This window comes from Condylostylus longicornis, unplaced genomic scaffold (assembly GCF_029603195.1).
Source record: "Condylostylus longicornis isolate FDR11 unplaced genomic scaffold, ASM2960319v2 ptg000010l, whole genome shotgun sequence".
Classification (NCBI taxonomy): domain Eukaryota; kingdom Metazoa; phylum Arthropoda; class Insecta; order Diptera; family Dolichopodidae; genus Condylostylus; species Condylostylus longicornis.
The window spans coordinates 7,064,870-7,136,958 of NW_026577979.1; positions in this window are offsets into that span (position 1 = coordinate 7,064,870).

Consider the following 72,089-nt stretch of genomic DNA (forward strand, 5'->3'; position numbering starts at 1 on the left):
CCAAATCATTTCATTTTGAAATTCATCTTCATCTACTGTACTTATCAAGGTTGACTTAACGTCTTAGAAACTTTTTGGCACGTATTGATATTGTGATGGTATTATTGTATAACTTATACCTTGTATTCTTGATTTTGTTTGTGTAGGTTTTGTAATATTGTAAAAGCGTATTTTATGTAAATTCAGAACAAAAGGGATATGATGGTTGTTTTTTGCTATATTTTTTTTTTTTTTTGAAAAATTCGGGTGAACATTTGTGTTTTGGAAATTCTATATAAGTAATTAAATATTAGTTCTTTTCTCTATAAATATTATTTCAAACATATATACAAGATATTAATTAGAAAAATATAAGGATATACGTGTGGAATTTAGAACACAGTAAATTGAAGGCGATAAGAGGACTCTTGGATTTTTGCCTGAAATTTGAGTTTTCTACTATAGAAATAACAATGGAGTAACTATTTTGTGAAAGAAAATGTCTATCAATTAACTTGGTAAATTTTGTAATTATAATTTTATAAAATCGTTTCTTATGGATTCATGTGTTAATCCTTTGTTTTGTAGGCAGCTAACACCTAGTAAAGTATGTGAGAGAGAAATATATTTGGGAGCAAAAATATTTAGAATAGAAGGAATGATATATAATTCCAGAACAAGTTCAAATTTTCAGTGCTTTATTCAAAGTTCGATTGATGTACTTAAATTTCGGAGTTATATACGGCCAAGAGTTTAAAAATTGACATTTTTGCTTAAAAATTTAATTTAAAATTCAAAAATGCTTAAATTAGGTTTTAGAAAATTAATAAATGCAAATTCTGAATATATCACAGTCAATTTATCTACACTGTGCCCAAATTTGTTAATTTTACATAATGCAATAAAATTTTACTCTTCTTGAATCAATCACTTATTAAGTAAGTTTGTCAGTAATTTATACTTAATATCTTTCAGATTGCTATAATTATGGCGTTTATTTCAATACTGAAATGAGAAGCATCGACTTGGTTTTCATAATGACAAAAAGGTACGACATAGAATCCTCTTGGTGGCCAAAATGAAAGTAAAAAAATATTTCCACTACAAAAATTCTTAAAATTTGTTAATAACTGTGCTAATAAACTACTTTCAAAAATTTGGTCAGTTGAAAATTGCTGGTCAGTTTCACTCCGCCCGCTTGTTTTACTTTTTACGAAACTTCTACACCCTTTAAGATAGAAATCTGATATTTCATATTTAATAAAGTTAATTTCTGTAGAAGAAAATATTTACCTATCTCTATCACCTCCTCTTTAAAAGTTGTAGCCTCTTAAAGTCCCTAAAACATTATTTTTTGACTATTTAGCGTATTAAAACTATTTTTTAAATACCGCAAAAGTAGAAGAGTAGTAGCTGGTTTGCTTTACCGCAAAACCGCATGGTCAAACTAAAATTGAGTATATATTTCAGTATGCATATATCGCTTGAGTAAAATATATTTTACATTTTTATATTATCCCTTTCCAGTTTCTACATATCTAAAAAAATTTCATTTAATTTGAATTGATTGCAATTGAATAAGTACGTATACCAACATGATAATGGAGGAATTGAAATTACAAATTAATAGATAGACATTTTCTCATACATACATATATAAACATTTATATTTTTACTTTTATTTATTAAAAATCGAATTAGCCTAATGAAATTTTACCTTACAATATAATTACCATATATTTTACTCTTAATTTAAAATGAATATCAATAAATTCTCTATTTATCCATGTGTAGATAAACTGGTGTTATGGCTCGAATATAATTAGAATTTTGTATTTGTTATTATTGCAATTCTCATAGCCGATAATGAGAGACTTTTTCTCTTATATTGTTTTGCAAAATTTTATGTAAACTTTTGATAGAGAGTTATAATGGTGTTAACTAATTGAAATTTATTAACGTTTTGAAGTAAATGAAATGAAAATTTTCATCCTTTTTTTTATAATGGAATGCATGTGAGTGAATTTACAATAAATTTCAATTTATTTAGAATTGAAGGCGTAAATATTGTATATAGCTATTAAGATTAATTCAAAATAAAACTCATTTGTATTTTAGGAGCTGATTTATTGTAATCCTTATTAACAAAGTAATGTGTTAAATGTAAAATTAGTTACATGGAATTTTCAATATTTTCGCAATAATCTTCTCATAAATATTTCCAATTCTTTGAAATTTTATTTGTTGTTCAAATTATGTTTTTAATTAATTTTCTTTAAATATGTTCACAGTTCTTGGAAACCACTCAAATTTATGTGTGTGGTCTCAAACAATAACCGTTTAGGTCTAAAATTTGCATTTCGACTAAAAACAATTTAAACGTTTAAATCAAATTGCGAAAAACAGAGCGAGATTCTACATTATTTATGATTTAAAGAATTTTCATAGATTATGAAAAGCAAATGAATGAAAAATAATCGTCTCAACCTTATACCATTCAGTACTGAAAATTTTATGGGTAAAATGTTATATACAGCAACATTATTTTTCGTAAAATTAGTCCCGATTAAAGAGTTTTATTTTTTCATAATTGAACGCAAAATCCAATTGAATCTCAAATACAAATTAATTACAATAATATTGACCCAATTGTTTTTCTAAATAAAATTTATTATTTATCTTATAATAACAATAATCAAGAATAAGAACTTAAGAACCATATTATAAATCCATAAGAAAAACTTAATATTTTGATATCCTTTTCCATAAATTATTTATGAAAACAAAGTAAATTAAAAAGTGTAATACTTTAATATGCATCAACATATTAAAACTCCAATAAAATCAAGATTATTTGGAATCTTTATTATAATCCTTATAGCAAAATATAATATTCATCAAAAATCAATTAGGTAAACCTAATTACACTATATGCTATGACCTTATAAATGGGATAAGAGAAAAAGAGGAATAAAATGAGCTAGAAATAATTTTTTTATATGTAATATTATTATTCTGTGCTCTTATTAATGATGGTGGCCTATACTGAATTACGTAATATGTATATGTATGCCGTTCTTTTAAGCAAAATAAAATGGTTTTTCTCTGCCGATTAATAGGAATTCTATCGGTGTAAGTGTATAATTTTTAAGGGTAGAATGGATATTCCTGATCAAGCTTATTTTCATATTATTTTTGTAGCACCCAATATGATTTTAGATAGAGATGACACACATGTGATTCCATTTCGCTAAAACTATATGATATATTAACAATATATCTTTGATGGGCGGTAGTAGGAGTATAAGTCAAAAATATCAACTTTTCACTAGAGCAAAAAAACTTAATAAAACTGTTCCCTTTTGCTTTGGACAATATATTTAAATGCATTTGTTTCAAAGGTTTGTAAGTGTCGTAGCGCTATGAATTTTTGATAGAAGATGTATTTTGAGCTCTAGATTACATTGGTGTACTTATCAGGTTTTTGCAAAAAATTGACTTATACTCCTACTACCGCCCATCAAAGATATATTAATTTGGCTAGTGGATGTGGGAACGAATTTATGAATTTATGGATTATTTTTGAATATTGAAGACATTTTCTGGTTAAAAAGGGAATTTTATAGCTGTTCACAAAATAAATAAAAATATGGCAAAGCAGAATATTCTCATGGCATCAAATAGGTGTTCATATTTTTTGGTATTCACATAAGAATTAATAATATTTATTAGAACATAGAAGTAAACTTCTATTCATCTTAACTTAATGTTGTTCGTCAACATAAAATTGATAAACCTCTTTATTAACTAACCTACATAACATCTTCGAATACTTTATTATATTTTTTATTCTATAAGCTCGTTACTACTAATATTTACCATCTTTCACTTTAAATTTTATTAGATGAAAATGAGCCAAGAATTTAAAATTATCTTAAAGTCTTAAATGAAAATAATCAATGTTTAAAAATAATATGAAGTGTATATAACAAAATAATTCTGTATAACAAAAAATGACGTCAACAATTTTAATGAAAACCAACATTTTTATATTATAAATTTTGAATATTTATTTTTAGAAAAATATAGGATGTACTTACACATTTAAATTTTAAGCTTATTATTAATTTAAATTTCAAGTGGAAAACTATTTACTGACAGATTTTCCTTTTTCATTTCTAACAATATAACAAATATAAAATTTCCTTTTAAAATATTGTCTCTTTGTCAAAAATACTTCAATAAACCACATCAAGGAAAAGTGTTTTTCATTTAAGTTAAGTATTAGAACCATATTAAATGGTAATCTTTACCATGTACATGAGTTACTGTCGTTATAGTGACATGAGTTCTTATGAAATACCGAAATTATTAAATGGCAAATTTTGAAGGTGAAATTTCAATAATAATCTCTACTTTCTATGGAATTTGATACGGGAGTTCAGTAAAAGTGATTAAGAGTTTCAACTGGAAATTTCTATTTTACTAAAAGTTTTCACTGTATCTAAGTACTGGGAACGACTACATTTCGATTCTGTTGAAATGAGAATAATTATGAGATTCTCTTTTTAGCAGCGATAAATTCGATGGAGTGATAAGGCGCATAAACTTAACAAACTAAATTATTCTTAAAGCGTTCTTTAAATCTAAATATGGAACTATTTCTGAAATAACTTTATTAGAATACAAAATTATAATAGCCCAGATATGATATATGAAAATTTAAATGAAGCCCTTCTTTTGTTACTGTTCTTTTACAAAAGATTGTATTATATGACAGAACTGTGACTATAGAGTAAATTCTATTAATGATTCATAATTATTTCAGATGATTTCAAAACTGTTGTCTTCTTCACTTCTGTTACACTATATAGCCAATGGTTCGAGAAAAATTTCTAACTTTTTAGTTACTTCATTTTATTTGCATTTCTCTTGTCTTGGTCTTTTTTCAAAGGAAAAACAATTTTTTTCCCTCTTCATTTTAATGAAAATGCCGCAAAAACAAAACCTTTATTAAAGACAAAAGTTTTCTTCCCTTAATAAAGAAAAACAAGAAAAATGAAAAAAAAAAATTTTTCCTCAACTAATGAAAATTCAAAAGGTTGTCCTTTTTATTTTATTCTTTTAAGGTTTTTATATTATTTTTTTTTTTATTTTTTCCTTATGTTTTTATTTAAATAATAATTAAGTCAGGCGATAGATATTTTAGTTATGACAATGTATAAACCGGTTTTCTTTTATTAGACGTTAATTTTGTTTTCTTTTTGTTTTTATAAATTAATTTATTAAAGACAAAACAATCTGCTCTCAGGCAGAACCTACTTTTTAAGACTATTTTTTATATTAATTAAACAAAAGCTTATTTATGTTTGATGTGGTCGGTAACTTTAAAGGATTTGAAGAGAAAATGGAAAATAGAAGAAGATGCATTGAGGCATAGCTGTTGTTTAAGTTTAAGAATGTTGAATAAATTTATTTGGTTATTGGCTGATAGTAGATAAAATTTTCTACTAAGAAATTAAAAATTTATTGATTTGAAAGTGTCTATCACACAAGAAATGTTGAGTACGAAGAATTTTTTATGAAGTTGTCCTGTGATGTTTTTGTCATTATTGTTATGGGGATATTAATGAAATTATAAATACATTATGTGGGAATTGTTAAAAAAAATTAAAGTTGATATTAAAAATTAAAAAGCTTAAATGCTCTAGTTTCAAAATATTCAATTAGTGTTTATCAAAGACAGTGTTATTATCATTGTATATTTGAATATTTATTGCATTCTTCCGCATTTCTCTTCATTTTATTGTATTTTTAAATATGATGAAGCTTTCATAAAATTTTCAAAGGTATTATAGTTGAAAACCATTGCTACTATCGTACATTTAGAATATGAACACAAAATTCCTCAAATATAAATAAAGAGAGACCATTCTGTAGTTACTTTCTTTTATTTGAATTTTGAAATGTTTTTTGATTTCAAAAGAAAAAGAATTTATTCTCTTTGTATTTTCCTCCGAAATTTTGTTCTAAAAATTTTGTTGTTCTGTTTTTGTTCTAAATCACGTCTTAACTCTAAATTAATAGATAAATAATTTTATCTTGTTAAAAATTTGAAGATACAATTTTTCCAAATGAATGGTTTTCTATAAAAGCTCAAACAATATCATTTTCGATTCGCCAGAAAGCAAAGCTCATATCTCTATTCTATCCATGCAATTTCCCTTAAAATTCGGTATAAGGTTATTACAATATATTAATTACAATATATTTAAACGGTCGATTGAAAGATTCTCTTCTTTCCATGAGTCGTGATGTGCAGTTAGAATTCATGTAGTAAATGATTTTTTGATTTTACATTTACAAAGACTTGAGGAATGTCTTCGTTATTATACTCGTAAATGTTTGCAGAAAACAAATTACTTCTATTTATAAAAAAAATAGAGTAACCAGTTTTCATTTCTTAATGCAATTCAGTTTTAAGGGGGGGTTAGATTCTCAAATTGTGGTCGTCCCCTTCAATAAAACTTTAAAAATAGAATCTTTTTTACTTATGTGTAGTTTTTGTTTTTATTTAAAATTCATTAAATTTAAATAGAAATCTCAAAACTTAATTTTTGATTGAATTTTAAAATAGTACAATGAAGAATAATAATTTTAAAAAATTAAATAGAATTCAGGTCACACCAAATATTAAAAAAAAATTATTTTTTCTATACCAAAAATTTAAAAACAAACTTTTTCAATTCAAAATTTTCACTTATCAGATTAAAAGTTTATCCAATAATTTACAATTCTTAAATTTATAAATCAAAAAACAAAAATAGTAAAAAATTTAGTTTAAGTGAATTTTGTAAATATTTTTTTTTGTTGTTATTTGACACATAAAATTCCATAAATATTTGAATTAATTAGAATTATTTGGAACAAGTTTGTGTTAAACAACATCTAGAGAATGCTTACAAATTGCAATAAAATGTTTGTGCATATGTGTATCTATATACACATAAGTGTATACTGAAGTAATTCTAAATGTGTTGTAAAAATATTAAAATATAAATTTTTATAATATTTTGAATATTAAAATTGTTTTGAGAGATTTTTGTAATTTAAAACTTAAGTTCAAGCATTTAAATTGCACATATTTGTGTAACACATGAAAAAAAAAATCTGATGTGATCAGCACATAACCAACCGAAATGTGTATGGTCTAGTTTAGTGAAAGGGTTCAGAAGATTTTTAAATTGCCTTTCCAAATTTGAAGAAGCTTTTAGTTAACGTTCCTAGATAAATGCAAATTTGGCTCTTAGTAGAGCTCTTAGTAAAAACGAGAATTGAGCTCAAGATGCATTCGAATTTCTTGAAAACTTCGCCAGTTAGTTGCGGTAATAATCAAAATTCAAATATAAAATTTCAAGGAATTCCAACTGTTTCCGTAGATATGATAAAAAATGTAAATTCGGCCCCCAGTTCGATTTTTGAGTTGTGATAGTGCCGAAAAGTTTATAGGCTCATTGTTTTAAAAACCTGAATTTAAATGTTAAATTTCAAGGAAACTGTTTGATTATTTCTCTGTATATGGGCAAAAATGTGAAATCGGGCCGGAAAAAATCTAATTTCCGAGTTCATCAATCCGTCACATATCCAATATAAATGTAGATACAAACTTGTACACCCAGAGAGACAGGCAGACCGACAGACCAGCAGACCAATAGAAAAACATCTCCCTAAAAGTAGTTCATTTGCGCTTCCCCATTTGTTACGCAAAATTTGTTGCCTTCACATCACCTCCCTTATGATTAACACATATTATGATAATTGCTTAAAAATATTTCCTTCAAATTCAAAGAAAGCTATAGCAAAAACGTAAATTTGTTTCTTAATAGAGATTCACTTTTCGAAATTAAATTTTTTTTAAAAGAGTTTTTTAGTTTCATGAATAAATAGAACTGCAATACATATGAACATATGCATTTGAAATTTCAAGAAATTTCGTTATGTAGTTTTTTTTGATAAGGTAAAAAATGTAAAATCAGCCCATAACACAAGCTCGGTCCTGTGGCCCTGTTATTGCTGAAAAAATTATTAACTAATTGTTCTGACAATGTAAGGGGAAAAACGTCCGTGCTATTATGTTGAATTCATTAAGGTCAGTTTAGTCAAAAATTAAGATGCGTGAATGAACAGGCAGATAGACTGACTGACCTACATCCCAACAAAAGTATAACATGAATTAAGTTTTTCTTTCTCGACGAAGCGCATTTCAATTGCAATCTTGACATGTAAAATTTGATGCCATTACATGACTCCCCTTATTGTATGCAATGCAGTCAAAAAAATATTTTTTGTTAATTTGAAAAAAGTTGTAAAATCAAATTATTTTTTATGAGATATTGGTATCTGCATCGTAAGATGACATATATTGTATATAAGTAAAATACATACATATGTATACATGCAATATTTTAAGGTTTTTTAAGGGAAAATATTTTTATTAATTTTCAATTCGAAGAGTACAGATGACAAAGTTATTTTTAAGGGTAAAGTAAATATGAAGTAAATAATAAAAAATGTTTTGTCATAAACAATTCAAATTTATTACTGTTATTATTTACTAAAATTATTAACTGCAATATCCAAATGGGATTATGAACCTCGAACTTAAATTGAAATAATTCTAAGATTATGTAGATCTATATAATATAAATTGTAGATGATTCAAAACTGAACCTTAATTACTAGCAGATTAAACAAATAGTTCATAAATTTCTAATAAAAGATTTCTTTTTGACAATAGGGATCTGGACTCTTTGCATGTAATTATCTTAATTGATTTATGAAATTCGAAATTTCATTTTTATATGTTAATTAAAATATTCTTTATTCTTATATTTAATGAACTAATAAAAAGAATTTGAAAATTTCGATTTCATACGTATTACTAATTATACCAATACAATGTGTAGTTGTTTATAATTTATTATTAATTCTTATAAGAACAACTAATTAAGGAAATTTCTTTTTGCAGAACAGATGGATGACGGAATCAAAGGAACGGGTCAAGGCAGAAAAATTAACTCGAACTGGACCTCTAATCAGTGACCTACCGCTTTCTAGTTGTATGCTCTACCAGAACTGAGGCGGAACTGAGCAACAGAGGTATGAAGAAATTACCGGAAAATATTTATAAATAGTGAATTTACGATTCAATTTGTAGCTGTTGTAGATTTCCTTGATTCGACACATGGAGCTGATGTTCGATGGAGGGATAAAATAATACTGATAAATCTATTAGTGCACTTATTAGTGCACTTATTAGTGTAGAATATCCCCGCTTTATTGGTAACAGAGTGAAATCGAATTTAATTTTCATAAGTTTATTTTTTAATAATGAAACAAACTTCAGTTTTCGGAAGCCTTAATATAATCATTAATTTGAATGAATAATGTTAGAATTTGGCAAATACTCTATAGATTACGAAATTTTAAAATTAAACAAAATTTTTTACCGTATAATTTAATATGCATTTGATTCTATTTTTCACAATAATTTGCTTTTGAGTTTCCCAAAAAAATTTTTTACCATCATTTTTAAGTACAAACAAATTTAATAGTACCTTTTTTTCTTTTTCTAAGAATATTATACTAAATATGACCCATGTGTGCACTTGAAAAGAAACAAAAACAAAATATTTTAATTTTTTACTTGCTGTATAAGAAAAACTTTTAAAAACTTTCTCTTGAATAATGAAAAAGGCAGAAAATTTAAAGCAGAAGTTTGTATTGTAGCATCAAAGTTGAGAATATTTATTTTTTTTTTTTTTAAGAAGTGATGATTTTCTATGTAAATTTATGTATCCTTAAATATATTTTGTAAATTCGTTTATTTCAGATAAATTAAATTTTTATCATGGGATTTAAGAAAGAAAGAAATTGAAACGAGGAAAAACTAAGAAGATAATAAAGTGTGTGAAATATTGAAAAACTCAGTATAATAAACAATATTCCATGGTAGCATAAATTATGGAATTTTTGGTATACAATGGCTATTATGGAAGGCTATTCATTGCAATAAAATAAATATAAAAACCTTGGAAAACATACCTGTGAAATACAAAAATAATTTGTTATTCTAATACAAGATAGCCAAAATATGAAGCATAGAAAATCAAATTTAAAAATATTTTGGAGCAGTGGTAAATAACAATACCAAAGTGGGTAATTATATTGTTATTCAACTTCGTCACTGGTTGTATTGCAGTAAGTCTTGTTATTTGAAATTATTTAATTTATAGTGTTAATTTACTCATTTGCTGTATAAAATGCTTCTGCAGTTTATTTATAAATGATTTTTATTTTGAAGCATTTATGTTAATTACATATCTGACCATTGGTGCAGTGGTTAGGGCACCGGCCCTTTAACCGAAGGGTCTCGGGTTCAAACCCCGGTCAGGTCACTATAAAAATTATATTCAATATTATATAACTTAATATGCAATACTAATAAATATTATACAACTAATTTTCAAAATATTCATAATATTCGATACTAAAGACTAAGAAAAATAAACAGTAAAATATTAATAAACTGAAATATTTAATATAAATAAAAACTACGGTAGGCTAGTCACCTACCTAGTTAACTCTCTATGACTATAGAAACTAGGGCATGATAGATATCATGCACTAGCCCTATCTATACTCCTTATAGGAATGAAGAAGGATAAAAAAAAATGTTAATTACATAATATTAGTTTGTTTATTTCTAATGGCATACTCTGACCTACATTTTGAACAAATTTTGCTAAAATGTAGCAAAAATCTCATGGAAAATATTTTCTTTGAATCAAAAATTCGAACTCATTTAAGGCACATTTTATAAATTTTAAATGTTTTTCAGAAAAATCAATGAGACCCCTTATACTCGAGAAAGAGGGCGAAAAAAGAAAAATATGGTTTATCATTTTTGAATTCGTCTAGAATTTCGCTTCAAGAGTACCATCCAATATTGTGCGAATACTTTGTATGCAGCAATTTGACGGTTTCAATTACAAGATGATTTCATTGCGATTACAAGGTAAAAATTTATGATGTTATTTAAGTTTATAATCTAGATAATATTTTAAAGTTTTAGACGAATTATAATTGTAAAGTATTTGAAAAATTTTACTTCTAAATGTTGTACAGCTCAATTTCGAGTAATTAATTTGTATTTCAGAGATTTTACGTTCCTCTAAAAGATAACTGGTAGACACGTCAATTGGTATGTGATCTTAACAGTAAAATGAAATTTCCGAAACATTTTGCACCTAATTCATGATTCACCGAACATGTGTCTGTTTTCAATTATTATCAGTTGAGAAAATGTAAACAATTTTTAAAAGTTTTCCGGGCTTTTATATTAACCCATCTTGAAAGTGTACTCTAAACTGAGTCGATTCAAGTCTGAGAACTATAACGAATGGCACGTGGTAAAAAATAAATCTAATTCATTAATTACTAAGGCATCAAAACATCATATCTTAAAAAATTTGTAATGTTTTATGAATAATACCAATGTATATGTATATATGTACATAAAAACTTTGTTTTTAAACATCATTCCTTATAATAATAATAATTATAATATTTGTTTTATTAAAAAATTCGCCAAAGGTGATTTCTTGGAAATATAAAACTTTTTTGAGCGTATGGTAAAATTGAAAAAAATTATTGTTTAAGCAAACAAAAAGTATATGTAAATATGATTAATGATGTAGGGATTCAGGATATTTTTATAAGAGTAAAAATTTTCTCCAACACATATGAGGTTTATAATAACCTTTAGTACTTATTTATAATAATGTGTTAAAAAGGTTCCTTAGTGATTTTAAAATTTTTGTTGTTTTTTTTCCTTTTCTTAACTTTTCATTTAATTTCCACGTGCTCACATTTTTTTGATATAATACAGTATATTGCTTTTTTCCTTTTAAATCATTATTATTGTTACGTAAGGATATGAAGTTAATGCGAGTGCTTTGTGAAGGCATACTCACAAATTCATTTATTTTAAAAAAAGCAAACAAGGATATTTTAATTTTACTATTTTAGAAGTTTGATATTCAAAAGTTTTTGTAAAGTTTTTTATTTCCTAAATAATATTTTTTGCATTAGATATTAATAATTTTGTTAGTGAAAGAATAATTGCACAGATCCCTGATTGTGTAGTAAGTAAAAAAATGATACCTCATCGAAAAAAGAAAATTTACTAATTTGGAAATAGTTTGATTGGCAGCCAGATTTTTTGAAAAGTTTGCTTGTTTCAAAAAGAACAGATGTAATTTAATTTCCATCCATTTTTTTAGCTTCCACTTAAAAACCTTCTGCTTCAATAGAAATTTTAATATCTTTTCAATTTTTATTAATTTATTAAATTTTCTTGTTTAAAGCTTGCTGAATATGGTGAACTCGATTTTTAAAAATTAATGTTATAAATGTATGATTACCCACAAATCTTATAACCTACATAATTTTAACCTTCTTCAAGTTTTAGAAAAATATACAAGACTAATATTATAAGACTAATATAAATATTTATAATATTTTTTTATTCTTTTTAAAAATTGTGTCTTTTAAAAATATTTGTTTTATATAAAAAATTCAACAAACTGGTCGATAAACGAAAATGTCACACAATTTGCATAGAAAACGGGTCATATAGATTTTTATGAAAATACCATAAATTACCATTGCACATTCTGATCACTTTGATTTTTCTAAAAATTTCAAATACCAAAGAATTTATAATGTAGTCATAATACTTTCTGTATTTAAAATAATTTTCCAGAAAAGTAAGAACCAATATCAGTAAGAAAGAAAATATTGCTACCACACTACAACAGAAATAATTATTATTTTATTGTAGTTATTGCCGTATTCTAATGGAAACGAGAGTTAAATATAGACTACCAAAGCAAATTTTTTTTTTTTTTTTTTTCTTTGTTCACTCCTAGAAGGAGCATAGGGCTAGTGCATGATTTCTCATGCACTAGTTTCATAGCGTCATAGGGTTTAACTAGGTAGGTGACTAGCCTGCCGTAGTTTTTATTTATATTAATTATTTGAGGTTATTAATATTTACTGTTTATTTTTCTTAGTTTTTTTTTTTTTTAATATCGAATATTACGAATATTTGAAAATTACTTGTATAATATTTTTATTAGTATTGTATATTAAGTTATAATAATATTGAATATAATTTTTATAGTGACCTGACCGCGGTTTGAACCCGAGACCCTTCGGTTAAAGGACCGGTGCCATAACCACTGCACCAATGGTCAGATACCAAAGCAAATAGATTTGCTATTTACAATCGGCCACATTGCTTGCAGTTGGTGAAGAAACTTTTGTTTTAGCAAAAAGTTATTTCGGTTGTGAAATAAACGGTTGGCAACCGTCATTCATGCCTAAGGAAATTGTGATAAAGAAGTATACCCTTCATTATTTTAATTATTATAATTCATTTTTTCATTTCAAATTTAAATATTTGCATTTCGACACTGTAAAAATAATTTTGAAAATTTAGCAAGTATATGATTAAATTTTAAATTTTCAAAATTTTACTTTCATACGAATCAAATAAAATTAAAACTAAATTTTTCTTTAAATATATTTTTAGGTTATCTACATCTCATTGCTAAATACAACACTGCTTTATTGGAATAACTATTATACAAAATATACCCTTAAACTGAGTCAGACAAGAACTGCTTTTCTCGACGCATCGCTTCAAGTTGCAGCACAACTAAATATATTTGAATTATAGCTGAAATTAATTTTAAAATATGGGCTTCTTTAGGTTGAATAATCCCAATTATTTTGAAATTTTTTGATTCATCATGTATATTCCAAAATGTAATCATTTGAATCTGAAATATAAAAAGAAAATAGATATTTTTTTATGAAGTTAAATGGCATATTTTCGACTTGAGCTTTAGATTTTGTAAAAGAAAGCCTAGTATCTTAACGAATTCAATCATTTATTAGAAATTGGTGCGTTTGGTATAACATAATTATTATTCATTAATTTTTCAATTAATTTACTTTATTCAATTAATTTACTCAATATTAATAAATTCGAGAAAATTGAAAGGATTTTTAATTTAATCCGATTTTGTGTTAAACTTAAAATCACTCTTATAAACTATTTTAATATAGAATAAAACGCTGACAAAAACATAATTTTCAAAATAAACCGATTCTTTTCAAAAGAGGCCGATTCTTTAATTTGAAAGTTTAAAAGTAAAGTAGTTGACTTAAAAATGAGGCTGTCGACCGTAAATAATATTTCCAATCTCGGTTATTCAATTGAGACAAAATTTATTAATTTCTAATAACTTACCAAATTATAATTGTCTTTGCACCAATACAGTTCCGATCTCATTATAATATTTGCGAATCTTCTTAAACTTTTTAAACAATGTCTTGTTAAAACAATTATGCAATACAAAACAAATAAATTTAAAGTATTCCTTGACATTAAAAGTATAAAAACTAAAAAATATCGTTTAGTTACTTCATTTTCCGATTCCTTTATATTACTTGTATTTATTTTTGAATTTTCGGTATTTGCTGGCGCCTGACTAGCAGCATTATAAAAATTTAAAATATTATCAACAAGTCGTACTATAAAAGTTAATAATATCGAAATTTCCATTTGTTTTACATATTCCAATATATTTTTATTAAAAATATAATATAAATTTAAATTATTTTTTAATTTTTTCCTCTCTAAAGTAGTTGGACTGCTTATATTGGAGAAGACTTTTGATATTATAATAGATTTTAACCAATTCTCTCTAATAATAATTATACATAACATTACAGTATTATAAAATAAAAATGTATAAATTACAGAATATTTAAAGTAAATCTCTAATAGTATAAGAAAAATATTTTTATTAAGTTCATAAATATAAATTTTAGGATTATGAATTTCTGCTGGTAATCGAAAAATACTACAAATCATAATTAAATAATAAGATTTTTTAATTTTAATTTTAAAATTATTATTAATTTTTTGAATTTTATAAATTATTTTTATAAAATCATTTAATTTTTCAGTAATTCTCTTATGATTTACAATACGAAATTCCCAGAAAATAATTAAAATCATTGAACGACTAAAATAACAAAAACTTAAACTATTTATATTACAAAGTAATAAAGTATAACTAATTAATAGAATATGAAAAATTGTAATTATTAACCCTAATTTAAATTTAGATTCATTTAAATAAAATTTTATAATTTTTCGATTAAAAGAAAAACCAATAAAATGAAAAATTTTACCGAAAAAATAAAATATTAATAGTAAAAATGTAAAAATTCTTAATAAAATTTTATCTGACGGCATAATAAAATATAAAAACTGAAGGCAATACTTTTTATGTTTTAAAATAATATTCTTAATAATTTTATATTTAATTTGAATTAATTAATTAATTAACATTTTCAGTAGATAATATTGAATATTACGATGTGCAATTGTGTAAAATTACGGTGAAAATAATTGACACTAGAATTCTTTGTTATAACATTTTTCATAAATATAATTTCTACTACAATAAAACGCCTACTATCGATAAAAAATATTGTCACTCAATTAAAATGTTAATTTGTATAAATAATTATTAAAAATTATTGAAATATGTTTATATAACAATGATATTACTGTGTAAATTAAATATATGTAGTAGGTATTGGAGAATATTTTCCGTGGGTATAGTTTTGTAACTCTTAATATTTCCTTCCTCTAAAGAAAACAATTTGTGGTTGACATTCAAAAACTACAAGATGGTAGATTTAGTTTAATTCAATTAAAAAATATTTAGGCCTTTTTTTTTTGTTCTATTTGGAAGGAATACAGTAAAAGTTCAGTAATACAATATTAGTTTAAATGTCAAATTTCATTCTGCCGTCCATAGAAATTTTTGCATTGCAATATTCCTACGTAAGAGTAATAGGAGATTCTTATGAATTTGTCGTAGAATATTGTATCTATACTGATGGCGAAAACTTGATTTAAGCATTTAAACAATTCATTAGTAAAGGATTATGTAAAATAAATTTGTTGACTTGTCATTTCTGTAACTTTTCAGTAAGGCGATTTGAAAATTTTAAAATAGAATTTAGTAGTTTAAATACTTTTATTATTATTATATTTGCAGTAGTTATTATTACCGAGCTGTTTGTTAAACAATAAAAACTTGTTAGTTTATAGTTAATTTTCATTATTAATTGAAAATTTTCCAAAAATAGGGTTATCGGATTTCCATGAATTGCCACAGAATTAATCGAATATACTTGAATTTTAAAATTTTAGACAAAAATTTATTTGGCCAAAATTATATTAAATTAAAAATAGAATTCAATAATCTCTAATCATTAGAATCCGAATGTTTATTGAAGGATTATTTTTGTTTTTATACCCATCGTCTATTAATCCCTTCCGGTTATCAAAATCAAATGTACTTATAAATAATTTATTATTTTTCCACATAATATGCTAATTGAAATTAATATTTAACAAAATTTTTATAATTTACATTTTACATGATATTATTTTTAATTATAATAATATATTCATTATAAAAATTCATACGTATATAAGTAATACATAAATAGTTCTTTTTGTCATAGAATAAATAATTCATTTTTCCATATTTAATATACTATATTTACATAACTAATTATTATAATAAACCTAATTTGTTCATGTTTTTACAAAAAATATATAGGTTTGTTTCAATGATTCAAAATAAAATAAATCATAATATAGGAAGAAAATGCTTGTAGCTTTCCATTAAATTTTGTTATTGTAACATTTTTCAAATAATCTAAGAGTTTTCCAAAGAGATTACTACATTGTTTGAGGGCATACTTATTTAAACCAAAATTTTGCATTGAAAATAAATTCTTTTTCATCATTTAATTTCAGGTTAATGGAATTTCCTAAAGAAATGGGTTAGAAAACCTTGTTATATGAATAATATTAAATGATTTTTTTTTTCAAATACAAAATTTAAATGAAATTGGAAAAATAAATTAGCAATTTTTTGGTAGTTCTTGTACATTCTAACTTAGAAGACTGAAAATAAAATTAATTTAACCTGATTTTATTCACAAAATTTTATTAAATTAAATAATTTATTATCATTTTATATATTGTGTGTAATTTATTCTATATAGATTTACGTGTATATGAATAATTGGTAAGATTAATTACTAAAAAGGAAAAATATATCCTTAAAATTAATTAGTACCTAATTAAATAAAGTGACTTACATAAAGTGGTGTAACCTTTTTGACATTTACAAGTATAAGGTAAAATATTCCCTATATACATATATATAATTTCTGTATATGTATATATTCTAGAATTGGAATAACAATTATTACCTAATGTGTTATATTTGAATTGATGAATTACTTTTCCTCTCTCGTAAATAACAAAATGATGAAATTTCTTAGAATAATTATTATTGCGAATAAATTAGAGAAAAGAATAGGAAAAACAAAAATTAAAGGAAGAAATTATTTATGGAATGATATACTACAAAGATTTAGAGAGTGTACGTATTGATGTGTCTGTATAAATTATTGTACCATATGCCAAATGGTAATAGAAGAATAAATATTATTATACACGATGAATTGAAAATTCGAAGTGAATTCGAAATCTTAAGTATGCATATATTTAGGAAGTTGGAAGGAAATTATAAATAAGTGATTTTTTACTAAAGTTTCTATGTATTCGATATTTGTACATAAAATTTGAGTATCTTTTAATTTTTAAAGTAATATTAAGAGTTTGAACATTCACTCTTTTAAAATAATGCCAGCAGTTGCTGAAAATTTAGCCAATTTCTTAGGCTTTTAATCAATTGCCGATCATTGTTCCAATACAAATTTTACTGATTTAGAGGACTTAAACCTTGAATACTATGGTATAAAGATTGCTATTAAAATTATTAATATAATCAATTCTAATTTTTGGCACTTTTCCAAAAAAAATTTCGGAAAAAAGTGTTTATTAGTTTCACCCTTGAAGATAGAAAACTGAAATTTCATATGTATATAGATCTTTATTAGGAACTTATTTCCTATCTTCTCCCCTGTAAAAGTTTCAGCAATTTAAAGTATCAAAAATGTTTTCGTAAGTAATTATTGTAGCAAAACCAAAAACATTTTTTAAATTTCACAAACGCTGAAAAGTATTGGCTGACTTCTTTTACTGTGACGTACTATATTTGAACTTTCAAAGAATTCATCTATATTTGAACTTTCAAAGAAAAAAAATCCATTTTTTCAAAGTTTTGATGTCGTTTTCTTTCTAGACCTCAGATTGTTGGAGCCTAAAATTTTAGCACCTTTTAGACACTAATTAATAGTTCAAAGTTCAATTCAAGAAATTTTTTTTGCACCTATTCTCAAGTTATCGCCTTTTGAATTTTGTTTCATTTCAAAGAAACATGCATTGCTCATCCAAAATATATGCAATCTTTTAAATATATTCATTTACGAATAAAAATAATTTTAAAAACTCAGATTGTTTTTAAAAGAAAAGCGCTACAACACAAAGCATTTGTTTCACCTAACTAAATCCAGTATCGATTTTGGGTTTTTTTCAAATTACTAAAAAAATTTTTGTTTCTGTTCCAATATCGTAGGCGTTTAATATAAAAATTGAACCATCTGCATTTGATCTCCAAATTAAATGCACGAACGTACAATTTTAAAAAGATTTTAATATTCACAATATACTCAGAGAAAATTAACACTTCAAAAAATATTTTTGTCAAAAACTTTTTAATAAAACTACATTATAATTCTGTAAGAATAATAAATTAGAATTAAAATGCATATTTAATTTTAGGGACTAGTGGAAAAATTGTATATGAAAATATTTTTTGAACATTTTAAAATACAAAAAGAAAACTTTGTTAAAATTGAAATCAAAAGTAAAATTTATCCTTGAATAATTTATAGTATTTTTTTTTTTAATTTTTCTGTACACACATATATTTTCTTTTTGGATAAAGGACAAGAATCCATGAAATTATTATCCCAAAATCAAAATTCATTTAAACTTTTTTTTTTGTTTTGTTCAATTTCTTTGAAAACATTTTTCATTCTTCATTTCCCTTTTCTTATACCAGTTACACTTTTGTAATAAGTTTTTCGTCTTCAAAGAATTCTTAAAATTTTTTTTTATGTGTTTTTTTTTTTTTACTCCTAATCATTTCTGAGTTCCTGGTCAAATAAGACAGAAAACTTCAAAACTTTTTTCAATTTTTTTCCTTTTTTTTTTTATTTTAATTTTTTTAAGAACCTTAAACGTGTTGTGAATTTCCGAATCCGAAAAATGTTTTAAGAAACAATACAAAAATTATAAGGAAATTTTCGAAAATTTACATTGAATAATTTTTAAAATCGCTATACAAAGTGATCAGAAAAAAAGCAGAAAATGAAAAGTAATTAAAAAGTAATAACATGAATAAATAAGATTTTTAAGAAGTTAAAAATTTGGGACCTTCATAAAAGCTAAAATGTCAAAGTGTAGAATGGATTTTTTAAGTGTTACCATTTTTAAAATTTTATTGTAGGCAAAAGGTTCTAATAAATTGTTGAAAAGTTCATATTTCTGTAAAATATCAATAATTTTACGAAAATTTTTTTTTTATTGTTGTTGAAGTTACTTACTTTTCCTAAAATCAATCTCATAGCTCATTTTCACTTGCTCGTATATTTTTGTTTGACTATTTGCAGCTAGAAAATTCGTTAAGTCATAAGTGTTTGTCTGAGCTTTTTCGAGACTGAATTTCTATATAAATAATTATAGGCACATAATGATACATAAATTTAGAAAATTTGTAATTATTAGAATTAATGGTTAAAATAAGGATGTAAAATTCAACTTGCCCAAAAAAAAATTGTTAAAAGTGTTTTTTTTTATAATGTTTAGTGAATGCAATATTTTTTTTTTGGTTTAGAGTCTTAATTTGACTTCATTTTAATCATAAATAAAACAGCATTAACTTGTATTATAAGTAAATAAGTTGCTACTCAAATATACATTTATCTATACACGTAACTAAAATTAATTGAGATCTTTAACTCAAATTTCAATCCACGTTAAAATCTACAAATTATTTAAACAATTTCCTGTTCATTTGAAGATACGATCACGTTATAACATTGTATAAAGGTCAAAATCAAAAATTATTTACTAATGTGCGAAAGCTTTCTACCAGCTACAATTTGGTTTGAAGTATTTTTGTTTTGCAGATTTTAATTTGTTAAATGTTTCATTGCTTTCATACAAATAATATTGAGAATATTATTTGCCCAAATAATTAATATTATTAAGAAAATGGATAATGTGTCTAAATTTGCATAGTTACGAAGTTACTCGCGTCACTTATTCAATTGTTCACTTATTTGATTTGAAAGATTTTGTTTTTATTTGAGCCTTAAGTCCATCAAAAATTTTCTATTTAAAATCATTTTCAGATAATTTTGTAAAAAAATGAATTTCCTCTTAAATCTTATTCTATTTTCTCTTTTTATGTAAAGGTTTTCGAGGCAAACAATTTACAATAATTTGCCAATTATTATAAATATTAAGCTACCTTTTTGGCAAATAAACGACTTTATTTTATTGCAATCATAGCTAATATTCCACAAAGAATATAAAAAGCGACAAATATGTAGAGAAAAAAAAAGTAGTAAGAAAATATTCAAATATTTTTACGATCGATTTCGATTTATTGCTTTCGATTTGACTTTTATTATCCTGCATATTTATAGAAAATTTATTTTTATTATTCCCAAAGAGTTAAGGATTTTTTCCACAGGTTTTATGGAGACAAATAAATTTTTACCTTTTGATTTTTCTTTTACGTATATTACAATGATTTTACTTTTTTTTTTACTGTTTTTATTTTACAAACAGCCAAAGGCATTTGAATAAAATCGTTAAAAGAAAATCGAATAAAAATTTAATTTATTTTTCTATATGAAATGAAAAATATTGCACAAAATGATGACTTCTATGCCATGGAATACTCAGAGCCTCCTATTATTACTTGCCGTATTTTCAATGTTATATTTGATCATTTATTCTAGGAAAGAATTAAAGTCCTGACTGGATTTCTTTAAAATTGTAACTATGATGGAAACTAAGTTGAATTTGGATGTAGTCCTTTAAACACAATCCAATTGCACCACAAATCTATTGAAAAATAATTGTCTTTCGGGCAAAACTGTACCGTTTCCATTATATTGTATCCTTTTAATTTTACCATTATAAAATTTCCTTTTATTCAAAGCTTTACTATTGACAATATCATGGCCTCCCATAGGAGACTAGAGTAAATATCTACAGCGAATAGAAAATTTTAGTGTTCTACTTAAGTGTCATAGATTGCATGTTTTTATGAGATTTTTACAATTTCAAAGGATATTATATTACAAAAAGTTTAATGTCGTTTCTGTTTTTAGTACCCTATCATTTAAAATTCAAAGTAAAAATTATACCTTTTTATTCAATTTTATTTGAGAAAAAAAAACAAGAAAAATGGACTTTACACCTGCAGTGAAATTTAATATAGAAATAAATTTTCGTTCATTTGAGTTTCAATAAATTCTAGGTTCTTTATAAATATTTGAATAAAACTATAGTTCAATCATAATGGAGATAATATCTTGAAACACTTGTTTTTTTTTTGTAATTTAGAATAATGAATAAATTTTTATAGTAAAAGAGTATTTTTCTTCGATTTTTTTAATATAAAAGGACTTGAATATAAGAAGAAAATGTTAAACAACAAATGCGGAAGAGAGGGCGCAAATTTGGTGCTTAACAATTTCTAACTTACTTTCGAATAATTATTGCTATACAGCATATAATTTAAATGTGATATAATTAAAAATTTTGGAAAAAATAAAGTGCCCCTGAATTATGCAATTTTAATGATAATTTGAAAATAATTAATTTTTCTTTGATGGGGCTTTGAAACCAAGGTTAACAATTTCAATTTCTTCTAGACTAGCATTATCAGAAGAGTAATTTTTCTTCAATTTAATTAGATAGCTCTCATTCTATTGTTAATAATAATAGTGATTTAGGGACTGATTACTATACTTAATTCCAAGACTCTATTTGAATTAGGATATAGTAGAGACAGTGGTTCAGGTAGCTGTCAAACAACTTAAAAGTTTGCCATAATTTTCGGTCTTTGAGATGGTATTTGTTTATGTGACAACTACCATAAATGTATAAAAATTACTAGTGTCCTAAATTTATGGCACATCTTTGGAACATTTTTCCGAAAATTTTGTTTAAAATCACTTTCATTTTTCATTTTTAATTTTTATTTTTTTTTCAAACTTGCCTCTATATACAATAGTCATATTTATGTGCATACACTCTAAGTAATTCATCAAAAACTATTATTTAGCTAAACCTTACGTCATAAATATCACTTGTTTAAAAATGACCTTGTTATTTTATTCAAAAATCGTGAAATTAAATACCATAGTAAAATTATTAATATTTAAGTATAAATTACACGTCATGAAGTACAAAAAAGAAAAAAAATTTTAATGCCCAAAAGTATAATTCAATTTATTTGAATATCGTGGCATTTTTTTTACTCTAGAAAACACTAAAAAACTATACAGATATTTTTCCAAAAAATTAAGATAGTAAAAAAAATTTTATTGCTCACGCAATTTCATTTTCAAATTATTTGGACTTATTTTCATAATTTTAAATGTTCAAATAGCACGCAATGAGCTCGTAATTCCGTAAATAATTATATTTCTGGTTAAATGTCAAATATGATTACTGTGATTTTTATTCTTATTACTTTTTGGTATAGGATTACAAACTAAAATTTTATATAATCTGTATGTAGTACATATGTATTTTAATACAGGGTAAATATTATTGTGCGAAATATTTTCTTCGTCATTGTATTAAAAATTTCAAGAAGATGGCGCAAACTAAAAATAAAAGGTCAAAGTTTAACTAAAAATTTTATTAAATTTATGAATAGCTGAGAAAAATCATAAAAGTTGCAAGAAAATATTTAAACTAGGCTCTTGTTCATTAAAGAGCCAAGTACTGTAACTGATTGTTGGCCAAATACTGTAAAAATTTGCGGTCTAATTAAAGCAGCTATTTTGTGGAGACTCGAATAATTAAATAGCGATCTTAAGGACTAGCTCAGAAATGTTCTAGTATAATGCGATTATACTGATTGAGTTGTACTTGTTTGTTTGTACCATTATAAGGAATATTATAATGGAACAAATAAACAAGTTTCTTAAATGTACAAATTGCATCCAAGAATAATGAGATTGAGCAGGTCTGTGTTGCTCCAAGATGGCCTAGGTTGTACGCACTCATTGTGGCAGGTATTAACATGTATTTTCTAGACCATGAAGTTCGAGTAAACCGCTGAATAATTTTCATATTTGAAATTGTGAGCCTGAACTGTTCACACGAATCTGGAATTCCCTGTAAGTTTTAACTGAATCAATATTAATTATTGATATATAAGATTTTTGTTAATAAATTTAGAATTGGGTATTAATTAGGAAGAGTGATCATTTATTACAGGTTGATTCAGAAAGATATACAACAACATGTATTATTGGCTGTACTCGTAATATCGAAAATTATTATAAAATCCTAAACTTGTTTTCCAAATACAAACCCGTTTTCTATTCATAAGTATTTGCTACAAATATTTTCTCTAGGAAATTCGCTATACATTCTTAAACTTACAATAAATTAGAGTATCTAAACAAAAATTAATAAAATTTTCTCTTAGAAACGCATTTAATTTCTAAACATCAAATGCGCATGACTCTATTTTTAAATAATTTTTTTTTTTTCGGAAAAGTTGGTTCATAATTCTCTTTAATATTGTCAATATAATGTAATAGATAAAAATTTTAACATTAGAAAAATACATATGTGTACATTTTTCCGGTTTAACATAATTTTTAAAAATTTTCTTCAGTTAATTTTAAATTGGTGTCGGAAAAAAACATTTTTTCTATCTTTACACGGATCACAAATACATTGGAAATTGTCTATCATTTTAGAGACAAAGTGCAATAGTGGAAATATTAACAATAACTACAAGGATTTTTTGTTAAAAAAAATAATTCACTAATAAAAAGAATTTTAATATTATTAATTTTTCTTTTAAAATATAAAATAATTGATTAAAACTTACTCGAAGTAAATATTCAAATTAAATTTGTATTTTATTTAATAAAAGTTCTGTATTGAGAATCATAAAAGTATGCAATATATTTTTATAATGCTGTGGAAAATTACTAAAATACGATAAGCCGATTTTTTTGGTGATTTTGATGTTGAGAGTCATATTTTTATCAATAAGAAAACCGTGAATACTAGACTGGTTTTAAAACAATTGAAAATTATAAAATTTAAAATCTGATAAAGTAACAGAATTGTTGAACACAGAATTTTCGTGAATTTCAGAAATTGACTACCGTGAAAAGTGAAAATTTTCGGCTTATCATAATTTTCCAATTTTCTGCAGTGTATTTATTTTCTTTTATAATATTAATAACTATAATTTTGAATAAGGATAAATAAAGCATTACATTATTTTATTAAAGAAATTGTTTTTTTCTAAAGGATTGTGCAACAGGGTACTTGTGTTTGAGATAGGATCACTCGATTAGTCTTATTGAAAAAAATAACTTAATCATTGCTTATGTATGAGATTTGGTTTAATGCTAGTTTGCGATACAGAGAGAGTAACAAAAGAAATTCTAGTCAAAATTAGAAATCAGTTTTCTTTTTAAGAATAATTAGAAATTTATTGGAGAAATGGGTGAGATTTCTTTGCCTTAGTAAGGTTTATTTGCTTTGAAATAATTGAGTATTGTTTTTAAGTGAAATTGTGAAATGATAAGAATTTTGAAAAACTTTTCAAATATTAAAAAACCTTTAGTGTTTTAATTACAGAATAATGGTTTCATAGTTTTTAATATGAAATTTTAGCTTCTATATCCTCACTAATTTTATGGTATAGATTAACTGAATTAGTTTAATATTGCTCCCACTGAAATTGACGTAAGTACATAAAAATTCTTTTGGAATATCATTTTTCACCTTTTCTACTATGTTTAACTCGGAAAATGATGATCGATTTTCTAATTCTCCCGAGAAGAATGGGTTGTACATGTTACAAGTTTCTGTTTCACACAATATTGAATTTTTAGACCTTTCTGTTTCAATTATTTGCTCGTAAATATTCCAATCAATTCCAAAATTTATGATTATTGCCATCTATTAAAAGTAATTTCAATAAAATTACTTTTTGTTCATTTATTTTTTGTTCGATTAAATTTTTCTTTAATGATCCGCAACATTTTTAGGTCAGGGTTGAATGCTTTAATAAAATACAATTTGTTTAAAAAAAAAAATTGGAAAATAAAAATTAAAAATAAAAAAAAAAATTAAAAATTGATTCCAACTTTTTTAATTTCGTATTTAGTATTACAATTTTAAGTGAATTACATAATTATAAGGATATTACCGAGGATTATGTACATTAATGTGGTCATTAAAGCCTAATTATGATTTAAATAAAGGTTTAATGATTAACAATAACAATATTTGAAAGTTTACCCTTTTAGGATTTTTTTTTGTGTTTAAATTTGTTTTTCTTCTTACTTTTATTTTATTTCGTTTTTTTTACGTTTTCAAAATTATCCCTTTTTTATTATCCTTTTATTTTCCTTTGTCAAGGTTAACGCTTTTGCCCCGTATTTAATGTATCACAGATCATTATGATGATGAGGAAATCTTTTGAAAGGATAATTCAAAAAGTTAATTTCTTGACTTTAATTAGATTTTAAGCAAAAGAAGAAAAAAACCAAAGTGAATGAATAAATAAAAATGAGATGATTAAAGCTGGAAAGGAAAGATTAAAACTGTGAATATTTTTTTTTTTAAATTAAAATTTTTTTTCAAGCATAAGTTTAATATCAAGCAAGCTACATAGAAAAAATGCTGCGTTTATAAGGAAGTTTATGAAATCTTAAATGTTATTTTTCAAATATTTTTTGATATTAGCCAGAAACCTTAGAACTATCTTAATTTGTTTCAGTGTTAAAATCCTCTCTAAGAATTTTTCTCTTATTTCCATAATCTAAATGATGGTATTCCGATGTTCTTTTATGAAATGGAATTGAAAGAATGACAATATTTCATATTCTAAAACTTTCAGTGTAATATTGACATTGATTTTTTCACTTCAAAACCATTCTACCCCTAAATATATGCAATATTTCAATCTTATAAATATATGCATATTTAATCCTTTAAGGTATATATAAAGATATGCTTGCGTATTCTGAAAATGCTTAATTTCTCTGGAAATGTTCTGTATTTGCGAGCCGCTGTTTACTGCAGACTTGGATTTTTCGTTTCTATAAGATTTGCCAGATATTGCATTTTAAACACAGCAAAAATTCAATAAACACCAAATTTCTCTTATTGGTTTCACCTACGGCAAATATCGTTTTAAATTTTTTTTCCATAAAATTTACATTGTCAAAATATAACGCATCACTTACTGTATAAATTACAATATATTATCAAATAAGGACCGGCCATTTACCTTAATCAATCAATCACATTATATATAATAATACGAGTATATAAAGTAAACACATTTATTGAAATTATATTCATGTCTAATATTATAATGTACAAATAAATTATTAAAATAGACAGTTTTTGTATTTTATAAGGATTAGAATTTCATGGTGTCTAGACAGCTATTTAAAATCTAATCAATTTTTATATATGTATGTACGTATGTATAAAATAATTTATTTTGTAAACAAATTAGTTGAAGATTAAATTACTCAATAAAAATAATGAATTATTTGATAAATAAGATTATTTTGTTGTATCCCTTTATCTGTGATGATGGAAAATTGTAAATGTGAAATGATTTTAAAATTAAAAATTTAATTATAAAATTTTCCACATGATTTATTTTACACGAATTTTATATAAATTGTAATGTGCATAATGAGAATTGTTTCATTATATGTCTACATTATGTATGTGTATTTAAGTTGCCAGCAGAAATTTTAACTACATAACACATACTTGTAGGCCATTTTAAAATTTTGCAAAAAATAATCCTTAAATGAATTACAATGAGAGCAGAATTTTTTTATTTTTTTTTTGTTACTGTTCAAAAACAAGAGGCCATAAAAAAGAGCTGAATAGGTCGCTTTTCAACATTTATATTGGATTTGGCTTGGTATTAGTTTATGTAGACACAAAATTAAATTTTATCCAAAACTTTTTTATTAATCAAAAAGTGAGTGGATGAAATTGAAATTTGCAGACAAAATCTTGAGAAGCACTCTGTTGCCGTTAACTTCTTTCAACTTTTCGAATTCTGGCCATATGTTGTAAATGAAAGGGAGAATGTTGACCTATTTGATCAAAAATCAGAGATTGCAATCATTATTTCAATGAAAGTACTCGACAAATGTTTCACGTAGATCAGCATCAGACAATTGATTTCGCTCGACCTCAAATTCGAAGTGGATTAAGTGAGTGAGAGTGAGAAAGTTATTTAGCCATAGACCAAAAACTATTGAAGCCCTAGCATTGGAATTCTGCTTAAACAAATGCTTACTGAGTTTTTAAGTTTATTATTTTTGTTAAGAGTCATTGAGATTGTCGTACGAGGACCACAGACCTGACATGATCAACTCTATTTTCATTTTTATTTAAATTTAAAAATATTTTCATTTCATTATGTTACCCGAAAAATATACGACTTTTTAGAAAAAAACAAACAGCTTTTAAGGCTGTTAAACAACGCTTTGGTAATAATCACACGTTTTCGATTTCCACTATTTTTTATTACCACAATTTTTAAAATTTATAAAATAAATTTGTGATTAAATTAAATAAAAATATTAAATAATGCGTGAAAATATTTTTCGCTGTTTATTTAAATTTATTGAATTAAATGGTATGTTAATTGGTTTCATATAGCACGCGTATTATAGTCATACAATGTAGTGCAGCACATATTCATTTTTCATTTAAAAAATAAAAAAATTTTTCGTATCCTTACTCGTACATCGCTTCCATAAATTCCATCAAGAGAAATTTGATAAATACAAAATGAAATCATGATTTATTATTTCGAATTGCACAGCTTAGTATTTGATTAGCAGGTATGCATAATGGAAAGAGAAAATTTTAACATTTTCTAAGATTTCCTCCATTTTAACATTGAAGATATTTGAAGAATCATCATAAACTTCAATTATTTCTTAGTGGTCATACAAAAACTATACTAAAAAATTAAGTTCTTTTACCACAAAAATTCTGATAGCAAGAAGAACTCGGACAAATTTAATATGAATATGGCCCTATTGCACCAGCAACTACTTTTTAATTGTTTTTACTCAATTGTTCGAGAAATGTTAAAAGCACTTTTTAAAAAGTGCTTTGAACCAAAACTGTTTTAAGAAAAGATCAATAATTAAAATCAATTTTTTTATAAAATTTTTTGGGCATTCATAAAAGCCGCCATGGACTCTAAAAATTTTACATGCAATCTTTTTTTTTCTTTTATCCATTTGGATCTTCCACTTGTTTTTAGAGCCAAGCTTCAGTTTTTCAGGTCATTGAGTTAGCTAGGTTAACAGGCTTGCCATAGTTTTTTCTTTTTCTTTAAATATTGAAAGTTATCGATATTTGTTGTGTAATATTGTTTTTATAATATTGAATATTGTGCTATATAATATTAATTATAATTATTCATTGCAGTGACCTGACCAGTGTTTGAACCCGAGATTCTTCGCTTAGAGGACCGGTGCCATAGCCACTGCACCAAGTGTCAGATACGATAGTTTATATACATACTTAATAAATAATAATATAGAACATTGTCGCCAACAATCAATTTCTGGTCGATTTGTCTAAGTTTCTCTTATGACTTTGTTCTATCAACTATTACAGTAGTGAATCTAATTTTTTTCAGTCTAATATTAGAAGAAACCCACAATGTTTAAACTGAATTTCAAGAAACTTCCAAATATTTTAGATATTTTTCGAAATTTCTTCAGAAAACACGTTAAGGGTTTAAGATACAAAAATATAAAATCCAATGCAAAATTTTTGGAAATATTTTAATGACAAATCCAAGATCTAATTTTAAAAATTCTAACAATTCAGAATCCATTTCAATTTTCTATAGTTCTAAAGACTTACCTATTTAAAAAAAAAAGATTTATTATCTATTTCACTGTTTACAGTTCTCACGATTTAAGTGCTCTAAATAATAAAATTTTTTTTAAAAGAATAATATTATTCGAGTAGTTTTCTAGTATAGCATTCCATTGGTAATTTCATTTTATTGTAGACATATTTTATATGCGATATTTAACCAATTTCTGTATGCATGATAGAATCACCTGAAAGGCAGTTAAAATATTCATAAGTTTTTTCATACCCAATTTCATCAACCCACTTTATATGCTTTCATCATAACTTAAATTTATGCTTATAAAAAAATATAAGTTCTTTTTTCTTATTGTTGGGAATTTTAGGGTATAATAAAAAAATTGAATAAATAGTTCTTACATTTTATATATATTGTGTAGATACTTTAAGGACTTAAGGATGTTATCCAGTTCAAAAAATAATAAATTGCACAGTGTGTGTTCTACACACAATGGTTTGTATATAAAAATGTGTCATGAGTATTTAACACGTTTTTTATGATTTTAGTTTTGTTTTATTCAAATAGAAATGAGTTTTTTATATTTTAAACAATTAAATAGAAAACCGTGAATATAAACGATTTTTTTTTTATTTTAGAATTTCGTGAATAAAAATGTTGTTTTTTTTTAATACATTTTAAGTAGCGCATTTTTAATTCTCATAAGATTATAAAATACTTATGAAATATAAAATATAAAAAATTTCAGAAAAATTTATAAATAATGTTGAAGGATAATGCAAGTAGTTGGTTGTATTTGAAAAGAATTTTAATTTCTATTGTTACAATTGAAAATTTTAAATAAAAGAATTGGGTAGGTATTTACAGTATATGATTAGTTCGCTTGGAAAAGGATTTTTAAATATTTCAATGATTTTTTTATCTGATTTCGTTAAATAAAAGATCATCAAAATTTGGAACATAACCTATTTGGGCACCTCAAATCACAATAACATTCGACGCAAAAGAAAACTGTTTTAGTATAGTAAATAATCCCAACTGAGCTTCATAATAAAAAAAAAATTATATAAAGAACTCAAATTTTTGTTTGTTAATTTTAATGATTTCTTATACAATAAATTATTGATGAATTCTTGCGATTTGAATGGGGGCCAACTAACCTTAATTAAATGAATATATTAGTGTTGTTGCTAGCGTCATGTGAAAACTAATTGAAAATATCAAAAAAAATATGATCAAAGGTCTCAATGAGTAAAGCTGTAAAATATTTCCCTGCTCTTAAAACGTAAAAAAAAGATTTAAATCCTGAATATTGAAACAACAATGAAATAGCAAGATTATATTGATTTACGAAAATACTGGTTAAATTCTATCTGACCAAATTTTGTGCTATTGTGTCCAGTGAGTGGGTGTACTCACTGGACACTGAAGGTATACTGCGATTCAGGGACCTAGATATAGTGCTAATGTATAGGTGGGGATGGGAATCACAAAAAATTCTACGCGTCGACGTGTGAAGGTCCTAACTGTCTCAGTTCTAATAACCGGCGAATAAAAAGTAACAAAGCTTATGATGACACACCATTGTACATGTGCTTTTTAAGGTTAATGTAATAAAGCAAAATCTTTTGTTTTATATTGCTTCCTACACTTGCGCTACATGCAGAATATCTATTTGCATTACTTAATGCTGGGCTTACATTTAATTCCATATAGACTTTTTCCTCTAATGTTTCTTTTTATTTCCGGTTTGTAGGATATCATGCTGCTAAAACAAATACTGAAACAAACTAGAGTAAAGTCACGGAATCATTCGATTTTAAGTAATAGCTAAATCTTTATATTTTAAATGAGATTAATGAAATTGTTTAATTTTTTTGGATTGGACATTTATTTAAAAAGAAATTATTTCGAGTGAAGATGAGCATTTAAGGCTAATCAACCTTTCTCTTAGACTCCACTTAACTGTTAAAAAGCTATGATAATTTAAAAATTATCTTCTTAATGCTTATATTACAATGCCTAAAATCTATCAATAAATCATTTGTTCTAAAACCTCAAATAAAAATTTCAAGTGAATTTAAAATTTAAGCTTCAGAAATATTCTAAACAAAATGGTTTTTTTTTCAATATTTTAATTTTAATGTCTGTAAAATAACAATTGTGTTCTATTTCATTACTCTAGTTATTAAAACGTCCTATTTAAAAAAAAAGTTTCCAACATGCAGCTATGTTTTTCAATATTTCCTATATCCGTTCTACTTGATTTTCTTTTGTAACTTTTTTTATATAATAATCTGTATAACAATAATTCAAAACTCTATAAAAACATTTTCCCATAAAAATATGTTTCTTAACTAATCCAAAGTTCACAAAGTCTAAAGGAAAAATGAATTTTATTTTCCATTACATGTGCTATAATGGCAGAGAGTAATCTGAAAATAAGGTCAAAACGTATGGAAAATATTGTAAAAACAAAGAAAAAATAATAAAAATCTGTTCTCTGTCTCTCTCTCTCTCTCTTACCAATTTAGCATAAAATAAATTGAATGTTTTAAGAGTTTCTTAAGTTTTTCAATAGTTTAAATATTACAAATTTTTTATTGAATATTGAAATTATGAGCAAACTAGATATTTATTTGCATATCGTATATAAGAGGGAAACGCAAAACAAGCATATTATAGAACACTCACACATAGTTTAGTTGGGTAGTTAAGGGTACCTATACGCAATATTATCGTAAGAATATAAATAATATGCAAAATATGGAACTTGAAAACTAGGTTAAGTGTGTAACTCTTTTGCATACTGATAAAATATAAAGTTATCTCGCAACATAAACACATTTTGAATTTATTATTATTCTTGTTATAGAATTGTACAAAACGCAGATAAGGCATATTCTTGAGGTACATGTGTAGTGTAATTAAAATATTCTAATTAGTATTGCAAGTAAGTTTTAAAATTTTTCATATTGTCTAGCTATGAGATAAATAAATTGTTTTTTAATAAACTTATGAGCTAGAATGGGTTTGAAGAGGTTGCAATAAATTATAAATATTAAATTTCAATGAATGAAATTTCTAAATTCTCAGAAATTTTCCATTAATTTTCGTGTGCGTTCAGTAATTGCTTCAAAAATTTGTATATGCATGAATTTTCTACCACATTTGAGTAGATAAAAATTAGATTGTTTTCAATATTTCAACTTAATTTGTGATACACATGATATTTTAGTGAAAATATGGAAGCTGAGGATTAAACAGCTACGTATAATGAAATCTGAGTGTATGAATAGGAATTTTCTAATGAAATTTTCTAGTTGAGACTTCGCCTCTACAATATTAGTAGTTTTTTATAGCTTTTTGTGGGCTAGATAAAAATTTAAAATTGTAAAAGGCTGAAATAGTTCTTGTGTGAAATAATTTTGAAAAGATCTTTGCGAAAAGTAAAAATATGGAAAATACAGATTATAAAAACCGCACGACACCGAGTAAATCAACAATAAAATTAAGTTTTGTGTGTAGGTCACTCATTCAATGATAGTTTGATGTTTTTTTAAACATATTTTGTATAATTAGCCGTAAAATATGCTCCAAATATAAATCGGAGCTAGAATAGTTGGTCAGTGTAATACATAAAGATTGTGAATATTTCGGACCCATAATTTGCAATGATAAGAAAAGGGTAATAAACGTAATTAATTCAATACTTGTAATTCAATTGCAATTCGTAGAAAAACATAATCTTGGAGCATATACTCCAGATGAATTCTTAAATTTTTCATTTTCAAAACACTTTCATTCACTCTTCCGTTCTTCTCCAGGAGTGATTTACACTACAGGAGTGTTATGTGTGTATATCTAGTTCAATTACCTTATAAAAAGTTTTACTAGTTTAAGAATTGAAAAGCGTATCTGGTGGAAGTATCTAGAAATTAATGATATGATAATTAACAAACTAAAATATGAACAACCCCAGTAATATGCAAATAAAATTTTTTTTTATGAAGATATCATGAATTTTGCCAGATTTTTCTAACAATGTTTTTTTTTAACATATTGTGTGCGTATTTTAACAGAATTTCAGCATTTAAAAGGAAATTTTGTGCACATTTCAAAAATTCAAAAAAAAAAAAGAGAAATAACACAACAAAGGAAGCTATGCAAAAAAAAACCAATGAAAAACAAAAATTTTAACATGTGAAAATCTGGACGTCTGGTAAATGCACAGACGTTGCATATCCTTGTTTTTGACTGTAAGTATAAAAGTTTTATGATTTTTTTATGTTCAACTTTTGAAATAACATATTTTTAGATTTAGTTTCTGAATATTTTCTATTTGGCTTTTTTTATTCTTTTTAGTGCATAAAATATGTATTTCTTTAGTGAGTAATAACCATAACGAGAATAACAAGGAGTTTTTATATTTTGAAGTGTTACCATGTGAATTCGCTTATGGCTAAATCGGATATTAATTTACAATGCTTCGAAACTATCGTAATATTTCTAAATGTGAGTGTTTTATATAATTATATTTATAAAGTACGCCAATTATCAAGTAAAATAATTCGCGTTCTAAAATAGTTTAGCTTATTCTTAAATTTTAAATCAAAAATAGTTTAAACACAAACCATACCTTACAATATTCAATTTTTCTACCGATTGTGAGTTTCTTCAAAATTTCAATAAAATATTTCCAAACTTTGAAATATGAGAAACATCTTTGTTTTCACGTTATTCTCTATTGTTTTTTGAAATATTTGAGAAAAAATGTAGGTGTAATTAGTTTTAAGAAACAATACCTGAAAACTTTAATTTTAAGGTACATTTGCAGCTAACGACATTTCCAGGTTAACTCATAATTCAATAGAATCACGCTTAAAATTACATAGACTCAGGATTTTAAAAATTTGACTAAAAATTAATTAAAACTACTAAACTATCTTGAACATTACTTTAGTCTATCACAACAATTTTAAATGTTTGGCAAGGCTTAACAATAACAAATAAAGAATTTGAATAAAGTTTTCAACCAGATTCATTTTATCATTTGTTGTTCCCCAAAGAAAAGAAAAAAATGTGAAGATATTATGTTTTCTTCTTTCCTCATAACTTATAAGACGGCTTCACCAGCAGAGACATAAGATAAAATAAAAGAAAAATACAAGAAAAAAAAATATTTTTATTTTTTACTCAAGAACTTAAAATTAATATTTGTACACTTAGAATCCTCCTCATATACACACAAACATATCTACCATTTTCCTATATATGTTCCAAATGTTAGTTTTTGCATTTAAAAAAGTAAGTATAATATTAAATAAGACGCAATATTCTTCTTAAATAAAATTTGTCTTCCTAAAATATTTACCACTCTGTGTTCTTTCTCTTTATATATATGGAAAAATTTTATGTTAATCTTGAATTCAAGAAAATAAAAAAAAAAGTAACAAACTAATAAGAAAATTGTAGAAAATTGTTGAAAAAAAAAATAAAGATATAAAGGATCAAAATAAATATGCATAAGAAGCTTAGAAATTTATGTACTGTAACAATGTAAATTTTTTAGTGATTTGAGATAAGTTTTGTATAAATTTTCTACTTATTTGATGAAATAAGAATAAAATGAATATAAAATTAAGAATATAAAAATGGTATAAAGTGATACGAGTTTTTTTTCAAAAGAAGAACATCAAGCGGCTCATATCAACTTATAAACAGGAAAACTGACACTGAATTTTATTAAAGATCAACTGGAAAAGAAAAAATTTCATTTTAAAAATAAATGAATTCTAAACTGATTTAAATTTCAATATGAAAAAAATTTAATGTAAAATTTAATTTAAATAAAATTTTTCAAAATTAAAAGACTATTAAAAAGCTATTCAAGAGCAAATGATTTAGAGTTCATATTCGTACAGGATTTTTTAATTAAAAGCAGATTTTAGTATTCCTTTCATTAATGTACTTATATTAATATTAAACTTAGTAAATTTGATTTGTTTTAAGAGGGAAAATTAGGAAAAGGGCGGAATTTTTGAATTTCCGATGGTGTAGAGAACAGAATAGAATGTGGTGTATGCAACTGTTCATTGATACCACCTGGTAAGTTATTAAATTGTATTTTTTCAAAAATCTCATTGTAGATGGTTTATTTAATGTGAAGGTACAAGGTTCTGTTCCACGTTTTTTTTTTGGAGAAATTTGTTGATTGTCAATTGATTATGAAATTTAATTAAATTCATTTTGTTTTGGATTCTTGTACACTTTATGAAAATTTTTATTAATAAGTGCTCTCATAGAATACTATACTAGCAGGCGATGATTTTAACGAATAACCAGAAAGATTTATGTTTTGACCTAAAATTTCAAATAACTCTGGAGGTTTGTTCCTTATTTTATATTCATATTATATTTGACTTCATTTTAATGACTGGTTTTTCTAACCCATAATATGATTTAACTTCATAATTAACTACTCACATTAATGAAATGAAAATGTTTTTGATCATCTGAATTTTTTAATACCCAAAAAATATACAGAAACTTTTGCAAATATTGGCCGGAGTTTTACAAATTACAAATATTGGGGTTTGATTTGGCCGATTAATTACGTACAAAGATAGTATTAAGCTTTAATTTTCGCATGGAAATAAATATAATATTAATTAGATCTAAAAGAAATTTGTGATTGACACTAAAAAAGAAAGTTAAAATTAATAATTTGTAAATCAAAAATTTACAGGAATAAAATGAATGTTTCGAAATAAATATGAAAAGGATTCAAAAGTATTGTATTAAATTTATTCTTTAAGTATTTAAATTACATCTATACATTTATTTTTCGTAATTCTTAGCCTTCATAGAAGATAAAATCGGTATTGTCTATAGTATTGTTGTTAAAGAATCATGGCTTTTACAACATGAAATAGCATTTATTCATTCTGTAAAATAAGGTGTTTGGGGTAATATTTTCTTTGTCTAATAATATTTATGAAATGAGATAATCCCATTTTCATACAAATATGCAGGGAATTAATTTTTATTACTCTATAGAAATAAAATCATAATATTCTACAGATGGTGTTAAATTTCTACTCCCAAAAAACATTTTCAAACAAAACCTTATAATAATATTAATTACGTTAGAATAAGTACAAAAACATTTTCCAAAAAAAAAAAAATACATAAAAAAAGTCTATGATTTTCACTCTGTTCATCAGTTCGTCCGCCCTTCCATGTATTTGTTAAGAAAACTTCTACTTTCTTTAACACAGAATGCTGAAATTTTCTAAACTAATATATCTTTACTAAAAATTGTTTTCTTTAGAAGGTAATTTGTTTCCACCTCCACATTCTCTCAAGTTATCTCCTTTCGAAATTAGTAAAATAGCAATTTCTGGTAATTTATACTTGAAAAACTGTAAAGTTTTCAAATTTCTACATAATAAAAAAGCTAACGGTAAATACCATGCCATTAAAAAATATTACTTTTTACATTATGAATTTTACTAATACAACATCATAGTTGCGGAATTAATAAGAATGTGCTTATTACACTACTAATTTCTCTTAATGGAAATTTCTTCATGCAATTGCAGAACAGATGGATGACGTAATCAAAGGAACGTAATCATGGGAATTACAGTATAAGCAATGTAGAGAACATTTCGTCGGCAATTTCTTCATGCCTCTGTAGCTCAGTTGGTAGAGCGTCCGCCTAGAAAGCGGTAGGTCACTGGTTCGAGTCCAGTTCGTGGAGAAAAACTTTTTTAATGAATTTTTCTGCCTTCAACTCGTTCCTTTGATTACGTCATCCATCTGTTCTGCAGTTGCATGAAGAAATTTCCATTAAGATAAATTACTTTTTACCTTAACTCACTTACTCAAACGTCGAATTAGACCATTATGTTAACGCTTTTATAAATTTCTTTTTCGTTCATCCCGAATGTATGCAATAATTTCATATAATTTAATATATGAAAGAAAGTAATTTAAATAATATAGATTTTAATAATAAAAGTGATTTTAATTTTTAAAAGCAGTACTTTACTTGTTCATGGGAAAAGTGCTACTTTACAAATCATTGGTTTATCCAAATTTATTTTATTTGAGAACTCGAACGAGTAATTTTCATTCTCTGTATAAATTTTAAACCCCTGAATTTGAAATGAAAAATATTAATTCTTTATTCACGTTTTACTAAAATATCAGCTCTATAGCTGAGTATATCTGCTTTAATCTAATTTTCTTTAATTTAATATTTTTTAATACACAAAAAAAAAAGAAAAAAGTAAAATAATCTACTTATAGGATAACAAGGTAACAAGAGTACGACATACACAACCTTAATTTTTAATTTCGAAATTTTTAATCCTTTTGAATGAAAGTTTGATTTTTCAAATATAACAGTAATTATCTTGTGTAAATATTTATAAAAGTTTGTTGGTTATTTTAAGCAGTAAAAAGTTATTTACCAAAAGAGAAGAAAAATAAACAACGGTATGTACAAAACTTTCACTTCCTCAAGTTTTTAATCTCCCTCCATATCATTCCCAATGTCTTCTCGTTTAAACCATTGAGAGTATTAAATTGAAATCCACCCGGAATACATTTAATTTCTAAGCTGAAATATCAACATATTTTTTAATAAGACGTGTAAGAACAAAAAAAAAAAAACACTTTCACATTAGAAATTATTCTCGCGAGGGTAGAATATTATAACCCTTCCAAATAAAATACCGCATATTATAATGATTTCGAATGAATAGATGAGACAGAGAGAAAATATAAATAAAATAAAATAAATAGAATGAACTTTACTAAATTTATATAAAGAATTCGAGTATATATGTATGTACATATGTACTTACTTATACATTTTATACACGCTTATTTTAATGATATATTTAAGGATTAATACATATTATAATATTTTCCTTTCTAAACGAAAATTATGTCATGTTTACGGAAATATTCTAAATTTTACACATCGCCCTCGTAAATAAATACCAATGACTTCATTTAAATAAGAGACAAGAAACAGAAGAAAAAAAATAATAATAAGAAAAATTGATGGCAATAGGTTAAGATGCCAAAAAGAAAAAAAAATGTTACCTAGGAATTTTCAGTTTCAATGATATTTTAAGGATGTGAGAAAATATCAATGTAAAGTGTTGTTTAACATACCAGGTGGAAAACGTAGATAAAAATTTGTGTTTTATTTATCTCTTCCTTTTTTTATTTGTATAATAATATAGGTGATGTCTTTACAGAAGAATGAGTTAATGGATTACATTTGCGTGTACTATAAGGAGATATGAATATGATTACGTATACAGATACCCAACTTACGCGATGAACATGGCACTCTTAACCCTAGTACACAAATCTCTATTATAAAGTTACGTTATTTTAAGCAATTACCGTAAATTTTACGAAATGTTTTTTATTAAAAATAATTCAGAAAACTAACTTGCAATTAAATATAAAATAATAAACTAGTTTTCATTCAAATATAAGGAAAACACTTGATTACATAATTTAATTTTATTTAAGTACATTTGGATTGCACAAACTTGAAATAAGCGTATATTAGAGCTCGAAATTACTAGCTGACATCTGCTTCCTTTCATAATTGTAAAGGTGAAATATGGTACGTTTTTTGTCTGTATATTTTATTTTTATTATAGTATGAAATACCAGATTTTCACCAGTTTCAGTGAGTTACCTCAATTGAGGGGTGATTCAACCAAATCTCCGTTGCGTTTTGCAATCAAAGTTATATTACAAGCATTCCATAGAAATACAGAAAGACAATCGTTTAGTCCTTCCAGAGACTGATACGTTACTGCGCATGATAAAATAATATTTGTGTATGTCCGCAGCAAATTTGGTAGAGTTATTGCATTCAATATAGTTTTCGGTTTTTTGTAATAAATCTCAAAATTAACTTAAATTAATATTGTATCTTACCTTCAAATGGAATTCGTACTCAAAATATATTATTGTTATGATGAAATAATTAAATTTTTCTCTTTGCTTCTCTTTTAGAGATCAAGCCTATGATTTGATAAAATATTTTTTGCTTCTTTCATGTTGAAAGTAAAAAAATTTTTTAAAAAATCTCAAAAAATTAAATTTTGAGTTTAAATATTTTATATTTACAATGTACTAAATTAGTGGTAGTTTACGCACATCTAAGGATTAATTAACACATATAATAATTATTCGAGTGCAACGATATTAAAATCTATCTATCTATGTAGTACTTTGATACACAGTATATAAATATGTGCAAATGGGTAGTAGGGGTATTGAAGAAAATCTTATAGGCTTATGTGAACAATTATAAGAGATTTTAAGCTAATGCGAATAGGATTTTAAAGAAAATAATTACAAAATTTCAAGTACTAAATGTAAGTAAGATTTTGATTTACATACATACATAAAATAAATTCTTATTAACATGTTGAATTATTAGAAAAGAGCATTTTAAAACAGCTTCCCAGAAGAGTGCCTTTCCTTTGACACTATTTGGTTTGCATACAGTATCAAATACTGATCCCATATTGGAATGAAGAATTTTATGAAATCCGCATTTTTGATTGCCTGGTTTTCAAAATTATAAATAGTATTTTGTATAGGTTTTAAATTAGAGAAAAAAATTGATTAAGAAAGGTTAAAAGTTAAATTAAAGTAAAATTTTAAGGATAATTAGTGATTAGAGAGCAAAACTAAATTGTTTTGTGTGTAGAAAGCTTACACTAGAACTAGCGGCTTACAAAAATAATTTTTGTCAAAGAAATTTTTATTCTTTTCTATGTCCAACTATAATGTTAGGTACTTTTTTCTAAGATTTAAAGTTGATTCGATTGAAATTTGTATATATCTATGTAAGACCATTTACACTCTTATCCAATTTACAGTCCAATTTTTTTAAAAATAAAATGGCGACTTTTTATGATAGTTTTAAACAACAAACAGCTGATTTTTATTTTAATTATAGTTTTCGTAGAAAATTGTTAAAATTTTTTGTTAATTTTGGTCTGGTATATAAACAGTTATCGTATGTTGATTTAATCTTAGATTTTGTCATATATGTCAACAGTACCTTATAGAGGCGATGTAGCAGAAATTTTGTCATATTTTTGAAACTAAATGAAATTATTGCCAACGTACTTTAAAAAGAATACTTTAAATATTAAAATATGAAATGGAAAGTTCGCTGAATGATGTTTAAATTTTCCGAATTCGACCCACTTTTAAGAATATTATTAAGTGTATGTGAAATATTTCAATTTTCACTACTTCCACAATAATGAAATAGATAATTCTTATATGCAAATGATACTGACGACAGTTGTTATTCGCTGACAGTATTCTTATAATTCCAATTTTAATTCAAACGCATAACAATCAAATTGACATAATCTAGTATCATCAGTATAAGTAAGAGGCGTTGCATTTAAAAAAGTAATTTTATTTTATCTGCAAGCCAATTACAAAAGCTTTAAACCAATAAGAATTTATACAAGAATTGCTAAAGATTTCCAAAGATTATTAAATTTTACATTTTAAAATACAGGTATAATCCGTAAGTGTAAGAAAGAAATTACATTTTTAGGATTGACTTAAAAAGCGTGAAAATCTCTTTTATTTTCATTCCAAAAAACCTTAACACTTTACCTATATACAGTTTAATGCGTTTTTAAATATTTCCAAACGCCCTTTTATTTTATATTTTTTTTGTTTCTCCTTCTTTTTGATGCCTTAAAGTCATTTAAAAACTGTTTAAAATTTACGAAATACAAGGGAATAATTTTCCAAAACCATATCATTAGTAGGGGAACTAAAAGTACACATATACATATTCAATGTGTACATATTTATAGGTATACAAGTGTATGAAATTTTATATAGGAAAACATTACCGAAAGCCAAATAAAAGCCGTTAACAATAAGGATTTTATTATTTTTTGTTTTCTACCAAAAAAAAAACATTATTTTTTTTTAAATTTCAAAACAAAATCCTTTTGTTACCACCACATTTATACTGATTCTTCAATCCGCTTTTATATACACTTTAAAATAATATTATAAGTTTCTATATTGTTGTATATTTTGGTACCTATGCCTCGAGCTAAGGAAATTATATGAAAGCATTTGTTATTTTATTCAAAAAAAAAAAAAATTCTATTTTTACTAAAAAAAGGGGTTTTTGCTTTTTTGTTGTTTTATTTTATTAAGATCGTATAGGCACCCTATTATTGTTTTAATCTTATAACTTTAAATTTAGAAAATATATTTAAAGGAATTTAATAATAAAAAATAAAAAAAAATAAACACTTAAGCAAGAGCCTTTAAAAAAATCATTTTGAACTTTATAGACGAAGAATTATTCTTATATGTACGTCATTCGAATATCACAATGTCAAGATAGAATTACATGGGCTCTCCCACCTTTTGAATTTTAAATAAAACAATTGATTCACATTGATCAACTTGTTGAAAGCTCTATATTTTAAGCTGTCTAAGCTTTGAGCATTAAAAATATAAAGAGAGATAGTACATCATTGGAAGAATATCTAGATGGGAATTGTATGTAAGGGTTCTAACATAGGCTGAACAGTGTTCAATACATTAAAGATAAATCAAACTGCTGCTATAATGAAAGATCTTTAAATAACCTCCAATTTCCAATGAGATGTCGCTATTATAAAGGTGAATTTTATTCCAATGTTCAATAAAAGTGAATTGAAGGGTATATTGAACAAATTGAATGTGAGATATAGAACAGAATGCTACAGAAAAGCACCTGAATTAAAATTCGAAGAATTGTAAATATTGTAGGTAATTACCAATATAAAATACGGTATTTCGAAAACATTTAAGAAAAAAACGCGGTTAAAAACATCAAAAACTTTAAAATTAAAAAAATAATTTAATATTTTGCGGTTGATGTTAGCAGCATTTGATATACTATCCTGTTACTGTTGTATTCCTATATGATAAGCTAGGGACAATATTTTCTTCCGGCAAAAATGCCATTTATTCACGTAACATTTCTGCTTGTATTAATATTAGCGTTCACATGCACAACAATTTGAAATTGTGTAAATTTTTTTTTTAATTTTTTGATTATTAGATTTAAAATATTTTTTTTTCCCCTAGGTTTGTTTTAAATAACTCGTTTTTACGTTCAACATCCGGTTTTTACAGTAGCATTTTAATCTCTTACGTCGTACTTCATATATTAATTTTGTGTGATAAGAATGCAATTTTTTTGAATATTCAAGTTTAAAGTGTAATATTTCCAATAAGTAGACTACAGTGCTGTGCTTTAATTATAAGAAAGTTTTAAGAAAAAATTGGCGACTATAATCCAATCGAAAATCTGGGTGAAAATAACTTCTTATAAGTATAATCAAGCTGACTAACTGTTAGTTTAATATATTGTGTTTTAGTGGTACGAAGGAATGCGCGAAATCGCTGTCAAAGCACTATAGTCTAAATTTATAACCCTGCCCTTTCCTTTATAAACCGGGAGACCTCAATATTTTCATGTAACGCTCTAAACGCTTCCTATTTTTCCTGATATAGTTCTTTTTTTCATCCCTTACTTCGGAACACAAAAATTCCTCTGAAATACAGAATTATTATTGGAAGTAAGTCTTACAATACAACAAGAAAATAATATTTTTGGAGGTTTTCCGGATGCGAACACCACTGATCTTTGTTCTAATAATTATTGAAAACATTATAATGTAAAATAGTGTTGTTATTATTTTCAATGTTTGAAATCATAAAAATAAACTGATCCTGAGGTTATGCAAATTTTTTATATCAATGATAGTGCAAACAATATGAAGTTTAATACTATGTAGGCTTTCGTATATGAATTCCTTTGTTTGTCATATATACATATATGTATGTAAATAGACGTACGCAAGATACATATACAATTAATGCGTTTATGTATCATGCTTATACAGTTTTTTGTGTCCATGCATGCATAGACACAAAGTTTTACCCACAGGTCATTTTCATTTGTTTAAAAATGCTACCATTTCTTTTTAATTTTCTTTTTTAGTTTACGGCAATAATAATGACAAAATATTTTTTTAATGCTTTTGTAAAAAGCAAAACTAAAATGACAGCAATAGTTTTTTCTATTTTCTTTTTTTTTTAATTAGAAATTTTAGACTTTTATTTTAAAACCCATAATGTATAATATAAAATGTTTTGTTTTTGTTTTATTTTTAACATTGTATAAACAATAAGAGTCGTTCATATAGCGAAATTAATCAAATGACTTCGGGCTCTATATTCAATATTTTCCTGTTTTTTTTTATAGGTAAATGAACTTTAGAGAATGGAGACGACATTATGGCGGTTTCATTGTAATATAGTTTTATATATAATTGTACTTGGTTGGGGCCATTAACATTATTTTGTTATTGTAATGTTGTAATGTTACTGTCCTATGTCGTGTATTGTTTTTATTATGAATTTACTATTAATAATTTCGGAGGAAACCGAATGGTAAGTAATGTTGAATATTTCCAAGTGAGAACAAGTTTTTAAATAAAAATGTTTTGTACGTTTACATTGTTCTATTAGTATAAATTAATATTGCATATATTTAGGATCACAATAAAATTTAAAGAAGTCTTTACGATTTTGCTTTTTTTACTTTGCTTTCGTAGTAATTGCTTTGTTTGCTTTTCTAGAAATTGTTTAAAGCTTAATAGTTTCAAAGAAATGAGTTGTTCAAAAATTTTAATACCGTTTTGGACGGAAAGAGTACTTACACTATTGACTACTTTTTTCCCAATTTTTTTTTTGGAATAATAAAAACGAAGAATTTTAAATTTATTACAATGCATAATGGTATTTAATAATGAAAATGCTAAATAGAGCAAACGAGGGGCTCAGAAGCAAAGTGGCCTCATCCTCACTCCTAAATTTTTCTTACAATATATGGAATTTTGGGTTTAGGCCTAAAATATTGTTATATAATATTTATAAGGAATGTAGGAAATATTTGACTTTTTCATTGATAAAATTAATTTGGAACCTTATTTTATATGAATTTCTAACAAAAAAGCAAAAATTTTGGGAATGAGGGTTAGATCACTTTGTTTCTGAGCCCCTCGTTTTGGTTGTTTTTATGAGAAATTCTGAGAACACAAATGCAACATTTCAAATAACTTTTAAGAAGTTGAAATTCTCGCTGGTAAATAAATTAAATATTAAAGAATTTCTGTATTTATTTATTGACAACTGTTTTTATTCAAATTTTCATGCAATATTATTGAAAATCAACACTTAAAAACACTTCTCTTTCCCAATATCGTACTGTGGTACACGCATAAGAATATCTTTATCAAAATTTCATTTTTATTTGAATGAAATATTAAAACTTTTCTTAAGAAGATTAAAAAAGCAGAAAGGCAATTGGTTATTGCATTATATTAAAAATCGTAATAAAAAACTGTAAATAATTCTGTAAAAAAAAATGTAATATCAGTAAAAAATTAATAAACATAAAAATGTTGCCTTAACATTACATTTGTGCATAATTTATATAAAATGAGCTTATAATAAATTGAAATTGAGTTTGTTATTAAATTATTTTATAAAATGTTATACGCATTTTCATTTCGATAATAAAAAATATCATTTCATTATATTAAAATATTTTGCTTTTGTGCAAATACAGTAAATTTTTATTTTATTTTATAAGTGTAATTCCAACGTAATTTTGGTACGTTGAAAATTCTTAAATTATTTCCGTAAATTATTAAAATAAATAAGCATGAAATTATGATGATAAAAAGAAAACAATAATTACGATTCTGGAAAATATTTGATTAAAAAAATTTATTTTCGAATTCCAATGAAAATTTATAAAAATTTGATTAATAATTTATTTTTGAGTTTTCAAATTAATTTTCTACATCTGTTTTTTTTAATGAACTCTTGAAAATTTCAAAAATTAACTTTATGTAATGATGTGCTATATAGAGAATTCAACTCAGTATATTCTACAGATTAAGATAAGACAAATGTGCAAAATTACTAATGTATATGATTAATGTACACTAACAGCTGTATATTAAACATTATTAATAAGTATTTGAACAAACAATGAACATGAGGGCCTAAATTAAATAGTTCTTTTATTTATACAATTCCAGAATTATTGGAATCAATTTAGTTAATAAAAAATGTATTGAAAATAAGAAAATATCAATACCTTCAATTATCTTTCCTATATTAATTTTTAAATTTTCTCTAGTATGATTCACGAATTACATTGCACTCCCGCAGCGATATTGCATTAACTCAAAAAATTGGACAACTTAGAAAACCATTTAAAACTTTAAACGTTACATGCATGTAAGTTATGTCAATTAATGTGGTATGATTAATTGGATGAAACTTTAATAACTCCTCAATATTAACCTTTAACTGACGAGGTGCGGTAGTAAATACAATACCTTTTTGTAATTACTCCCTTAGATTTCTCTCTCACCCTTTCATACTCTCTATCAGTGTTGTCAAATCTTTCGTGCTCAATTTACCATTTTTACTTCGAAAATTCATATTTTTTCCTATATAATTTCCCTTTAAGAAATTTTTTATTTATACCCATACATTTAGCATTGTACTTAAATAAAATTCGTATTTAATCATTTTTTCAATTGCATGACTTAATAACTATAACTTAAACAGGTTGTTTCTAATTGTAATATAAGTAACACTATATTAGTTCAAGAGCTTCAAAATATCTTTTTTTCTCTTATAGACTTCAAAATTCCCTCAAAACGGGAAATTTCCCACGATTTGGTAACGCTGCTCTCTATATGCTCATACTGTTTTATGCTTTCTTGCTCAGTTTTAACGAGAGTAAAACACTTATGAAGAAGTAGAGAGAGAGAGTTGTAATCATTAGTACCAACTCGACGAATTTTATAAAAATTTCACCCCTCATTCTTAAGATTAAATCATTCGTTATATCATAAATTTATAATTTTTAAAATTTAATTAAATTTATATAAATCAGTTTCTCACAATTTTTTCAAAATTTAATTTTTTGAGTTAATACAATTTTATTGTAAAAGGTGTGACATAAACACAACACAACGTAGAATATATGGTTTTTATAAAAATATTTAAAAGGATTATAAAATGAAGGTATATGTTGCGCTTTTTCATTATCACACCTTTGAAAATAATTTTATGAAAATATTTTTAACCCAAAATTTTTGGTTTTTCCGATTACTTTTCACAAATTTATTTTTTTTTTTCAAATTCTATTCGCTTACCACAAAATTTTAATTTCATGTTTTCAACAGAATTATTAATGGGAAACCGGTTTACTTCAAACCATAATTTTGGAGTATTCTAAAAATAAAAGCATTTATGCAATATGCATAACCAGATGCAATACACCAAATATAAGGTTGTATCATTTTTATGCATCAATTGAGAACACTTCATAACACGGTTTAAGCATAATAATGGCATATGTAAGCTAAACCAAACAATTTGAAAAAAAAAAACTTTAAGAGAATTGAAATGATAATTTCGAAAATTTTATAATGAAATTGCAAGCAACTATATGTATAGGAAAATTTTTTGCTAAATTAATAGTTCCTAAATGTATTATTGTGTGGACTTATGTATACATTTAAGTAAAGGATATTTCATGAACAATATTCAGTTCATATTAAACTCTAATCAACATAAAAGCAAAAAAATTGGAATAACTCACATTATGCAAACTTTAGAAATTTTATAAATGTCACGAATCGCGATATGCTTTTATATTAAAAATGTTGTGGTTATGAATTCTATTACTATTATTCGTATATGGAGTTAATTGAATTAATGGTTTTTGAACAGAATTTTGCACCTTTATAGCTATAATTATGTTTGATTATAGCAATAAATTTATGTTAAATGTTTTGATATTATATGGTATGATAGATGAATTCTAGAGAATTGTGAATTTCATGTGGCTTTCAAACAAAATCTTATTCAGGGAAATTTCAAAATAGAAGGTTTAAAATTTTATAAGATATCATATATGAATTTTTAAGATATACAATGGAATCTCTATATAATGAACACACAATATCTCATAAACTTTATTTATAACTAAAACTATCGTTTAAATCAGGATAGTTTAAACCAAAAACAAATATTATTATTTGACCAATTATTTGGTAAAAATTTGGGAGGAAAAGAATTTCTCGGCTTCACTTCTCGTCGAACGAATTTTTTTAACTATAAATATTTGAACACGTAAAAAATACATACGTTATTGCCCGTAAAATTATTTGTACCCCGAAAATTGTTGACCTAATTTATTTTACTCTCTATTTTGTAATTTAATAGAAAAATCGCATTTTAATTAATTAAGCTCTTATAAAAGTTCCAATCAAAGTTGTTTCGGAACTTAAATAAATGAAAAGAAATTTTTGCAAATCTAAAATTTTCTTAATTTCAGAATAATTTAGAAAAAGTAGAAATCATAATCAACAGCATTCATAGTATTAAGATTAACATGGTAAATTGTAGTAACAAGAATTGTGGTTTCAAAAGGTGAAAATGTTATCATGAATTATTCAATGAGTTCTACCTCAATAAAATATATTTTATGTTTCCAATATGTTAGATTTTTTTAAAAACTGATTAAAGAACTTCAACATTTCTTTTCAAAAATACAGATTACACAAGCCTTATGTTCTGGAGTTCAAGAGAAAAATAAAGAAAATACTTTAAAATTGAAGAATTTGACTTTTTGTTAAAAATCAGTAAAATTTATTAGACCCAAAAATATTTATTTGATGTTTTATTTTTTATTCTTCTTTTCATTTCTCCTATTGTACAATGAAATCAAAAGTTAATGTAATGGAAAAAAGGCTCAATAAATACATTAAATTAAATATGGTCAATATCATAAAATAACCTACCGGAAGTAGATAAAAAATCCTATTTACAATGAATTTTAAATTAAGAATTAAAACAAGGATGAAGAAAAATGGAGTTTCGTCAAACTACATTATCCTTGAATATTCGTACATAAGAAAGCACTTACACCCTTATAGTAGTGTTATAATGTATTATATAATGACTATGTACCAATATTTTATAATGAAGGAGGAAATTTTTCTATAAAATAATGCGCTGCAATTAATTACAGTTAGAAGCAATTTAATTTTTAGTTGTATATGTATGTATGTATATGTAAGTTTTTCATATTAACATTGATTTAAAATTATTTTAATGGTCTATTGGTTTAAATGACGTGTTTTTGCGGGATGTAAATAACTTATACATGAATAAAGTTTGTAAAGAGCGATAGTGTCCGGGACTCGGCGAGGGATGATCATGCATAAATTATGAGTATTAAAGCTTTAAAAATATTGTTTTTGTTCTAAATAATAATATTCTTGTTACTTTTTGATATGAGGTTTTCGCCTAATATACAACTTTTTCCTGTTATTTAGTTATATTATATTAAATCAAATTAGAAGTCTGAATAGCAAAGATCACTTCGTGTTAAAAAAAAAACGATAGTCTAGTAACGCGTTTTTATTTATTTGGAAAATTTTTTAAAAATTTTGACTATTGTTCATGAATTTTAAAAAAATGAGTATATCATATTGGTTTCGATTGTATTATTTTTTCAGTTTTAGATAAAAATGTAAGAATTAGACAGTTTCCATAAAGACTTTGAGGCCTTGTAACTTGAGAAGGGGAACTTAAAAAAGAAAATAACTCTTCATGTGTTTTGTTTGTCTGGAAGCATTCTGTCACCGGGAGCTTCGGAAGTACCATCCAGTGTTGGTCTGTATAGCAAACGATCATATCATTATATCGTTTTAAATGACTTATACCTGAAATTTTGTAAGAAATTTATTTAATTTGTAAAGGAATAAGGTTACAATTTTGAAAGAAATTCGATAAAAATTGATACTGACTCCCCGAACAAAATAATATTAAAGGAGTCTATTCCCAGAGTATAAATTTATATGACAACAATATAATATGAGAATTCCTGAAAGATTGTAGCAATTAATGTCTTCGGAATTCTGGTGAGCCTGGTTTTAACACATAAGGTGAGTAGTAATACTACAAGAAATTGTTTAATTTCTGATAACAATTGCAAGTAAATGTTTTATTTTCTGATTCTTGTTACATAACATGGTGAAATTTGCGAGTTTTGCAAACTAACAGTATGGCGGTACTAAAAATATGCAAAACTTTCCATCATGAAAGAAAAATGCTAATTCACTTCCTTTAATGTTCAAATTGGAATAATTTGATTCCAATTACTTAAATCTACATTCAGAAAATGTAAAGAAGATTTACTCATTAGTATAATTTTTCCTTTAATCTACTTAAAAATTATTTAAAAATTGTGCAGAAAATTCTAGATTTTGTGAATAGGTATGTACGTCAATTAAATTGAAAAAAAAAATGCGGCGTTCGTAGAATAAATGCGTCAGTGAATTTCACAAAACAAAATTTATTCTCTTTCTTATGTGCTGTAATGTGGAAAAAAACGTACCTACCTTAAAAAAATTGAAATTTTTCATTAAAATGTCAAAGCAATTAACAGAGACAACCTTCTGTTTTTTCTAACCTGACATCAAACAAAAGATCTTATTTGGTTTTACAACAATAATGGTTTTGATATTAAAATTTAAAAATTCCTTAGAAAAAAAAAAAAATATCTTGACATTTTCTTTTTATTTTCTAAGAAAAACATTCACAACTTTCAACTTTTATAAAACGTGTGGAAAAAAAAAATCCAAACGCAATTTTTTTTTTGTGTCCTTATATAGTCCAGATACAATATGAGATCCTTAAATAATAAATTCATATAAGATTATTGTACGGTGTGTAAAAGTTTTCTCTGCACAATTAATTAAAAAGAAAATGTTATAGTGGAAACCTTGAAAACTTTTTCTTCTTTTTTTACATTAAAAACAATTGTTTTAAATTAAATTAAGGCAAACCATATAAAGCATTCAAAAGCATTCTGCGGTAATGACGTTTTTGCTCGATTAAAATACTTTTTTTGTTTAGAACGTATACTTACGGATATTAAAGATAAATAGTTTGGTCTGAAATGTAACTTTAAGTAAGGGTTCTATACTCGTAGTAGCATGAATACATAGGTTCTATACTCGTTATTATGACTGTACTTGGAACTTCAATAAAAAAGAGGACTCTATTCTGAAAAGAATTAAAAATTTTTATAATTTGAGTTTAAAATTTTCATTCAACATTTAACAATTTGGATCTGAGAGAGAAATTTTTCATTTTTCGGAAATTCATTACTATATGGCTATATCCTTTTTCCGGAAATTATTTTTTTTACCTTATTCACTTACTTATAATAAGTTATTTAAGAGTAGAAAAATAACAAAGGGACCTGTAGGTGAAGGTTTGTTTTTTATTGTACTATTTGATAATAAAAGAAAATTTAGTTTGAACTTGAAACTTCTTTAGTTTTATAGTATTTCCAGTAATAGCACAATTTTGAAATCGGAAGATTTGAAGATTTCGAATGATTGAGAATTATTTATATGTAATTATTGCTGAAAAAAAGGTTTGATTAATCGGCTGTACCTTGGAGCACCAAAGCGACGTGCACTTTGCAGTTTGAAGGCATAGGAACACGTTAATCTCGCACAGTATGTAAAATAACCCTATATATTTGACTAACAAAAAGAGCTATTTTGGTAAATATTAAAAATAAATTAAAATATAAATGCTAAAAAAAATTAATATGCGTACCTAGTTAGTGGTAACCTGAGGTTGTCACCTCAAAAAACATTTTCCAATTAAAATTAAAAAAAAAAAATTAATAGTGTTTATTTGCGAGTATGTACAGATCGCTTACCATAATTACCATTTACATATCCCTAACCAAATGTTTAAAAATGTCTAAAATCAAAATTTTGCCCGAATAGGGTTAATATGCAAAAATTTTACCATATTTTCATCCGAATTATTGCTTAGTTTATAGGTGCAATACAAGTGCAATGTTTACGTTTTTAGTATTTCTCATTTTTTGAAATGATAAATCGTAGACACATTTTCAAAAGATTTCGGAAAAAGTACGCTTAAAAGTGCAATTCTGTAGGTTAGTCAATCTTTGCATCTTCTAGTAATACTTCTACACCACTCAATATAGAAATTTCTGGTTTAATAAACAAGTTTTTTACAAATCTTCGTAAGTTGCCCATATTTATATTAAAATTTTTTAAAACCTATTACGACAATCATACAAAAATCTTTAACAATTTTGAAAAAAGACCAAATAAGCCTTTTTTAAGTAGAATTTTAAATGAATAAATATTGTTCTATGCGCAGATTTATAGTCTCCAATACGAACCGATTTTGCAATGAACACTAAGAACGCGCAAGAACAATAGTTGTAATTGTGTAGGCAAAATGTATTGCATTTAGGAAGCCAATTCTCACCCCGAAGAAGTGCTGCTCACATGTGCACATTGAACAAGTAAATAAAAAATGTCTTATTTTTCTTCTGAAAGTGAAGTTATCTGCGCGATGGATTAACTAACTTTAGATAAAACATATCTCATACATTGCCACATACATACATAAATAAAAATTTCTGCGAAAATATTAACAATTTTACTACCAACACATACGTATGTATGTACAGTTTTTTGTATCCTTTATAAAACCTCACTGAAAAACAATATTTAAATTTTAATTTTAAAATTTTATTTATGTAGGCTTTTCTATTCATATAAAATTGTCAATTTAACAACATTTTGTTAACAAACTGTTTACTTCTGTTGAATCGAAAAATAATATTCATAATTATTCCTCCATTATGTACATAATGCATGTTATATGTTTAAAAATAACAAAATAGGTTTTGGCAAAAAATTCATAGTGGGGCCAGAAGTATTATATAAAAATTTAACACTATTCTAAATAATGCTAGGAATTCAGAATACAGAAAGAACTAATTTGCAACAAATTACATGCTTTTGAAAATCATTTAAGTTGAAAATAAGAATCTTCTGGGAAACTATAATAATAAAAATGTAGTAATGGATTTCGCGATTATATAAATGGGTCACAACTCTAAATAAAAAATTTTTGTATTCATAAACTTGTGTGCTACTTAAATACAATGTAAAGTTTATTTTGTTGTAACAAAGGAGTACTAAATGATTGCTGAATAGATTTTTGTTTTGTTCGACGGTACAATTTGAATTCACTTCATTTTTAATTCTACATGGAATTTATTCAAAAAATTTCTAGAAAATTTGTGTATTATGCTCCCAATCATTTCTCATAATAGTAATTTATTAGTAAACAATGCAAAGAACAAAAAATCATCAAGTTTTTAAAGGCGATTCTTCCGAGTTTTAAGCTTTCATAAGAGCAAATATGAATGATTGTATAATTATGAATTGGATCAACTATATATTAAAATTCTTCATTTGACACAATATTATCCAAGCTCTTCAACTATGATTATTTTCTATTGATTTAATGTTTGGCAATCGACCAAACATTCTTATTCACAGATGGACTAGAAACTTCTATGTTATTCTATAATATGTTTTATAGTTTTTAATATAGGAAAAGAAAATAATTGGAATGTTGGTGCGGTTATCGAGAAAACTATACATAATTGCTGAGATGCATCTCTGTGTAAATCCTATCATGATGTGTGAAGTTTGAGTTATAGAGCAAACGTTTTCTAATTATTGTTCTTAAATAAACAAGCTTTTTAAAAACATTATGAGATGAAAACTAGCTGTCGTAAGTATTTTTTTTTTCAATTACACAAATAGAAAAAAATAATTTCTTAATGTATCATCTTCTTTTAATTCTAGACATAAAGATAAAATGCTGTATGTTTTCAAAAAAAAAAATTGAATGTGTTTATAGAAAGTAAAAAGTGTCTACTCTACTTCGCACATCACATACAAAAGTTACAGCCTCCTTTTACAACCTCCTTTTACGTCAATTTTAATAATTACTCAAAGTGAATGGCACACTTCATTGTAATAACGTTCCATCTAGTGTTCCGAATCATAATCTTACCATAATATTATTATTAACTCATACAATTTTCTTTTGTTTTTAGTGGATCATTCAAGGATAATGGTTTATATAGAACATAATCTGCATTATATGATAAATAAAGTTTGGGGCTTATTGTGTGATTGAAATAATTTGGATGGCATGGAACAAAAATTTGTATGTCTGGTGCCCAATTATTAACTATACACTCTTAACAATTTCAAACTCGTATTAAAGCTTTGCGCTGTAATTTTGTTGATAATCGCATTTCCAAAATAATCTTACTAATGTGTATTGCATATAAAAGATTAATTTGGAATATAACAGCTGTAAAATAATTCTGTGCTTAAAAATATTTAATAAGAAATCATTATATTTCATACAAAATGTTTGATTAAATTCTTAGTTATGTTAGACATAATTTTGACATTAAAAATTTTCCAATATTTCCACATCGACAAGCAATTATTGTTTTTCTATTATTTGCATATTTAAACAAAATTAAGAAAAAGAAAATAATTTTACTGAAAATAATTGATCAAAAATGTACGCAGATGATGATAAGATGTCATAATGTAGGCCTTTGTTGTACTGAAATAATAAAAATTTCGTTGACGAAATAACCGTTTTGTAATCAATTCGAGCATTTCAATTAAAACTGTAGCAGTGTAGTATAATATTGTACACTCACGTTATGATTTAAGTCTTAACGACTACGGACATGCAATTTTTAGTTCTGCAATTGTTTGATTGCTTACTTGTATTTCACAGCTTTATATTCAGGAGAGCAGACATACAACTGTATGGTCGCTTGCAATAAAGCAATCACACAGTTTGTAGTTTTTTTACTAACTGAATATTTTTTTTATGTACTACTGAATGTTTAATTATTAGGTAAAGTAATCGATTTGAATAGACGCAATAGTTTTGTTGCTTAGATCAGCGAGCAGCAATCTCAAAATCAGGCAGTAATTGGAAAACTAAAAATTGGAATGTCAACCAGAGCCGAATTCCAACTGCTTTCATACTCATTGTAACTGTATAATGGCATGATACCCATCCCGATACAAATATTTCTGTATGAATAATATTGCTTGAGATATTTAATTTAAGCTCAACAGAAATGTTATGTATTTACAATTGTTTCGAAAATTCTGAATTTCTCCTGAAAAACAATATTTTGTATTGTATTGTTCATTTCCGTTTCTTCTGTAAAAGTCACTTTTATGTTGTAAACCTAATTTTAGCACTATTAAACAAAATTTCCAAATACCAAAATAGAAAATTATTTACTTAGCAAAGAATGCTTTTTTTTTTGACGGTCAAACTTAAACAATTTTCCAAAAATATTTTTAAAAATACTTCAAAATTTTTGAAATAACAAATTGGAAATGTCACAATAGAAAGCCAGTGGAATAAAATAATTTTATTTTATTAATTTTTGTTTTTTGTATTTAAGTTTATTTAAAGGAAATGAACGCTGTTGTGTTCATTCTTTTTATTTTAAAAATTTACAAATAAAGTCAACACCACAGTTTCTTCTCTTTCATTTTTTGTGTATGTATGTATGTACAAATGTATTTGGTGGAAGTTATCTTTTAGCGGAAATCTGTATAAACAAATTCTAAGAATTTGTTTGACAAAATCAATTGAAAATATTTTTTTATAATCGATTTTATGCTAATCTTTTGAAAGAAAATAATGTTACAATAGATAAAGGAAATCAGAATAAAATAGAAGAAGAACAATAAAAAAGAACGTCAAAATCAAATCCTAAATAAGTCTTCCTAAAAATTGTTTACTTTAAAGTTGGTTTACTTTTGGAAATTTGAAGGGAAAACAAATTTTATGGAAAAATTTGCTATAAAAATTTAAAATTTTATATTTAAAAATTCTACTTGTTGAAATTAGTATGGAATTTTGTAAAAGTGCGTATCAATTAATATGTTGAATAAAGTAAGGAGATTGGTGTAGTTATTAAGAGAGTTGAAATTCAATACTCCTTTTGAACTGAAAAGTTGAATAACAAATAAAATTATGTACGGAATTTGAAATTTGAATCAAATTGATGGGAATAATTATATTTGAGACTGACGACTCTATAAGACCTTTAAGAATCTACATAATTTTTAGGATCAATAAAAAAAAATGATAATCAAATAACAAATGGAAACTAATGTCCAAAAAAAGCGAAAAAGAAAAATGCTGTGACTCGTATTCAATTCGTTCAACATCTTGACTTTAATCTCATATAGTCTTTATTCTGTAGCTTATAAGCTATTCTGTAATAACTACAGATTTTTAAATTAGGATTTAATTAGAAAGTTTGCAAGTTTACTCGAGCAGTTTATACAATTTCAACTAAAATTATTGGGATTCTCATAACAAGTTAAAAGTTTCTATAAATTTTATTTAAATTTAATAAAAAATTATTTTGAAGAATATTTTTTTTACCCTGATTTGATAAAGAAAAAAATTAATTTTAAAAATTCTGTGAGGAGTTTGTAAAAATTTTAATTTTTCAAAAATAGTGTGACTAAACGATGTTATGAAATTGTAAATCCGTTTAAAATACTGAGAAATATTACTCTGCCGATATTGCTGTGTCTGTTATTTCTTTCATCTACCCATTTGTCTGTTAAAGCATAATATCGCAGGAATACATATTATTGCACTTCAATAATAACAAGTGTGATGTCTCTCTATATATTAGAAAATATTTAATTTACAATAGCCCAATAGCTTCCTACTAGTTTTCTATTTAAAATAATATACAAGATAATTGATATTGTATTGAAATTTATACGATAGTTCTCTCTCCTTCAATTACTAAAAATTATCATTTCATACGGTTAGAATTGGCTTGATCAACTATTAAACCAATTGTCATTTACAAATAAATAAAATGTAAATAAAAATGAATTGCTTTTATTATAGAATTTATTTAGTTTTCCTTAGGGCATACATTCATATACACAGGTAATGAGAATCACAACATCTGCGAGAAAAACAAAAATTTTAAAAAGTTGCTAGATGTAAAAATTTAGGTTTTTTAAATGAGATTCAATTTCAAGTTTTAATATTAAGGCAAAATCAATTGAATAAATCAAAAACAAAAATCGTTGATGGACGCAATATTTTGTATTTGTTGTCTTCATACAATTTTTTTCACTTATTATAGAAATACTCCATCAAATATATAAGCAATTTATATTGAAAAATTTAATTTTTTGTGTTTGTGTTTTAAGGTAAGATAAAATTTCATTTGATTTTTCATAAATTTATCAAAGAAATATTTTTCAAATCTAAAAAATTCAAAATTTTTAGCTTCTCTATTCTTTTTAGTTTATCAGTCAAATATTATTGTGAGTTTTGTATAGACTAAAAATAAAAGACAAAGTTTTCTCTACTGAGGATGATAGGCTATTAATGGATGCCTATATATTATTAATCTTGAAAAAAAATCTATACAATTTTTTGTAGATAATTTCAGGGATTGGAAAAAATCTGTACATTTTAAACATAAAATAAAGAAGACAATGGTGATTAGGTATAAATGTTATACACTACTCTCAAAAATTTATTCAATTTGCTATTTTTGTGGTGTTTTTAGTTCAAAGTAAATATGTATATAGTTTTTGAATAGTAGAACAGCTACATACATAAATCTGCTCGAATTTAAAAATTTATGTCATGCAAGGGAATCTAATTTGCAATATGAATTATTAATTTTATGATGAAAATATTTTCACTGTGGAAGGCCTCCATTACCGTACTGTTTAATGTAATAAGAATGAAAAATGTATACACAAACTCTAACAGAAATTAAAGTTGAGTCAAACCAATTGTTTATATTGTAGCACTTTTCTCTTCAACAAGTGAAAATACTGCTTTTAAATACAATCTATGTATACCTACCACCACACTATTAAAATTATTTTCATTCATATACGAAATTATTTCTAAGATTGCATATATTTCGGATGAACGATTTATGTAGTCTTTACAATAAAGAAAGAATTAATTTAAAGAGGGGTCAAAATAATGCTCGATTTTAAGGGTTAATTGTGTGAGTTAAAAAAAATAATTATATTTTTTAATGTCATGGAATTTACCGTTAGCTTTAGCGTTTTTAGAAATCTACCGTTCTTTCTAGCATTTACCGTTAGCATTCTGTACTCTTTTGACTGTCTAATAGCTGCAAAAATTTCGGACTCCTAAAACTTCTAGTCTAGAAGAACAACGAAATCTAAAAATTTTAATGGCAACTTTTAACGACTTTTGACATTTAATAATTGTCAAATGAGCTTACTTATGCGTTAAATAATGTCTCCTGCGTTAGATAAATAATTTCGATCGCAGTCTAATAATATACAGTCTTGTTATTACATGCATATTTAGAAGCAAAAATTCGAAGTATACTATTGTACTTTATAAAAATTTAAATCTCAATAAACGAACGGTTAAGAAAACAAAAGGCCCAACAGCATTTCCACAAGCAATTGGAAAATATTTAAATACGATTTTGAATCCAACTTCGATCACTAAATAACCACAATTATTTAATTAATTTTTTCCTTTATAAATTGCAATTAAATTTGTAAACATCTTAATAAAAGTGAGTATAGGGTTCAAACGAATATTCAATTTTTAATTCTTTGTAATTAATAAATTAGGTTTTTTAAATGTTCTTCTATTAAAATTTCTAAAAAAATTCTAGGAATACTTTTGGAGTCAATTATTGTTCAGCGTTTCTAGAAAAACGTTTTTTATTTTATTTACAAAGTTTATGCCTTCTCATTGCGATATTAAATTAATTAAAAAAAAACCAAATGAGTAATTTATTGAGTTTATTTTTTGAGATTTCCAATTTAATTGAACCGATTTATTGCAATATTGGCATATACGATTTTGAATTGCTTTTTGCAGCTTTCTGCACTTTCGGGAGTCAAGAAAAAATATGTTTTATGCTTGTAATCTTTTGATTTCATAATTGCAATTGTTACCATATTTTTTATTAGAAATATTCTCTTTGAATGAATTTGTGAAACTCGAAAGCAAATTTTCATAAATGAAGTATTTCCATATCAATTCCTAATTATGATGGTTTACATATTTTTTTTTCCATTTTTGAATTTTTCTCAAAAAAACTTAATTTCTTCCTTAATATTTTCTACTGAGTAGTTCCCCAAACCTGTAACAATAACTTTTTTCTAGCAATGCAAACAATTACAAATTATTAAATTTATAAAATTGGATTTTATTTTTATAAAATGAAATTACAAAAAAAAATATACTCGTATTACCACCAATTGACACTCATGAAGTCTTTTAAATTTTCGAACTTGCTTCGATACTGAAACACAATTTCCTATAGGCATTAAACTCTTCATTTAACAAAAAAAAATTTTTAAAAGTAAAATTTTTTGATCGTAGTAAATTTTTAAACATTTTTAGAATCGAAAAAAAGTATAAATAGAATTTTAATTTTGAGAATTTTCATTAGAAGGAAAACGATTGAAGGTAATGCTTCATAATTTAAAATAAATAAAAATTTATATATTCAAGCGGATAATTTTTTTTTTGAAAAAATTTTGAATATATAAATTTTATTTTGAATAAATTTTTGCTATAAAATAAATTGTTTTCCTTAATTTTTTTTGTTTGGTTTTTGTTCTATGTAAAATTGCTTTTTTCTTTTTTTCTTAAGAAAAGAAAACAACATGAAAGCAATATTCTGGACGCTTTTCGCAATGAAAGCAAGTCTTCGGTTTCTTTTGGCTCTGCTTATCGACTATGTTCCGAAGATCGCAAAGGCGTTGGAGTCCTTCCAAAACGTGGAGGAAGAGGAGGAGCCAACGTTTTTGATGACTGACGATCTGGAGCGGAATCCTTTTTTAGATTGCCGGGATTGCCATATTGGTCGTAGAAGAGGAAGGGACACCGATTCCTACATTTATCCTCCTTTTGCACCGAAACCAGCTTTCATTGCTGAAAAGAAATTCGGCAAAGGAAATCGTCGTTGTGCGCGTCTTCGTAATTTGGGAGACTTCTATCTCCCAAGAATGATGAACCCCAAACGTTCTTTTAGGGGGTTCCGGATTTTCCCCAAAAGAATGCCTCTTTTTCGCATTCTTTTTCTGTTTATCATTTTGATTTCTTTCTTTTTATATTTTTGTGCTTTTTTGATTTAAAAAATGTTTGACTTAATTTTTTTTCTTAATTGCTTTGTTTAAAAAAAAAATATTTTGCTCTTAATAATAAAATAAAAAATTTAAAAAAAAAATTTTGCTTATTGCTTTGCTATTAATAAAAATATAAAAAAAATAATAATAACAACCCACGAACATGCTGGTGTGGGTAGGAAGGGATGGTTGGTGGGATGTTATTATTATTATTATATTTATTATTGCTTTTTGCAAATTTTCGCATCCCCTTTTTGCTTTGGTTTTAACAAAAAAATAATAAAAAAATTTTTTTTTGCTTATTGCTTTACTATTAACAAAAAACTAAAAAATAATAAAAATAAAGTTGGGTCAAACCAATGGTTTGTATTGTAGCACTTTTCCCTTTAACAAGTGAAAATTCTGCTTTTAAATACAGTCTATGTATATCCACCACACTGTTAAAATTATTTTCATTCATATACGAAACTATTTCTACAATTGCATATTTTTAGGATAAGGCAGTCTTTGAAATATAGCAAAAATTAATTTAAGGTGGGGTTTACATAATGCTCGATTTTAAGGGTTAATTGTAATGATATAGAATTTACCGTTAGCTTTATGCATTTATAGAAATTTGAAAATGCTTGCGGTTTCGAAAATATAAGTTGTCAAAAATTCAAATTTTACAAATTTCAAGATGCGATAACTTGAAAGCGGGTGGAGATGGAAAAAAATTTTCTTGTACGGAAATAAGTTGCTAGTAAAGGTCTTGGCACGTATTAAATTTCAGCTTTCTATCTTCAAGGGTGTAGAAGTTTTGTAAACTTTTCTACGGACGGACGGACGTGTAGTGTGAAACTAATAAGCACTTTTTTTAAAATAAAATGAGAAAATGTCTAATAAATAGACATTTTCTCATATGATATATATATATATGAAAATTTATATTTCTACTTTTATTTATTAAAAATCGAATTAGTTTAATGAAATTTTACCTTACAATAAATGTGTAATTATAATATAATTACATATTTTACTCTTAATTTAAAATGAATATCAATAAATTCTCTATTTATCCATGTGTAGATAAACTGGTGTTATGGCTTGAATATAATTAGAATTTTGTTTTGTTATTATTGCAATTCTCATAGCCGATAATGAGAGACTTTTTCTCTTATATTGTTTTGCTAATTTTCATATAAACTTTCGATAGGGAATTATAATGGTGATAACTAATTGAAATTTATTAACATTTTGAAGTAAATGAAATGAAAATTTTTATCCTTTTTTTACGGGCCGTATTGTGTATACAATAGGTAGGTTATGTGATGGCAACAAATTTTGCATATCAAGTTTTCGATGGGAATCCACTTCTCCATGGTAGGAAAGTGTACAACTGCACTGTGTAGTGGGCCTGTTGTACATATTTAAACATTTTGAGGAAAATATTCAAACAATTTACTTGAAATTTAATATATTAGCTTCACCAGACCGACCGCGAAACCTCCTAACTTTTGGAAGAAATCAGGCCTCAGCAACTGGACGTTTACTACGGGCCAAATATACACTTTTGTGTATATAAAGAGAAATAATCAACCGATTTCATTGAAATTTAATATTTGAATTCCTCGTATTAAAATAATGAACATATAAATTTTTTGGATAGACCAGGGCTCGAAAACTGATTTGCGGGCCGATTTTACGTTTTTTACCATATCTACGGAACGGATTGATGGAATTTCTTGAAATTTAATATTTGAGTTCTGGTTGTTATCGAATCTAACTGGTGAGCATTTCAGGGAATTCGGGTAGCACGAAAAAGATCTAGGCACATATTAAATTTTACCTTTCTATCTTCAAAGGTGAAGAAGTTTTGTAAACATTTTCGAGGACGGACGGACGGACAGAGTGAAAAAAATTTGGAAAAATGCTAAAAATTACAAAGTATTTCTGCGGAAATTTTTCATAAACGGATTTTATTGAAAGTTCCAATTTCTCAGTATAGCAATGTATTTGGAATTGCTAAAATAAAATTTTGAATGCTTAATTTGTTGAACTACTTTAATTTTAATTCAATAATAGTAAGTTTTGAAGCTAGCATTTTCAGGTTCTGAAACAATAAATTTGGTAATATTTGTAGTCAATTTCAATTGCCCACTAAAAAAAGCTAAAATTTGGGAGTTTGGGTATTAACCAAATTGGTAAACAAATAATTATTTTTAATGATAAAGTAAATTAAAAGCTAAATCAATTAAATTATTCTAATAGTAATTAAATTTAATTAATTTTCTTAATTTAAATTATTTTAAAATTTTACACTTTATTTATAAAAGATTTCAAACTTTGCATTAATTTAAATTGAATTTTTTCACCCGAAATTTAAAATTATACATTTATAATAAAAATTATTTCAAATAGATTCCATGTAATTTTTCATTAAAAATTTTTCAACACTAAATTTTATTCGGTATATATACTAATATTCCAAACTGCTACCACCATATTTTTATCAAAATAAGAATATAATAATAAAATTATAAAAATTCATAATAATCTATTTTGTTAAAAAACCAAAATTTTTTAACAATGCTTGAAGCAAAATCTTTGAAGAATCTTAAAATATTTAAAAAGAATAAATCAAATGAGCCAAATAAAGTGTGTGTTTAAAGAAAAGTTGATAAACACACACATGCATTCTCATATATGTGTAGTACCTTCTATATACGTAATGTGTTTGCAAGTATCCCAATATTTATTATGTTTTCTTTTAAATGCTATATGGTTAACATAATAAAAAAAGCACAAAAATATTCTATAGAGTCAATCTTTTCCCAAAGGAAAAATTTAATAAAAATTTAAGCAAATTTAAGTGAAAACTTTGACTTTATCCTTTTTAATTTTTTGCTTTATTTTTTTATTTATTTGTTTTTCCTCTTTTTTTCTGATTTTCTTCATATTTCTTAAACAACGTTATCCATTTTACCGTAATATTTTATATAATATTATATTAGAAATGAAATTTTTGTTTTAGGAATTTGGAAAATTCGATGAAAAATATTTTTATATAAAAAATTAAACTATTAAAGGAGAAATAAATTTTTGGCAAAAAAGTATATCCTCATTTTTTGTAAGCAAAAGCAATTTTTATGATTAAAATTAAAAAAAAAAATTTATCAAAGATTAAGGGAAGAATTTAGTAAAAATATAATAAAAATTTAAATGGCTACTAACAATGTAAATTTCGAAAATCAAATAATAGGAAAAATAAAATGCATTTGCAGAATATTACGGTTTTGAACAATTAGAACTACAATATTGAATTTAATTCATTGCTGGTTAAATAAGGAAATTGTTATTTTAAATAGCTACAGTTATTATTAGTGTACAGAAAGAAATTTCAACAATAACTGCAATTTGATTTGAATTTTCTCGATTTGCAAAATTAAAAACCAGTCTTCGACCTGTCAAAGCTCCATTTTTACAATTTTATTTCTCTTTTGCTTTTGTAATTTTAGTTAAGAAATTCTGAAATAGCATGCCAAATATTGAATACCTTCAGCACACTAACACAACAGAATATTTTGTGAACAGAAAATAATATAAGAAAAGTTTTTAAATTATGATTTTTTAAATAAAATTTCAATTTTCGATGCCATATATTTCCGAAACAGGAAACTTTTCCAAATTTATATGAAATCAAAAACCTAAGCCAATTAATATCTTGCAATCAAAAATATAATTATTTAACTTAGCATAGTTAGTTTACGGTGTAATTCAACTATTTTGTCAGGTTTTTTTTTTTTAATTTTTTTTCTTTCCCCAAAAAGTATGCAATATTTTTTTAATTCAAAATATAATTTTGCTAGTTATACAATAATTTATTTGTGAAAAAAAATAATTTCATTTTTTGAGGAATTTTCAAAGGAAAAGTGCTACTTTATAATACGCTGATTTGACGTGAATTTAATTTTTTTGCAGTAGGTAAAATAATTTCTCGATTATTGGAGATCAGAGTACGAGTATAATATCTAGGTTAAAATCATGTCTAATAAAGGCTAAAATTACGGCAAAAATATAATTCAAATTTATTGAACCTGTTAATCTTTAAGATAACGATATTGAAATCTAGAATTTCCTTATTTCCTTTTACTTAAAAATATTTTTCGGATTTATTATTTTTGACACAGCATTTTCGCATTTATTGGTAATGTGCTCGAAGAAAATGAAATTATTTTCATTATCATTTCGTTTTCTTTTGAGTATGTAGAAAATTCGATTAAGTCAAGTATAGTTTACTATTATAAAGAATTCCAATTATAACAAATTACAAGTTTCACAGGAATTCTATATTGCAATCTAAAATACGACTAAAATATCACATTTTTCAAAATTTCTGTATATCAGTGAACACTAAACCATGCCTTTTTTATTATTAAAATAAAAATTTTATTAAAAATATTTGTGAATTTTTAAAACATTTTCTTTTCAAGTGAAAATACTTTTATTATTTTTAATATATTTTAATAAAGAAATTGCTTTATTTTACATAAAAGCCATGAAAACATCATAAACTTGAGAATATTTTTTTTTCGTGTTTTTTGCTCATTCACTGTAATTGAAAAACACAATTTCTTTTACAACATGGTGGTTACTGTTTTTTTTTTTCTTTTATCTTAACCTCAAGTGATACTATTGTAACATACACAACATATGTACTTTTAAATTGATCCAATCTCATAATGCAACTTATACTTTTCCTTAAATTTTCTATATATACAACTTAAACTTTTAAAGTCATTTAAGAAACTATTATTTCGAAACTCTAAGCATTATTAAACCACATTATATTGTAAGAATAAGAATATGAAAACATTAGAATATTTTTTACCTTTATGTACATAATAACAATATAGAAAAGAAGGAAGTTATTTTAAGGATATGTTATAAGGATTTTGTTTGCTCGTTACTGTGGGGAAAAAATCCTTTTATCATAACACTTTAAGGGAATCATCTGAAAAATTTTTCATTTTCTTTTTTCATTTTTTATCCTCCTTTGTACCATTTTGTTTTTGATCAAAAATATTATACTTGTATGTAATAACAAAGTTTTTATAATAATGCTTGTATTATGAGTTTGTAACGTATATTCATAACTTCTATTAGAATCTCAGTAAATATATTTATTTTGGAAAATATTTGATATATAAAAGTTTCTTGAAAATTATACACTGTTCAATTTCTTTATCAATATTTAAAGTGTTTTGGTTTTTGTTTTGAAAAATACAATTGAGCTCACATGAATCGGTTCATATTATATGGAAAAAATAACTGCGAAGTAGAGCAAATACCTTAGCAATCACAAGCACAATCTGTAAATGGGTTTAATAAGATGGATTTGACTTTATTTCATACCCACAAAATTTTATCAGAAAGTAGTTTTAATCACAAAATAAAAAATTTGACAATAGCGCATAGCCGACTGCAAGACGTATTTTCTATTTTAGCAAAAATATTGTAGAAGATGAAAATGCTTTATAAAAGCTTCTTTTAAATTTTAATGACGGTGGTAAGCTTTTATTTATTATACATAGAAAAATGTAAGTTTGTCTATTAGTAGAGGTTTACTTTGTATTAGGTCCATTGGTAAATATGGGGGTTTTCGTTTATTCTGTTCTAAAATAGTTCTAGCTTGTAGTACGTTCGAAAATTCACCCTGTTTAGCGCAGACCTCTAGTATAAATTTTGTCGCTACCTCATGGCTTTTTTTTTTCGTTTTTAAATTTAAAATTAAAAAAAAATTTTAAATTTCAAAATTACAGATTCAGATATTGAAAGATATTAAAGTAAGTTTTTTTTAAGTCTCTAAACCTTGTGAAAATTTCTTTATTTTGCATTGAATTGGAAGGCGAAAACTATTGGAATATAATTTCATAAACAATATCATTTCTGTTATTTTAGAACGACTGATTATTTGGAATTTTCAAAATTTGTAGATTGCGTAAACAAAAAAAACTTAGCTTAAGTTTTTGCACACTTTTGCGACTTAGAAATTTTAGTTCTAATGTAGAACTTTCAACGCAGCACGAATAAACTAAAACCCCCTATATAATATTATCGTTTCGATACAATAAATATACAATAAAATTTGAAGAGTTGCCATTTTTGGATTGGTAAAAATTTTCTTTTAAAGAAATTATAGTTCCTAGTAAAAATCTATTTGCATTTAAAGTTTATTCAATTTTTGTATTTTGAAGGATGTAGAAGTTTCAAAAATGAAATATAACAAGTAAAAACGTTTCAGTCGGTATGAACCGATTGAATTATACCCTGCACCTTTCATTGTTGTATAGCAATTACTCAAACCTGTGAAACCATTCTATAGAAACTTCACGGATGTGTCTGACCTATAACTGAACACACAACTACCAAGTTTCATGAATCTGACTTTATTATTTTGCCGAATATAAAAAATTTGCTTTTGGAGTTGTATGGCAGCCACCCGAACCGGTGCAGCTATCTCATTGAAATTTTCAGAGAATATGTAGAATATAATTGGACACATGTATAAAAATTTTATATTTGTACCTTTATTAGTTTTTGAAATAATTAAAATAAACTCTTTGAGTTGTATGTCAGCTACCCGAGCTCGTTGTCCGAATTGGTCCAATAACAATAGGGTTCGTCCTTGGCACAAAAGAAGCAACTTGTGAAAGTTTGGTGTCGATTGCATTATTCGTTTTTGAGTTATCGTGCGATCGGACGGACGGACATGTCTAAATCGACGCAGAATTTTATGCTGAGCAAGAATATATATATATTTCCATACCGCAGATGACTCCTTCAAGTAGTTACAAACTCCATACCAAAGTTAATATACCCTTCACGAAGTGCAGGGTATAAAGTAAATTCTAGGGGACTTTGCTCTTTGGTTTCTGTCACGTGTTACAAGTTACTTGAATACAATAGATCCTAATATGTAGTTGAGGTTCACTGTTACTCTGGTTCTATAAATCTATAATCTACAAGTTTTATAAACAGACAGATGGACAAATGAACTCATGTAATGAGGGTAATAACAACTTTAAACTTGATTTACTGGAAATTAAAAATTCAATAGATTTCATCTTTATTCGTTTTCTGTTTTTTTCATAAAGGCTTAATTTAGTTGCCATGCTGTACCAATACAAGGGAATATATTTACAAATATTTTTTCAAATTTAAAGCATAATATATTTAGGAAAGTATCTAAAATTTTAAAATTAGAAGTTCAATGAACTTATATAATTTAAGAATTCAAATTTTTTCAATAAAATCTAAATATTTTAAAATACTCTACTTTTGTGAATAAAAAATTCAGTAATAGCATCAAAGAAATTTTTAATTTTCATTTGTTAGTATGGAAATCCTTATATTTTTTCCTTTACAAATTTCATTACAATAGTACTGGGATTTATGCTTACAAGAAGAAACAACTGTTTGCTTCCATATTATTAATTATTATAGAAATAGTCGAATAAGTTTTGTAGACTCTTTTGGAATTTGTTTAAAAATTACTCTAGCAAATTTTGTAAAATTTTGAAAATCTTTTGTATTCAAATTTAATATTCTAAAAATAATAAAAAAAAGATTTTATTAACAATTGGAGTATTTTTTAGAATTCAAAAAGATTTTGCAATTTTTAATCTTTTATAGTATTTATAGATTTTTTTTTGATATATGTTTTTTCAACACATTATTGAATTTTAATATTCCAAAATTTCATTTATAATTTTATTTCGAAATATTTTGTTAAATGCATGTAATTTTAGTTATTGAATTTGTAATGAAAATGTAATTAAAAAATTTCTACGAACTTAAATATTAGAGTTTTCTTAAGTGAGAAAACTCCAATATTTAAGCAGCTTTGAAGTCTTTCTGGACTAGATTGATTATTTCAGTTACTCTACAAACATATTATATAATGTTATTAAATTATGTTATGTTGTTTCCGAATCAAATTTGAATGAATTTTCTAGATCAATATGAAAAGTCGCTTTAAAAAATTTAAAGAAGTTTTCAAAATTTTTTTAATTTATCACATAGGCAGCAAAGGCACAACGCCTTCACTACATAAGTTAGTTATCCAATTCAATCTTTATTATTGTGTAACCCCTTTAAATATTTTGCATCGTAACCAAACAATCATTTATATTATTTAAATTGCAGACCTAAATTGTTTAAGAGAGGTCTACTATTTAATATCAAATCTACGAGTTCAGCCATCTCCAATTTCAAATACAAATTTCATTTAACCATAAAAAGTTTCTAAATTTTAGTTATTTTAAATTTGTACAATTAACCTCAAAACTTTAATATTTTGTCTTCAAAGTTTTAAAAAACCAATCCAGAAAAAAATAAAAATTTAAAAAAATCCAAAAAAAAATTTCGAACTAAATATTTAAAATTTTAACATTATCAAATACAAAACTTTATTTTTTAAATAAATTGAAATTTAATACCGAACCAAAATGCTTCAATATATTTGCATGAAAATTTATAAAAAAAATGGTAAACCCTAAAGATCCTCGTGGCTTGTAATTTTGTATAAGAACTCTTCTACATTTAGAAAAGCATAAAATAAAAAAAATTTTATTTCATAAATATGGTAAAATAATGTAAAAGAATTTTTATTAACTCAACCATTAAATTAGAAATTGCATCATTATAAAACTCTAATTAAATGCGATGTCCATCAAACGTCTCTGAAATAAAAAAAAAATTGTAATTTTAGCCTAATTACAAAATAACAACAAAGCCCAGTCATATTGTCTAAAAGCGCAATACTTTAGAGAAAAACAATCGATGTAATTTCTATTTTAGAATGGGAAAGGCTATAATTATAATTAGAATTGCAGACTCTGAGAATAAAAAATGCAAGTGAATACTTTAAATTCTATTTCGAAATTACTTCAATTTTAATGATTTCAAATAGAAGTAATTTCGGCTTTGCATTATTTTTAACTTCGAAATAGCCTTCAATGATTTTTAGAAAACATTTTCTAAAACCCTTTATGTCAGAAGTCACAAATTAGGTTCTTGGGAGTTTGCCAAAGAAATTCAAAATATTTTAATATAAACCAATACAATGGATAATGAAACAGTAACGGAACGTTAAATCACTTTACAATGACACCAATTCCATGAAAATTTGAATAAGGTTGCAAAAATAGCTAACAAAACAATTTTTCAATAATTCAAAATTCGAATCCTTTTTACAGATTTTCCCTCAGTATATCCTTTTTTCTGGCCATGTTCATTTTAACGCTAAAAACATGAGTTTTTCAAATAAAAATCTCTGCTAATTATTCAACACATTGTTTTTGTTTTGTGTTTTTCACATTTTGTACTGTTTTTCTTTTTCTTTTTATTCTATTACATTTTAATTTTTCGCAGTATGAAAAAATACAACAAAACTTAAAAAACTACGCTGTCCAAAAATGCTTTACTTTATTTTTTTTCTTGTTTTTTTTTTTAGTATGTCTGAAATTTGTTTTTTATTTTTTTTTCAAGTGCGGTTGCAATTATACTCTAATGAAAATGGAAAGCAACATTTTTTTTTTTTTTTTGGGTTCAAGATGAGTGGTAAAATGAATGAGTACATGGTGGAATAAAATAATTAGCATACAAAATCTCTTAACAAATTTTCTACCAAGAGTTTTTTGTTCTGATTTTGTTTTTGCTGGAAAATGGAAAAAAGGAGAAAATAGTTAAAGTATACGATAACAAAGGGTTCAGTTTCTCGTACAACAAAAAAAAAATATTTAGGCCAGCTAGGAAAGCACTTAAATTTTTTAAAATATCTATGGAATAATAAAAAAAAAAATAAATGAAATCAGCGTTTTAATGAATGAGTTTTTAATAAAATTTTTGTATTTTAAGGATGGTAATTGAAGAAATTTTAAATTTACCATTTCGTATGTTCGTGAAATTTTGGTATAGGCACTTTTAATTATATGAAGGATAATAATTTTTTCGCATTAAAAAAATAAATGGAAAAAAAAATTTATTAAATATTCTACATATTGGATTAAAAAAAGGTTAAAATTCAAAAGAGTTCCATTTTGGTGCATCGAAAAATGGAACACATTTTTTTTTTGTTGAAATTTATGAAAGGAACGCTTTTAAAATTAAATGCAGGTAATTAAAAAAAATTGAAGTTTAATTTTTTTTATTTTACACGCTTTCTACAATCCTTTGGTATTTTTTAATTTAAAGTAAATTTTAAAGTAAAAGTGTTCATTTACATGGGGTAACATTTTATAAGTAATTATTTTTATGGAATAAAAAATCTTCTTTTCACCAAATTAAAAAGGTTTCTGTTTTTAAACTATTTCGTCAAGCTTTACTAAATAATTCTAAGAAGCTCTTTCCATAATCCAAATCTTTAAAAATTTAGTTTTTATGTCAACATAGTTTCAATATTGAAATTCTTATTTCGACGGCATTTTTTTCAAAAACCTAATTCTCAATTCTCTTCTTTATTCTAATAAAACTAATCCCAGAACTACTGACGGTTCTTATCGATATATTCTTTTTGAAAATAGCTTTTTGGTGTGTGTTGCTTAGTTGACGTAGTGCATTTTATTTAAAATGCGGTACGGAAATAAATATTATATTACACGTCATCTATAAGAATATTCAAGTAAATTAAGAACATTTACAAACAGTCATAGTATAGAAAAGTCAAAAAATCGTTTTTTAGAATATACCTACTAGCAACTAGCACGATTAAATTCTGTTTCTTTGCACAAGTAATAAAATAAAATTTCCAAAAGGCGAAATTTAAGTTTTCACACCAATTATTTATCCGTACCAGCAAAGCATATCCTTTTCATAATAATTAAAAGCTGATATGTATTTGATTTAAATTTCGCTCCAATAATTAAATTTCCACCAATTTACACAATCAATTACATACAGACATATTGTACATATGTATTAGTTTAAAGCTTTATTAAAATTTGGATTACAGGTATCCTTTACGTTCGATTACACTCAGTCTTCTATACGTTCTTGAAAATTGTCTTCTTATTATCCTTTAAATTTTCCTGGATTTTGAAAATTTAAACGTAATTCAGTAATTTTAAAATATTTAATTAAATATTCTAAATTTAACAATTTCTTTTTCATTCAATTTAAAAATTTTTAAAAAATTTTATAAAAATATCAAAATATGAAAATGTTTAAAATATAGAACGCCTACTATGTACTTTGAGAACTACATAGACGTAACAATTTGTACATAGAAAATTTAAAATTATTATTATTCATTATTTTTGACATTCATTCCTTTTATTAAATTAAAAGCCTGCATAATTTATAGATTTTAATTGGATAAATTTTAAAAATCTTCTTAAATAAGTTTGTAAAAACAAGAAAGAAAAAACAAAATATTTTGAAATTAATCAAAGAAACTGAAATGCTTCTGTTTTTCTTTCATTTTTAATAATATTTTACTTAAAATTCATCTAATAATTTATTGTGATCATTAAATATTATGAATGAATTATTAAAATTTATACCAGAAGAAAAAAAAAAGAAAAATAAAGGGAAATATTTGAAGGCATCAATTCCACCCCTCCTAGACATGCTTTGTTTTTTATCCTTTTTTTCCTCCAATATACTGTTAGGTTTAATTTGTTTTTTTGTATATACATACATGTATACAATATACACTTTGTATAATTTGCAGCAAAAGACATATTCTTTTTTAAAGCAAATTTTTTCACTTCATTTAAATATTTGATTGCAAAGGTTTTCCTCTTCATCAAAGAAATGAAATTTATTATTAGAAATTAAGCAATTTCGAATCAAAACAATGGTTTGTAAAGTAGCACTTTTCCCTTGAACGAGGAAAAATGCGGCTTTTTAAAACAATCTACTATATTATTCAAATTGTTGTCATTAAAATAAAAAAATTTCTGAAATTATTGCATACAATTAGGATTGGAAAAAATAAAAAATTTAAAGAAACCCTTACATAATGGTCGAATTCGACGGCTAAGTAGTAGGTACTCAAAAATTTGGAAAATTCTTTGAAAGAAAATTTGGGGGGGAGGGGGGGGGGCGAATAGTTTTCTAGAACAGAAAAGGGTTTCTAGTAAAAATCTATGTTTTTATAGAAATTTCAGCTTTCTAAATTCTTAATGAAATCTTCAATCTTAAAGGTTGAAGAAGTTTTGTAAACATACACACCGACGGACAGTGTGAAAGTAATGAACACTTTTTCTCAGATATTTTTTTTTAATGTAAATTGCTAAAACAAAATACATATTTTTATGAAATTCGGATTATTATAGGATTTTTTAAAGTAATTAATAGAGTAGAAAGAGAGAAAGAGAGAGGATAAAAGAAAAGTCTCTTAATAAAGTTAGAATTCCAATTGTTTCCAATTTCTTTAAACTAGAAATTAGGCAGTACATTATGAATTTAAATTTGTATTAAATAATTAAACTTTTATAAAAGAGAAAACACTGTTAAG